The sequence below is a fragment of the Ceratotherium simum genome, chromosome X (assembly GCF_057802395.1).
Source record: "Ceratotherium simum simum isolate JZ-2026a chromosome X, ASM5780239v1, whole genome shotgun sequence".
Taxonomy (NCBI): domain Eukaryota; kingdom Metazoa; phylum Chordata; class Mammalia; order Perissodactyla; family Rhinocerotidae; genus Ceratotherium; species Ceratotherium simum.
In genome coordinates, this window is record NC_141940.1 from 30,699,850 (window position 1) to 30,755,565 (window position 55,716).

General features: G+C 40.4%; 1 protein-coding gene across 1 annotated transcript; it reads right to left on the reverse strand.

The window, feature by feature from the left end:
* Window positions 1-1,021: 1,021 nt before the first annotated feature.
* IL13RA1 (interleukin 13 receptor subunit alpha 1) lies at window positions 1,022-55,354 on the reverse strand. Its single transcript, XM_087427283.1, has 11 exons — window positions 55,135-55,354; window positions 48,108-48,247; window positions 42,786-42,924; window positions 40,863-40,983; window positions 31,155-31,342; window positions 28,081-28,232; window positions 21,618-21,665; window positions 21,206-21,338; window positions 17,642-17,738; window positions 15,295-15,379; window positions 1,022-3,536 (listed from the first exon to the last, which is right to left on the reverse strand). Exons 1-11 carry the CDS (start codon window positions 55,211-55,213, stop codon window positions 3,444-3,446), a joined length of 1,275 nt encoding a protein of 424 aa, XP_087283409.1. The 5' UTR covers window positions 55,214-55,354; the 3' UTR covers window positions 1,022-3,443.
* Between the last annotated feature and the right edge of the window lie 362 nt (window positions 55,355-55,716).

Sequence of the window (55,716 nt, forward strand, 5' to 3'; positions counted from 1 at the left end):
CTCAAGGGTCCTCAGTTAAGTGTTTTCTGTCGTAATACTCAGTGTTGCTGTATTGAGAATCAGAAGGAGGTTTCTTATTAAAAACAAGACAAAACAAAACTATACTTACTTGGAGATGGAGTTCCAGCATCTTCTTGGATCATTCTAGATAGTTACGGAGGTAACCTGACCAAGATCATCACCCCCTACCCACACCCTAGAGTTTGGATTCTGTAAAGATTCAGGGTAATCAACAAATGTGGTTTGGCTGAAGACCCACTCCTAGAGCTTAACACAAATGAGAGAAAACCCTTCGTGACGTTCAAACCATTTTTCTGTAGTTATAGAAAATATGAAACTACATCACCATCTCTTAAGAGAACAGCTATTGAAAACTGATTTTCTGGGCCGGCCCTGTGGCTTGGTGGTTAAGTGCGCGCGCTGCGATGCTGGTGGCCCGGGTTCGGATCCCAGGTGCGCATCGAGGCACCACTTCTCCGTTCATCCTGAGGCCGAGTCCCGCATACAGCAACTAGAAGGATGTGCAGCTACGACATACAACTATCCACTGGGGCTTTGGGGGGAAAAAATAAAAATAAATAAAATCTTAAAAAAAAAAACAAAACTGATTTTCTTAGTCTCAAATCTAATCTAACCTGCTAATGTGATTAATCTGTAACTAGGAGTCCCCCATCATGTACACCATGACAGTCTCCTGAAGTATACTGCACTCTATTTTAAGCTTAATATTAGAAAGGACCAGTTCTCCATTTCCCTTAATTGTTATAACTATAATCTATTAAATACTTATGTCCCTTTAAGTACTGCTTGCAAAGGCTGTACTAATATCAAATTAAGTGCATGCCTTTATCATGAAACATAGGCATACTGAGAACAGCAGGGAAGCATATGATAAAATGATTGCAAGATAAAATAGCTGTCTTGGAATTTTTTCACAACATTTACTCTTTTAACTCCAATTTTTTTCTGCCACCCACTCCTCACACTTTCCCCAAAATAAGACCAAAGGAAAACATTTGGGTGACATACAAAAAGACAATATTTATTTTACTCAAGCTTTCCTATAAGAAGTTAAACAATTTTTGGCATTACGAAAAATGTTCTTAACATTTTTTCACAAATCCCTTCAGTGCCCAGATGAAGAAAAAAGTTATCTGAATGAAAGAATAATGACTGTTCTTACAGTGAGTTTACTTAGGTATGTAGAGAAAAAAAATCCATATAGGTTAGACATAAAATAGTAAGTACTAGTTTCCCACACGTGATGGAAATCCCACTGATGTATTAAAGTCTCCAAGAGCTCCCAAGACCTGGGGATCACTTTTCAGCAATTATAAAACAACCATAGTTACTTCCGTAATTCACTGCCCCCTTTTCCCTCAACTATTCTACTGCTAAGAGGATGGAAACAAAATACAATTTCCCCGCTCCCAGGATGCATGACTGTCGGCATCAGTAGTTCCTTGGGTAATCAGAATATCAAAGCATCCCCTCATTGCCATCTGAATAGTATAACAAGAAAAATGGCTTTGGGTGAGGCATTTAGGTGTTTTGCTTCCCAAAATTATAAGAGACCTGGCTAGGAAGTAATCTCATTCCTATACAGGAAAATCAAATATTCTTTCTAGAGAACAGTAGGACAAAGTGGAACATCCATGCCTGTCTCCCAGCCTCAATCTGACCTCAAAAATAAAAGCACAGAGAGGAAACGCCTTGACATCTACCATCGCTGCAAACCCCAATTTCCTCAGAAAAGCCAGGGCAGTGTTCCTCCACTGCAGTGCAAGCAGGTTGCTGCTTTTGCCCAAACCTGTAGAGAGCAGGGATCTCTGGTCTTTCCTCCCCTAAGAGCAGGAATTGCAAGTAGCATCATCTTACTAATATGAATGGGTGAATGTTTGGAGAACTTGTGAGATAAAGTTCTCAAGATCCTACCAGTTATCTGAGTCTGTGTGTGTGAGGAGAGAAACACTGAAGGGGGCTTCTCATTTCCATACTTCTTTAAATTGGGACTAAGTAGGAGGAGCAGAGGGAATATATAAATGGATATGTTGTGGGGATGGGTGAGAATGGAACCCTAATGTATGCAAAAAAAATATGAATACAATGTTGGAGCCTTGGATGCTAGCTATCAATATAAGACATGAAACCTATTAATAACCATTTGTGGCGGTAAGGGCAAAGAGGAATCCTAGAGCCTGTGTTATTAAGAAAGAGAAAAAGATACAATTATTCTTTTTTTCTCAAGCAAATAGCAAAGTTCTAAGTGAAGATAATACCTCCTTTCTGTTTAGAAAATGCATAGAGAAATAGTAAATGATGAAAGCCTTCAAATAAATTCAGACTCACACAGAAGTTACAAAATATGCAAGAATTAGTCATTGTTTCTCAGTCTACTCACACTTTACCTGAGATGCAAATTACTCCCTGCTCCTCTAGGTGTTCTGAGCAGATTTATATTCTAATTTCTAATGAAAGGGGAAAGACTAAAATGAAGGGAATGAGGGAAAATGCAAAAGGGGAAGTCAGTGTGGGAATTAGGAAGTTGAAAGGTCTGAAAAATGACTGGTGGAGAAAAAGAAAGTGGTAAGAACTGAGGAATCCCAACTAGATTGTCAGCTCTTTGAGGGAGTCCATGCCTCATACCTGGGGGCCTAGCACAATCTGGACACATGGTAAATACCTGATCCGACTAGCAGAGGTGAAGAAAAAACAATACATCATTAGAGACTGCATGGTTCAAACTCTAATACCCAACAAGTCATTCTGCCTCCACTGCCCTTAAAAGCCTGCAATGGCTTTGAAAGTTCTTGGTAAAGAAGTCGCCTCTGTTTTTTCTGTAGCTGTCATCATCAGGGCCAAAAGTGATGCCTGGGCCTTTCAAAGCAGAAGAAAATGCTGCTGAAGGGGATGCTGATTCCAGACTGTTAAAAGTTTTAATAGCCACAAACATTACTCAGTGGGATCCCAAACAACAGACAGTAGATTTTATCAATTTTGTTTGCTAGATGTTCTCTGTGATTCAAGTTTGACATTAGCATTTGCGCCCAAAATGAGTTCCCCCACAAATTAAATTTGTTCATATTGTTTGACACAAAGAATACAAAGCAGGCATAGATCCCTCGGGAAGTTGTCACAACTCTTGATAAGATTAACTCTACTGCAACCATCACTTTTTGCTTTGTCTCCTAGTTTGAAGCCTTCACAAAAGATAGATATCTTTCATAATTCAATGAGAATGACTCCACTCTCTTCTCCAAAGGGCTCATTATTTTTAGTTTTTCGGTGCACGACTCAACCTAAAGACCTGTGGCTCTTATGAGCTGCCTATTTTTAAATGGTCCAGTAGTTTCCGTTTCCATTTAACAAGTTCCCAGATAACAAATGGAGAATGGGATGAATCTTTGCAAGGTCACATTGAAGGTTAAAATAAATTATCCCCATCACTGAGAGGCTCTCTTCAGGTTTTCTATCAGCACTACAGAGTCAGTTTCTTCTTTGGTTTGCTTCTCATAGATGTCATACTTCTTCCAATGCTGGAAGGGAGGAAAAAACACATCAACGATTACTTCTCTAAACAATGTTCTTTCCCTGAGTACTCACAGCCAATGCTTATACTTAGGTTTGCGTGCATGGAACCATGACGTATGTTTTCCTGCTATTTTTTTTTCTTTGGACCTAAGAATCTTCATCTATTTGAACAATTAATGAAACAAAACAATCAGGAATTAACATTAGAGGGGGGAAAGCATAGAATTGTTATATGACATTTAATGGCTATCTCAAGAGATAAACAAATTTGGACATCTCCAAAATTGGAAACAAAGTCTTTTGAAGAAGAATAAAAGGGTCGCATGTTTTTCTCACTTCAATTATTTCTACCTTTATTTTCTTACCACTCAAATTTGATCATTGTCCCCAAGATATAATAGGCTCAAAAAGTCAATAGCATCTAGGTGAATGGCAATATATAAAATGTCCCAAAAAGTCTTAGTGCAGTTAAAACTTTTGAAAGACTCTGTATTAACAGCTTCATGTAACATCATTTGCTAGAATAGGAATTATGCATAAGGTAAGCTCATCTCAAATTCAATTTAAGTGTGTCTCTTGTGGTGAAAGACAATATCCTGGTCCTTGCCTTCTTTACTTACAAATCAAGGGAAAGGGTAAAACCTGAGCTCAGTCCTCTCATCTGTAAAATAAAGTTGTTAGACTAAACCAGGGGCCAGCAAACTGGGATCTAAGGGCCAAATTCAGCAGGCCACCTGTTTTTGTAAATAAAGTTTTATTGGAACACAACCATGCCTATTTGTTTCTGTATCATCTATGGCTGTTTTCACGCTACAACAGCAGAGTTGAGTTGCTGTGACAAAGATCGGATAGTTTGCTAAGCCAAAAATATTTACTATCTGATCCTTTACAGAAAAAGTTTGCCAACCCCTGCACTAGATTATTTCTAAGCTCCTTTTCTGCTCTGATGTTTTATGGTCTATAAGCCTAGGAAATGAAATGGAAAAAAGAAAAACAGAAACATGAGCAACAATGACTATTCAGCTGCCTCAGGTTGTGCAACTGGAGATGGACTGAGCAAGTCAGGAGCATCCAGTCTTAGAGAGCGTACGGAGGGATGAGTTGGGAAACACTGCTTGAAATATCAAAATTATTCTATAGAAGTTATTTAACTATGATGTTTCTAGTAGAATGGCTAAAATAAAAATACTGACAATTCCAAGTGCTGACAAAGATACAAAGTAACTGGATCTCTAATATATTGTTGGTGGAAACATGAACTAGTACAGCCACTACAGAAAAAAGTCTGACAGTTTCTTATAAAATGAAACATACACTTACCACATGACCTAGAAATCCAACTCCCAGGTATTTACCCAAGAGAAATGAAAACATATGTCCACACAAAGACCTCTACATGAATGTTTATGACAGCTTTATTCACAAAAGCCAAAAACTTGGGCAACTCCAATGTCCTTGAACAAGTGAATGGTTAAATAAACTGTGCTACAGCCATATCATGGAATACTGCTCAGCAATAAAAAGAAATGAATTACTGACACATGCAACAACATGGATGTCTCAAGTGCATTATGCTAAGTAAAAGAAGCCAGACTCAAAAATCCATGTACTATGTGATTCCATTTATATGACATTCTGGAAAAGGCAAAATCATAGGGACAGAAAACAGATCAGTGGTTGCAAGGGTATAGGGTCAGGTGAGGAGGGTTGACTGCAAAGGGAACTTTTTGGAGGACGATGGAAATGTTCTATATCTTGATTGGAGTGGTGGCTACAAAACTGCATACATGTGCTAAAACTCTTCTACATGTACACTTAAAAAGAGTAAATTTACTTGTACATAAATCAAATCAACAAACCTGATTTTACAAAGGTGAAATACAAGGACGTCTAATAAAAAACCATCTGAAAAAATTATATAACCTTGAAAATAATGGGTTATTCAATAAATAGCACTAAGACAACTGACTAAGCATTTGACAAATAAAGTTAAACCCTGCTTCACAGACTACATGGATAAATTCCCTATGGGCTAAAGGCCTAAATGTAAAAACAAAATCAAATAAGTACTAGAAAAATATATTGGGCAACAATTACATAAATCTGAGGTAGGAAAGGGCTTTCTACACATAAAAAATAAAGGAAGATTTGACTGCATAAAAAAGAAAAAATAATTTTGTACATCATTAATCATCCTAAATATAATACAAAAGCAAACATAGATGACAAGCCAAAGGATTAATAACTGATACATAAAAGAAGCTTTATAAGCCACCAAGGAAAAGATGAATATGGCAGGGAAAAAATGGATAATGAACAAGAATTTCACAAAAGAATTAAGTCAAGCCAATGAATATAAGAAAAATATATAAAGTTCATATGTAAAATTAAAACAAGATACCCTTTTCTCATCTATCAAACTGGCAAAAATGTTTTTAAAAATTAGATATATTTATGCCGGCAAAAGTGTGGCAAAACAACCACTCAGACATGCTACTGGTAGGTATATAAGTTGGTACAACCTAGTTGTAATCTACGCTTCTTGTGAAAAATTTAACTGTATATATTCTAATGCCCCATTTCCTTAATATGAAGGAATCATACCCTACATATGTAACCAGGGTGCTTAATTTAACAGCATATATATTTTTATATATCAGTAAAATACATCTGCCTCATTTTCTTTAACCTCTGCATAATATTTCATTGCATGAATGCACCATAACTCATTTAACCAGTATCCTTAATAGATATTTAACTTGTATATCCTTTCTGGATGAAAATTTGTCAATAGCAATCAGAGTTTAAAATGTAGATAATCTCCTTTGATCCAGCAATCATACTTATAACAATTTATCCCAAGAAAGTAATAAAATGTATATGTTAATATTTGCTATGAAATGCTGTCTATAATAATGAAATCTAGAATTCACCTAAATGCCCAATATTAAGGACTTGGTTAAATACATTATGATATAGTCACACAATGGAAAACTATTTAGCCATTAAAAAGTATATTATAGGACCAGGGTTGGAAAACATTTTCTGTAAATGGCCAGACAATAAATATTTTTAGCTTTGAGGGTCATATAGTCTCTGTCCCAATAGCTCAACTCTGCTGTTGTAGACAATATATAAATGAATACGCATGGCTGTGTTCCAACAAAACTTCCTTTATGGACACTGAACTTTGAATTTCATATCATTTTCATGTGCCATGACATAATATTCATCTTTAGATTTTTTTCAATTATTTAAAAGTATAAAAACCATTCTTAGCTTGCAGGCTGTACCACAAAGTGGCAGGCATGATTTGGCCCATGGTCTGTAGTTTACAGAGAAATCCTGGGAGGAAGGTGATGGTTGGCAGCATAGTTTTTTGAATCGCCCCTAATGCCTCCATAAAAAACACAAGTAGGAAAGCAAAACCAAAACCCAGAGGTACAATCTACAACAAAACCAGATGAAAATGATTCTCCCACGAACCATGAAATATGAGTGGATGGGGACAAATTAGAGATAGCTACAAGACCAGAATGGTATCAGCTGTGGAAGGCTAGGAAGAGGGAATCAGCACGTCATCTGATAGATCTAAGAACTCTAAAATAACTCACTCAAAGCTCAACAAGATAATTATGAACAACAGCTGAGACTGGCAGGGGTCTGCACCTTCAAATGGCAACTGAGTGCAAGGAGTCCCTGGTACAGCCTGGGAGCCGCCTGGGCCCGTGAACTCTCAAAACCATCCAAAGCTCTATTCCAGGGCAAAGTCCCACTCTGAGGAGAAACTGGTGGAAAAAGACTCCACATTGGCCAGGACAGGGACAAGAGAGAGAAAACAGAAGGTCTAGATAAAAGTAGAGGAGGCAGACAGGCAGGGCCAGGAAATTTCAGAAAGGAATTTACTATAATTTTGAACACTTCTCAAAAACAGTAGAAGATGCAACTCTAGAGCCATGAAATTAGGAAAAAACCTACCCTAAATCAAGCCTTCTTCTAAAACTTCAGGGAAACTAATTTCATGTAAAAATAAGCAACAGAATACTATCCTTACAGAATTAAAACATGCCAGAGATATATGTCCACAAAAATAGATGAAAATTATAATCTAATATTTCAAAACTAGCTAAAATATATTAAGTAAAAGTTATAGGATATGAAAAATGTACATGATATCGAAGAATATAAAAATTTGTAATAAGAACAACTCAGAAATGACAGGATAAAACTCTGGAAAGAATTAGAAGTAAAAGAAAATAATCATTTCAGAAATGAAGACTAAGCTAGAAGGAACACATGGGCAAATAAACACAACAGATAATAGCTTAAGAGAAACAGAAGATAAAAAGTAAGGTTTTTTTAAGTAAAAAGAAATGAAGGTGAATACAAAATATTCAAGAGGATGTGACAAATACAAAAGACAGGCAAAGAAAACAAGGGAACAGAATAACAAAGAATGACCAACACCACCAAGACATATTCTGGTAAAATTATTGGACTTTGAGGAAAAAAAAAAATCTTTTGACAAACAGGCAGAAAAGACCAAGTGTTTTAATACAGAAAGAAAATTACATTGTCAGCAGACTTTGACAACATTTTATGCCAGAAGAAAATAGATGACATATTTAAGATACCCAAGGCAAGAACATGTGAGCCACGGATTTTATATCTAGCTAAAATGACTTTCAATTATTAATGCAGCAAACTCCATCAATGTGTAAATAATTCAGGAAATGTTGGTCCCATGAATCCTTGAGAAAACTTTTAGAGCTTCAAACAACCAAAATGACTGGAGAGACATCAACATAAAGACCAGTAGTGAGTATCAGATAAATACCCACACGGAATTAAGACTAAATGAGGGCTATAAGGGAGACACTATCATGTATAATGGCCTTATGCACTGACAGTGTAGATACTGGACAACTTTAAAAATGGGGAGAGAATGGGGAGAACATATAGCAAAATTGCTCTTTTCAATAATCCTTAAAAAATATTTTATAATTTACCAAAAGTTCAGAAATTCCTTTTAATTCCACCTGTTTCTCTCCCATCTGTTAAATTTAAATAAAAGCATGAGCATTTTATTAAAACATATTATATAATATGATTGGTTAAAAGTGAGGATTGAAGATTCAGGATGCCCAGGTTCAGATCCCAGCTCTGACACTTGTCAGTTAAGTTTAGATCCTGGCTCTGCTGTGTACTAGCAGGCTAACCTTGAGCAAGTTACACATAATCCCTCTGGTGCCTCATTTTCTTCATCTGTATAATGGAGATAATATCCACTGCAGGATGGGGACAAATTAATGAGGAAAGTGCTTAGAAAAGTGCCTGATACATAGTAAAAGTCCAATAAGTCAGAAATATCACTATTGTTTGTTATTACTATTATTCTATTTACCAATAAAAGGCTTTCCATTTCTCTATGTTGTTCATATAACAGTAAATATGGTTATGTCTGGGTGAGAGCATTAAGAGTGATTTTATTTTTCTCTTTTGATTATCTGTATTTCTAATGTCTCTACAATACATACATATTGCTTTTAAAAGAAAAAATATTTTAAATTTTAAAAATCTACCCTGAATATTACAGTTTCATTGGTTTGTGGTCATTAGACCCAATGCTTGGCTGTGCTAGCCAGGAAAAAAGCAATCTGTTTTACATTAATTTTTTTAATTGCCTTTTTCATTTCCAAAACTTGGATTACTCTCATTTTCACCCATCATCAGCATCATGGCCTTTTTCTGCATGCCGCTTCTATAATATGTTCATATAAGGTAAAAGGAACGAATGTGAAGGGTCTGACCTGTTATTCAATTTTGTGAATTATATTTCAGTGTAATTTTAAAACTACTTGTAGGAAAAAAAAATAAATCTACAAAATTACCAGTCCATAATTCAATTCTTACACTGCCAACTTTTTAAACAAGGTAATCAGCAATAGAATAATGGCCAAAGAGGAAAAACATCAGAGATGAAAAAAAATCAGTTTAGGAAGTTAACACAACTGGCTTTTAGTTGTTAGTCATCTAAGCCCAGCAAAACAGTCTGTTATACAAGCTTTTATATTTTAAAGACATAAACAAATTTCATAGTCTAATGGAACATCAAGTCTCAATTTAAGAGTACTTTCAAGATTTGGTTACTTCCCACAGTGACTTTCCATATAAGTGAAGTGGGTCTCTTGAACCTAAGCACTATACAAAAACACTGACCTTTTGGATACAAGTCAACAGATTATATGCCCCAGTTTTCTTCAGATCAACATTCACAATAGAAAGTTGTACAACATGAATTGTAGATCCCCATGCCTTAACATCATTGCAGCTTAAAAAAGAAGTAGTTGAATGTGGTGTGGAGGGGGCTAATTCGGTACCATTGGAGGTGGCTATTAATCCAAACCCCTCACTTTAAAAATTGATAATTAAAGGGAAAGAATAACCATGTATCCTGCCTTTCTAGCAGAAACTGAATTTCAGAACAACCAAAGAGCCTAGTGGATGACTGAAAGCAGTGCTTTATAGAAAAGTGCCAGCTTATAAATGTAGATTAAATGATAGATGAGAAAAATTGTTACTTCACAGCCCCTAATGAAATTATTGATTCAAACAAGGATACCAACTGGCATAAAAAGCATTAGCTGAAGAGTTGACAGAGTGCTAACATAACACCACACAGATTATCTTCAGGTGGCAAGGGGGGAACTAAGTGTAGATGGCAGAAAGGGACACGCTGTGATCACCTGAAATACAGTGGTCAATCTTAGCCTCACTAATGGTGGGACAACTGGATATTACCTGTCTCCCAACAACTGGGACAGTTAGAAAAATTTACATATGGACTGAGTATTAGATGATATTAAGGAACTAATAATTTTTAAAGTACAGTCATGCTATTTTGGCTATGTAGGAAAGCATTCTTAGCTTTTAAAGATACATACTGAAGTAAAAAAAAAGTCAACTCCAAGTTAAAAAGTTGCTTTCCAATGAGGAATGCAAAACTGGCACAGTACTGAAAATATAATTGGTTTCCAAGAAGCGGAGGAAGAATAGATAATATTTTATGGATGAAGAAGAAATGCAGATGCAGAGGAGAAGCAATTCCCTCTGCACAGCACCCCCTCCAACTCGCCGCCAAATATGGCCAGAAGCCCAATTAGTCACAAAGAAAAGGCAAATAGCGAAGCAACAGGAGGAAATGCTGTTGGCCAAAATGTTACTACAGTGATGAACAAAACATCATCAAAACACCAGAAACCTTAAGGAAAACTACACAGAAGACTGAATTTCTTTGTGGCCACACCAAAATAAATTTTTTTAAGAACCACTATTGATGGTGTAGTGTGGAAGAAGAAAGTGTTTAGAAAGGGCATGGCTGGGCCGGCCCCGTGGCTTAGCGGTTAAGTGCGCGCGCTCCGCTACTGGCGGCCCGGGTTCGGATCCCGGGCGGGCACCAACGCACCACTCCTCCGGCCATGCTGAGGCCGCGTCCCACGTGCAGCAACTAGAAGGATGTGCAGCTATGACATACAACTATCTACTGGGGCTTTGGGGAAAAAATAAATAAATAAATAAAATTATAAGAAAGGGCATGGCTTATTTCTTTGGATTAGGAGTCAGTAACTTTGGGCTACAAGGGCTTCTAGTTCAGGTTCTGCAATTACCTCTCTCCGTGATAGTCCTTGAGAAATTACTCTGTGGCCCCCAATGTCCCCATCTCTAAAGTGAGGGGGTAGGACGAGAACCTAGAGTTTTTAAAATGTATAATTAAAGATAAATAATGAAACATGTAAAAATCTACCTCATTAGATGACCTCTAGGGCCATGTTCATTCTATAAATTGATAATTCTAGGAGTAAAAAGTCTTTCTGCTGCATATGCAGTTCAATTTGTGAGGATTGCTGCCATGTAAAGAAAGTGGAGTATTCATTTGGTTAAAAAGCAAACGTGAAAATTTGTTCTATCACCCTTTCCCCTGTCTGGCATTTTTATTATACTTTTAGTTTTAAACACTGATTTTATTTAATGGTCTGCAACCACCACAAACAAAAACATCTTATGCTTTTAGTGGTCATCTTGTCAGTGTATCCGCCTCACTAAATTATAGAATTATCTGACTCATCGGGACAACATATTATCCTCTAGATAGCAAATTGAAAAAAAGCAATTTTCCCATCTCTGAGAAAGATAATTGATCTGATTTTGCTATGAATGTTACCATCATTCACTCTATCACCCAGGCTTGAAACCTGGAAATTATTTTTCACTCTCCCACCTTTCATCACCCATACAGAGTCACCAAGTCATAATAAGTTTCCCTTAATAATGTCTCTTGCATCAATCTCCTCTGCTACCACCCAAGTTCAAGTCCCTATTATCTCTCAGACCTGGATGACCACAACATTCTCTTTTCCCTTAATGACTCGTACAGGGTTTCTTTTTATTATAAAAGTAATACATGCGCATTATAGGCAATTTGGAAATTTCAGTAAGGTAGAAAGAGAATAACATAAATTATCCACAATCTTTCTGCCCAGAGATAATCATTTTGACTCATTTCCTTCCACTCATTGTTCTATGTATATATTAATGCATTTTTTAAAATTAAGATTATAATATACTACACATTTATATGTTTCTTACTTTTATATCATGAATATTTTGCTACATTCAGTGCTTTGAAAACCTAACTTTTTTTTAAAACTAATTCTCGATTGTTGATGTTTCATTAGTTTCTAATTTTTCATCTTAGAAACAAATGTTGCACTGACCATCCTTGTGCCATTGTTGGTTTATTTCCTTAAAATAGATTCCTAAAAGTATAATCACAAGACTAAAGATTCTTGTTACATTTTACCAAGTTGCCCTCTGGAAAGAATATATACCATGTTACAGGCCCACCAGCAGTGCATGAAAAGTGCCAGTTCCCCATCCACTTGTTAACACTGGATATTATCACTTCTTTAGGAATTTATTAGGCTAGAAGTTTACATCTCATCAATGCTTTGGTTGTATGTCTTATATATATTAGTGAGTCCAAGCATGTTTGCACAGATATTAGGCATTTGTGTCACAGCACTTTAGTCTTCATTCTGCTAAGAGGGGGAGCAAACTCAAACGTCTTCAGGAGTCCGGCATGTTAGGTCAATGTGTGAAACCACAGTGGGAATCGGGAATAGCAGGGCCTAAGGTGAATTGGTAGAGTGTCTGCCCTGTTTAAGATTCCAAACTGAAAAATGTTAAATATATCACACTGGCCAAACAAAACATCTATGGGGCAAATTTAGGACTACGTTCCCATTTTGCTACCATGCTAGTGCCTCCCCTCTCTAATCCATTCTCTCCAGATTGTTGGCAGAATGGCATTCCTACTACCTTCCCATATAAGGCCAATCATAATGTGACTCCAAATCTTTTTCTCAGAACCCCCCTATCCCAACTTTCTACTTCTAGCCTACAGAATTCTTTGAAGGTGGTGAGGTTCTTGAGGCCAAGCATTCTATCTTATAAGAGGCAATGTAGCATAGTGGAAAGAAAGAACGAACTCTGGAATCAGACAGTCCTGGGTCAAATCCAACCTAACTACCTACTAGCTGTGTGACCTCACTAAAGTTACTCAACCTTACTGAGGCTCCATTTCCTCATCTATAAAATGGTACTAACAGCACTTACACCACAGTGTGGTTATGAAGATTCAAGCACTTAATACACTGTGTATACATAGTAGACTTTCAATACTGGTTAGAGTTCTTAGAATGCTTGCATAATTCCCAGCCTCCAGCATAGATCACAGTAGCTGGTGAAATGAAGAAAGAGACAGAGGCAATCCTAAGTAAAATATCTATAACAGTGACTTTCAAAGTGTGGTCCACAAACCGTTTTGCCAGGATAGGAATCATTTGTGGGCACTTGTTGAATATGCAGATTCCTGGGACCCATTGCAGACCTGCTGAATCAGAATTTCTGGAGGGAGGACCCAGGATTCTATATTCTTACAAGCATTCCAGTTGATTGTGACTCGGCTAAAGTTGAAGAACCACTGGTTGCCATAGTCACCTCAGTTATGGTGTACAATCTCCTCATCAGATCCCTGACTTAAGGACCTACCTGCCTAGTGGTGCCCTATCCCCCAGGGTCTGGCAGAGTTAACCACTGTCTGTGACCATGACTTGGTGAAAAAGTAATCAAGATGAATCCTCCTCTGATAGCGTATCGGTCTCCCTACCTTCCTTCCCTAACCACATATCATCACTGCCAGTGTGAATCGCTCATTATTACAAGAACTGTTTGGGTATTAAAGATAAATGGAAAGTACTATCAATAGTAATACTAATCACTAACACTTACTAAGCACCTATAATGTGCCAGGCATGCTAAGCAGTTTTTATGTACAGAGATGCATCACTTAACAACAGGGATGTGTTCTGAGAAATGTTTCCTTAGGTGATTTTGTCATTGTGCAAACATCAGAAAGTGTACTTACACAAACCTAGATGGTAAAGCCTACTACAAACCCAGGCTACATGGTACTAATCTTATGGGACCTCTGTCATATATGCGGTCCGTCGTTGACCGAAACGTCATTATGTGGTGCATAACTATATTAAATTAATGTAATCCACATAACAACACTATGAGGCTGGTGTTATCATTACCTCCACTTTACAAATGGGAAAACTGAGGCATAGAAAGGTTAAGGAAGTTACCTAAGGTCAAACAGATGGTAGATGACACAGCAGAGATTTGAATCCAGACAATCTGACTCCAGAGCCCAGGCTATTATCTACTATGCTGTACTGCTTCCCTCAATTAACTGCCCTATGCCAGTTATTACTAATTTAAGATATATACAATAATATTGATATTTATTTCATTTAGTGTCTTTATTATTTTATTTGGGTGAATGTATTTATCAGAGAAACTTCAAACTCTTTTGTTCCCATAACGTCTTAGGTTTTCCAGCCACAAATTCTAGCATAAGAGTCTGCAGCAAAATAATTATAATGGCGGGGTTTGCTCTAGTTCCATGTCTTGGGAGGCCAGCTTTCCAGGCAATAGCATGAACAAAATCTATTTCAATTGTTTACCCTATCTTTATATTTCCCCAAATCAAGTTTTAAAAATTATCCAAGAGTCAGAAGCCCTGCCTATTGGGCTTGTTTCATAAAGGAGGCTCCTCTCCCTGCATGTTTGGATCAAATATGTTCCCTACCCCAGAGAATGAAGCCCAGCGATAGAAGATGGGCAAAGTATTCTGGAGACTTCTTAAGTGGTATGCTCGGCCTGAGACACATTTTAAATCAGCTCGTCTTTAATCTTTTAGATAAAAAGTACTTTAACCAATTTTGAAATGAAATTCTGACACATGCTACAACATGGATAAACCTTGAAAACATTATGCTAAGTGAAAGAAGCCAGACACAAAAGGACAAATACTGTAGGATTCCACTTAAATGAGGTACCTAGAATAGGTAAATTCATAGAGACACAAAGTAGAATAGAGGTTACCAGGGGCTGCGGGGAATGACAAGTTATTGTTTAGTGGGCAGTTTCTGTTTGGTATAATGAAAAAGTTCTGGAAATAGTGATAATGGTTGCACAACACTGTAAATGTACTTACTGCCATTGAACTGTACCCTTAAAAATGGTTAAAATGGTAAATTTTATGTTATGCATATTTTACCAAAAATTTTAAAAATCCCATAGCCTCAAAAAAAAATAAAACACACCAATTGCAAACCTCATGGAGTCAGTGCTTACCAGGGTATCATCATTCTGGTCTCCAAACATTTCTTTAAAAATCTTGCCAGGATCAGGAATTGGAGGAAATATAATGATCTTGAGCCTTTAAGAAAACAGACATTTTTGATCAAATCTTTCAGCCTATAGGAACATCCCACTTAAATACAGCCATATTAAAAGAAGGCTTGGACAAAAGACATGGTACACAAGTCATCTTTAGTGATACAGCAGTTGTGAAGAAATTTCTAAAACAAGCTGAGCAATCAATGTCCTAAGAGCATCAAGTGTGGGTGGAGCAAAGGGGCCTTCGGGATAAGCAGACTACTTATACCCTATCATTTAAACAATTTCTTTCTAGTTTTATTGAGATATAATTGATAAACACAAATTGTATATATTTGAGGTGTACAACGTGATGTTCTGATATATGTATACATTGTGAAATGATTACCACAATCAAGCTAATTAATGTTCCATCATTTTACGTAGTTATGATTGTGTGTGTGTGTGTGTGTGTGTGTTTTATACTCTAGCATTTAAAATAATAATGGGGCTTTACTTATCGTAGACTAGATGGGAGCTTGCTATTTATAACTTTGAAAAAAATAATCTTCTGAGAACAGGGTACATTCTTTTTTAATTTTTCTTTCTTTTTCTTACTTCTTCCTCTCTGTTTTGGCATCTTAACAGTACCCTTTGGCGGACCCGCCTCATTTCCTAGGAATCTAAACATTGGTGTGCCCTAGGGTTCAGTCTTTATCTCACTCACTTTTGTGAGGGCTCTATTCCAGGCTTATGGCTTTAAATCTATTTACATGCCAAGAATATCCAAAGTTCTATCTCCAGCCCACACCTCTCCCTTAAACTCCAGATTCATGTAAACAACTACCTATTTAACATCTCCACTTGGATATCTAATAGGCATCTCAAACTTATCGTGTTCAAAACTGAAGTCCTCACCTTTCTCCTGTGAGGAGAGCCAGCTCTCCTCACAGTCTTCTCCATTTCAGTAAATGGCTCTAGTGTTCACTCAATTGCCGAAGCCAAAAGTCTAAGAATTATCATTGAATCTTCAATTTCCTCACACATCCACAGACAAGCAGCCATCAGCAAGTGCTATCAATTCTACCTTCAAAATATATCTCACATCTGACCACATCTTACTACCTCCATTGCTAAGCTCCTAGCCCAGGCTACCCTCATCTTTCCCCCAAAACACTGCAATGCCTCCTAACTAATCTACCTACTTCCACTCTTACACAAGTCAATTCTTCACTCAGCAACTACAGTGATCTTTTATAACAGTAAATCAGATCACGTCCCTCCTCTGCTTAAAACTCTCCAATGTTCCTCCATCATGCCTAGGATAAAATCTCAGTTCCTTGCCATGGCCTATGCGATCTGGCTCCACCAACCTCTCCAGTCTCATCTCCTGTCACTCTCCCCCTTGCACACTCTACTCCAACAAGACACACGAAGCTCATTCCAGACTCGGGGCCTTGGCACTTGCTGTTCCCTTGGCTTGGAATGCTTTTTCTTCAAAGATCTGAATGACTCACTCCTTTATTTAAGTCTCTCCTCAAATGTCACTTTCTCAGAGAGGCCTTCCCTGGCCATCCTATGTAAGATGAGCCTCCTATCACTTCCTAGCCTTTCTGCCCACAACTTTACTACTCACTTTGTGAAATCATAGCATATATTCCCCTAGAATATAGATAAGGACTTTGTCCTGTTCACTGCTGTAACCCCAGCAATTAGAACAGTGCCTGGCACATAATAAATGTATGTTGAAAGAACAGAGAAATAATGATAAAATACTGGTTCTGGACCCAGGTTAATAATCTTATTCCAACCTTAGGTATTTACTGCAAGAGCAAATAACAGCACCAGACTAGTCCCTATGGTGAGATAGAGAAAGTAAAACATTCTTGAGGAATGAGTACCATATATTAGAGACAACTTGATGAAGTTCTCATTCCTACAGGTTTAAGTAGCAACCTGCTTTGCATTAATACTAGACAAGTCATTTTATTAGCAATGCTCTCTATTTCTAAAGCTTTATTCTAAGAGCTATCAACTAACTCTCGATAAATTAGGCATTTGAAAGAGTGAACATAGATCCTATCAACAATTTTAAACACATGCAGAGAGCAGTGCCTGAGCAGAGCCCTGGGAAACTAATCCAAGACTTTTCTCCCCAGAAAATGGGAACAATAAATTTCATTGCCATGCCATATTGCCAAAAGCCATTTATAGCCAAAATGCTTCTAATACACCAGGCAAACATCAAACACCCTCACAAAGAGTGAAAACCAGAGCAACCGGGCTAGCAGAAACTGTCAAGCCTGCCCGGCAGCTGCCTTACCTTTTCAGGTAAAGCAGCAGGACTATGATTGCACCTGCGACAATGACTGGAATGATGAGTAACATGGCTATGTAGAATGTGGGATCCGCCTTCTTACCTGGAAAATGGAAAGCAAACAGAAAGACATGAGAAATAAAACTCTTTTAGAAATAAACCAAGCAACAGTTGTATTAGACTAGTGAGATCACAGATATTTCTGCCCTCTACCCCAACCAATTTTCTGAAACTCTTCAATTATCTTATCTTCTATTATCTTTTTTTTTAATTTTATTTTTTTATTTATTTATTTTCCCCAAAGCCCCAGTAGATAGTTGTATGTCATAGCTGCACATCCTTCTAGTTGCTGTATGTGGGACTCGGCCTCAGCATGGCCGGAGAAGCGGTGCATCGGTGCACGCCCGGGATCCGAACCCGGGCCACCAGCAGTGGAGCGCATGCACTTAACCACTAAGCCACAGGGCCCGCCCCTCTTCTATTATCTTAATAGTGAAAAAAAAAAAAGTCCTGCTCTGACACCTAAAATGCCACAGGATGAATAAATACCTTAAGTGTTATATGAAACCAGGATATCTTAACTGGTTCCAGACACTATTAACAAAGATGTCATATCTGTTAAATATGTCATCTCATTAACAGTGACTATCATCTGTTATTGGTTACTTACCACTATTAGAAAACCTAAAATACTCCTAACAACTACCAGTACTACTATTCTTAATTGAGCACTTGCTATATGTCTGATACCATACTAGGTGCTTTTACATGCTTATATCTATGCTATAGAGATAGATAATATTATCTCCCAATTACACAGATGAGAAGGATAAGGCTAAGAGGTTTAGTGGCTTGTCCAGAAGGGTTTAGTAGGTGATAGAGTCAAGCCTCAAATCCAGCAGTGTCCAATTCTAAAGCCCTTCATTAACTGCCTTGCTACACCTAACACATAGAATGTGACATGTCTATTTATATGCTCATCTTTTCCACTAGGGCATGAACATCTAGAAAGCGTCATCAGAGCCTAGCATCGTCACATTAGGCAGCCTCTAAAATAACCCCAAATGACCCCTGCCTCTTGATATTCACACCCTTGTGTAATCTCCCCTTGAGAGTAGGCTGGACTAATTGACTCATTTGTAAAGAAGTGAATAGCAACAGTGATAGGATGTCATTTCTGAGATTAGGTTATAAATGTGGTTTCTATATTGGGTGTTCTCTCATACTCTTTCTTGCTTGGATCATTCACTTGGGGAAGCCAGCTGCCATGTCACGAGGTAGCCCTGTGCAGAGATCCAAGTGGCAAAGAACTGAAGGAGGTTCTGTATTAGTTCCCTAGAGCTGCTGTAACAAATCACTACACACTGGCTGGCTTAAAACAACAGAAATGTATTCTCTTACAGTTCTGAAGGCTAGAAGTCCAAAATCAAGGTATCAGCAGGGACATACTCCCTCTGAAGGCTCTAAAGAAGAATCCCTCCTTGCCTCTTCCTAGCTTCTGGTAGCTCCTGGCAATTCATAGTGTTCCTTAGCTTGTAGCTGCATCACTCCAATCTCTGCCTCCATCTTCACATGGCCTTCTTCCCTGTGTGTCTATGTGTCTGTGTTTCTGTTTATCCTCTCTTCTTATAAGGATACTAGTCATCAGATTTAGGGCTTACTCTAAGCCATTATGACCCCCTCTTAACTTGATTACATCTGCAAAAACTCTATTTCCAAATAAGGTCACATTCACAGGTACCAAGAGTTCATACTTGAACAAATCTTTTTGAAGGATGCAATTCAACCTGCTACAGCCTCCAGCCAGCAGCCAGAGAGGAACTGAGGCTCTCCAACGACCAGATGAGTGAGCTTGGAAGTGGATTCACCAGCCCCAGTCAAGCCTTCAGATGAGACTGCAGTCCCAGCTGACAGCTTGACTGTAACCTCATGAGAGAACTTGAGCCAGAGGTACCTAGCTAAGCTATGCTCAGATTCCTGACCCACAGAAACTGTGAGATGGTAAATATGTGTTTTTTAAGCCACTAAATTTGGGGATAATTTGTTATGTAACAATAGATAACTAATACAACCATGACTGGCACACAGCTTGTTCAGTCTCTCAATTAATAGGGAACTGACGGGCCGGCCCCGTGGCTTGGTGGTTAAGTGAGCGCGCTCCACTGCTGGCGACCCGGGTTCGGATCCCGGGCGCGCACCGACGCGCTGCTTCTCCGGCCACGCTGAGGCCGCGTCCCACATACAGCAACTAGAAGGATGTGCAGCTATGACACACAACTATCTACTGGGGCTTTGGGGGGAAAAAATAAATAAATAAAATCTTTAAAAAAAAAAAAAAAAAAAAAATAGGGAACTGACTACCTCAGCAACTTGTCTCTATGATTGTTAGACAGCTGTTCGAAAGTTCTTAAGTTGGTCCTATTTTGCCCCAAGGAGCAACAAAAAAGATAGCCTATTCCCTCTTCTATCTGATAATACCTCAAATATTAGAATCCAGCAATCATGACTCCCCAACCTTACTTCATCAACTGTTTCTCCCAAAATTTTGAGATTCTTCAACATCCCGATTACCCTATCAAGGATAGATTCTAGTCTGTCAATGCACCTCCTACAATGTGGTGCCCAGAATGGAATACTGCACACTTCTCCTGTGGCCAGGACACTGTGCCCCACCCTGCTGCATTTCCTTGTTCTAGGTGCTGCACTATCACTGCTGCCTATGACTACATATGCCTTCTGGGGATATTTAAGGGTCCAAAGTTGAGTTACTGTGAGCTAACGGTCAAATAAATCTCTATACCCCACCCCACAACACACTCAGCCATAAAGCACAGGTCTTTCCAACTCTGTACCTGAGCCTGGCACATAGCTTATTCAACCTCTCAATTAATAAATGAAATTGACTTTTTTTTTCAAATCTACATACAGGTTTATCTCTATTAAATGCCATCAAGGTCACTGTTCTACTCGTTTTTTGTTTTGTTTTGTTTTTTGTGAAGAAGATCAGCCCTGAGCTAACATCCATGCCAATCTTCCTCTTTTTGCTGAGGAAGACTGGCCCTGGGCTAACATCTGTGCCCGTCTTCCTCTACTTTATATGGGACACCGCCACAGCATAGCCTGACAAGCGATGCTTCAGTCCGCACCCAGGATCCGAACCCCGGGCCACCAGTAGCGGAGCGTGCGCACTTAACCGCTATGTCACGGGGCCGGCCCCACTGTTCTACTCTTGATTCTGTCACCAGCACATAGGATAATCCTCTAGCATTGTAGAATCTGCAGATTTAATCATGCTTGCCTTCTATATTTTTGTTCAGGTTATTAACAAAGATGGAGACAGGACAGAAGAGAGAATAATACCATTTGGATTGTGGATTTTCAAAGAGCTGTATTCTGTAAATTAGCCCGGGGTGAGTTGACAGTAATTAAACAGAAAATACATTTCAGTTGTAAGTATTCTCTGGCTGACGTCAAGAATACAGAACAGTCCTTTCCCCCAATCTATTTTCTGCTTCAGCTTAGTTTCCATGCATCAATGGTTTAAATTTTAATGAAATACTGTTCTCTTACCTATACTCATTGCTTGACTCCAATTACTCCAGAGTTTATCATCCTCATAGCAGAATTTATTTGTTCTGACTCTTATTCTGACTGTGTTCAAAGTATCAGGAAGAACACCAGGGACCATGAAACAAATTGTACCCTTAGATATAAAATAAAAACACACAAGGAATATTACCAGTTTATTCTCTTTCTCTGCTTCTGAATCCTAATATAATTATCTGTGAAATTCTATGATTAAGACTTGGAATGCAATCCAAATTATCTGACTTTAACTCCCGAAAAAAAAATTGGCAACAATCCACAGAACAAAGTAGTTTGTTTTTCTCAAAGCAGTTCCAATTCAGGCTATGCTTGCCCTGCCCCACCCCTAATTACTCTATGAGTTTAAGCCCAAATAGCTAAAGTTGAATTTACTGACCTCCAGGTTTTCCTCAAATTCTGAATTCTGACATTTGCCCTCTTCAACCTTGAAAATACAAAAAATGAATAAATTCAAAATTTTAAAAGGATCACGTTTTACACCATTTAACCATTTCTAACAAGGTTTCCTTTTAGCCCATTAAAAGAGGATCAGGTGCAGTGAAAAAAGGTTGGGTTTTTAATAAGTGGTGCTGGGTCAATTACACGTCCATATGGGGGAAAAAAGAATCTTGAGTCCTACCCTCACACTATTTACAAAGTCAGTTCCAGATGGATTGCAGATCTGAATGTGAAAGTTAAATTAACAAATAAATACAGCAAGCTTTTAAATGAAAACGTAGACTATCTTTGTGACCTTGAAGCAGGATAATATTTCTTAAATAGGACCAAAAACTATTAACCATAAAGGAAAAATTTTTATAAAGTCATCTATATTAAAATTAAAAACTTCTGTTCATCAAAAAATATGCTATTAAGGAAATAAAAAAGTAATGCATAGAGTGACAGAAGATATTTGCAATTTCTGACAAAGGACTTGCATATATATTATGTAATATGTATTTATATTTATATATAATACACACACACATATACATATATCCCACAAATTAATAAGGAAAAGATAGACAACCCAAAAGAAAAACTGACAAAAGACTTGAACAGGCACTTCACAAGAGGCTATCCGAATTGCTAATAAACATATTAAAAAGTGCTCAACTTCATTAGTCATCAAGGAAATGCAAATTAAATCTACAATATAACAATACACACCCCTACCAGACAATACCAAGTGTTGGTGAGGATGTGAAGCATCTAGTACTCTCAATTTCTGCTCTCAGTAGTGTAAACTTGTACAATCATTTAGGAAAACTGTTATTATCTACTAGAGACAATCATATGTAACCCTATGACCTATATATGCCCAACAGAAATGTATGTACGTGTGCACAGAGACAAGTATGAAAATGTTCATAAAGACTCTATTCATAAGACTCCAAACTGGAAACTATCCAAATGTCCATCAATGGGAGAATGGATAAATCAAATGCGGTAGACTGACATAACAGGATGAATGCAACGAGAATGAACGATCCGCAACTACAGGCAACGATACCAGTGCATCTCATAAACATAACATCGAGTGAAAGAAGGCAGACATACAAAAAGTAACTTCTGTATAATTCATTTATATAAAGTTCAAAAAGAGGCAACATAACTAATCTATGGGATTAGAAGTTAAAATAATAGTTGCTCTTTGGGAGGATGGTGACAGAAAGGGGTCATGATGGGGCTTATGGGGTGCTGGTTACATAAGTGAAAAATCACTTGCAAAAATCACTTGTGAAAGATCATTAAGCTGTACATAATGGCTTGTGCAGTTTTTCTCTAGTATACTATACAGCAATAAGAAGTTAAAAAAAGAAAAACAGAGATCAGTCTCCCTTATTGAGAGTGTAATCTATCAAAAACAACCGGATTAGAGAAAAGAAAGTATAATGCAAAATTCTCCTCCATACAATTTAAGTCACTTGCTGTCTAATACAAAGAGAATAATCAGTTCCTAAAATTCAATTATTTCAAAATTGGAGTACAAAATCAACACACGAAAATCTATTGCTTAGTTTAAATAGTCTACTTCTGGCAACAGGTATATAAAAAGATAGATGTTCAACACCACTAATCATCGGGAAATGCAAATCAAAACCACAATGAGATATCACCTCACACCTGTTAGAATGACTTATTATCAAAGACAGGAGATAACAAATGCTGGCGAAGATGTGGAGAAAAAGGAACCCTTGTGCACTGTTGGTGGGAGTGCAAATTGGTGCAGCCACTATGAAAAACAGTATGGAGGTTCCTCAAAAATTTAAAAATAGAACTACCATATGATCCAGCAGTCCCACTTTTGGGTATATACCTGAAAGAAATGAAACCACTATCTTGAAGAGATATCTGCCCTCCTGTGTTCATTACAGCATTATTCACAATAGCCAAGATATGGAAACAACCTAAGTGTTTGTCAATGGATGAATGGGTAAAGAAGAGGTAGCACATATATACAGTAGAATATTATTCAGCCATGAGAAAGAAGGAAATCCTGCCATTTGCAACAACATGGATGAAACTTGAGGGCATTACGTTAAGTAAAACAAGTCAGACAGAGTAAGACAAATACTGTGTGATCTCACTTGTATGTGGAATCTAAAAAAGTCGAATTGATAGAAGCAGAGAGTAGAATGGTGGTTACCAGAGGCTGGGGGGTGGGGAAAATTGGAAGATGTTAGTCAAGGGGAATAAACTTTCAGTTATAAGTTAAGTTGTGTGGATCTAATGGACAGCATGGTGATTATAGTTAATAATACTTGAAATTTGCTAAGAGAGTAGATCTTAAGTGTTCTCACCACAAAAATAGTTAACTGTGTGAGGTGATGGATGTGTTAATTAACTTGATTGTGGTAATCATTTCACAATGTATATGTATATTAAATCATCACGTTGTACACCTTAAAATTAATCACATTGTACAACCTAAATATATACAATTTTTACTTGTTAATCATACCTCAGTAAAGCTGGAAAAAATAGTCAACTTCTATCAAAGAGATGTTTAAACACAGAACAAAGACCAGAACACATAGCTATGATTTAAGGCATTCAATGTCATCCACTAAATGGTTCCTACCAGCATTTGTAAAGAGCTAAAAGGCCAACTGAATGATGAAAGGCCATCCTATCAATATTCCATATAGGTGCAGAGAAGAAGCCACTCAGGGGCTACTGTACCCCATTGCTGGCCATTTGGAATCAGATGCCTGCTGGGGAATCACAAGTGTCAGTTACCACTTGAGGGATCAAGTTGCAGGCTGATGTCCCCCCTCCCCTGGACCATCTCCCAGATATATATATTCCAAAGTCAGCAAATCATTGTATAAACTGAAGGTTCTGGGCTCTTGTTCAATTGTAAATCCCCTTGTGTAGGTTATCAGCTGCTCAGATACCTCTGTGAAAAAAGGAAAACAAGGGCACACACAGAGCACCAAGTAGATAGTGTGTGGGAACGAGGGTGCTCAAAGACAAGTCATTCCTCACTTTATGATTCTGTCATGAGCTATCTCTGAGCACAGCCCCCATGTGATAGTACCAGTTCATGTTCCAGCCTACTTCCCCCTCTCAACTGGAACACCGGGCAAAATAATTCCTCAAAAAGTCTTGCAAAATGACAAAAAAAAGGTCTAACCAGCAGAGCTCAGAATCCATGAGCACACAAAAAGCTGATGACATTCTAGGGGAGGAAGCAGCTGGTGAACATCTGCTAGGAGAGAGAACATTAAACTCAAGTGTATAAACAGTTCATTCCAAATAGATCATAGTTCTGATTTAGGTGGATAAATTCCACAGTATGTGTGTTCTCTTCAGTTCATATATTTGTAAAAAAGGTAACTCAATTCAACAAGAATTTACTTTTTTTAATATGAAAATTGTATTTGTTTATGCAACAAATATTTTGTTGCATTTTGCAAGGCTTTGGAAGGAATATGCGAGGTGGTAAGTTCCTTGTTACTAGAACAATACTAAATTATCCAATGTTGGATACAAACACTAGCAGAGACAATGGCTCCTGGCAGATGATTAATATATATCTGTTCAATAAATGAACAAATACAAAAAATAAATGGATTAATACTGAGAGATTTCTGGAACTCATTCTAAAACAAAATGTGAGTTTTCCCACACTTTTATCAATACAGCCTTTGGCATCTTCTTTTTAGAAATATAATTGACATATAATATTATATTAGTTTCAGGTACATAGCATGGTAATTTGACAATTATATATGTTACGAAATGATCACCACAATAAGTCTAGTTACCATCTGTCACCACACAAAGTTAATACAATATTATTGTCTATATTCCCCGTGCTGTATATTACATCCCTATGACTTATTTATTTTATAACTTGAAGTTTGTACCTCTTGATCCCTTTCACTCATTTCACCCATTCCCCATCCCCTCTCTTCTGGCAATCATCAGTCTGTTCTGTATATCTATGAATCTGGTTTTGTTTTGTTTGTTCATTTTAACAAGAATTTATTAAGTGGCAACTATGCACATGTTGTTATACCAAGTATTCTTGGTTAAACTTTAATACAAGGAGACCAACCTTTGAAGTCATACTTATTAGCTGTGTGGCCTGTAGCAAGTTACTTAACCTCTCTGAGCCTTAGTTTCTCAGTAAAATGTGGGTTAAAATAGAACATATTTCATGGATTGTTATGAGCTACTGTAATAAGAAGTACACAGAAGATATATTTGTAGCACATCATAAACACTTAATAAATGATGGCTGTTACTATTAAGAGGAAGTATTGATGTGGTCACCAGTGGTTAAGAATAAAAGCTTTGGAGTTAGACTTTTGCAGAAATCTTGACTCTACAACTTACTAGAAATGTCACCTTAGGGGTAACCTCTAATACTGAGTTTTCTCATCTGTAAAATGGGGACAAAACAACAGGACCTAGATTCTGGGGGTTACTACGAGGACACAATTAGACAATTCAGATAAAGTGCTTATTAAAATACCTAGTACATAGTAATTGCTCAATATGTGTTAGCTGTCATTAAGAGCAGGAACAGCACAAAGTAAACAGCACCTAACTCCTCCCTAAAGGAGCTTATGTTTTTAGTGGAGAGAAAAAGCCTACACATGTGATCAAGGTAACTAGCAGGATAGAATTCAGTGCCAAATGAGTAATACAAGCAGCGTGTGGCTCAGGATCGCAGACAGAAGAGAGCAGTAAAGGCTGAAGTAGTCAAGTCTACGTCGGCTTTCTGATAGCTCACTTAGTTGTAAATGCAAGCCTCACTCTGTCCCTGGTTTTGCCCTTTGCGGAGTTGTGTGGGGAGACTGGTTTCTGGTATTCTTCTATTTCAGTGAACGGATTCGTCAGCAAACACCCAGAAGGGTTCTGCTCAGCTGTGGACCCGGTCACTCCCTCTGGAGTTATAGCCTGTCAACACTCGCTTAATTTAGGAAGGATTTTGAAATTCTCATGATGAGTTAAAACAACTGGACCAAGGCATTTGCCCACGCATGAGATGCTGGGCTTCTTTAAAAGCCAAAATAAAACACTTGGTTTCTAACCTCTCAAACTCAAACGCACACAGGGCCCAGGCAGGTGGCACACAAGCAAGTGGCACACAAGCAAGTGGCACAGTTCCCGTGGTCTTGAGGCGCCACCTTATGGAAACCACACTCATCAGGTACCACGGCTTTAAATCTGGGCAAAAAATACAAATTTAATAAACAAAAGCCCACTTTGTGGTCTAAACAAAAATGTTTGAGGCCTGAGTTTTTGATCTCTACTTTAAAGTGTAACAATGGGACCGATGCCCTGAGGTTATGTCACATCCTGTTATATCCAGTGCCCCACAGGGACCTCTAATTAGCATGTTTTGTATTAGATTCCGAATAGCATAAATGTACATAATCCAACAAATACTGACTACTCGAATTTGACTACTTTAGTTGCCAAAAACTCCAGGAAAACTGAATGGCCATCCCAGAGCCTCCAAGTATCTACCAATCTGACCTTAATCTCCTGCTTAGACATCTTTTCCTACTATATTTTGGCCACACCAGTCTCCTTTCTGTTTCTCACACATGCCAAGCTCCCTCCTGCCTCAGAGTCTTTGTATTTGCTGTCCCCCCAACCCCAGATCTTCACATGATAGCTCCTGCTCATCATTCTGCTCTCATCTCAAATGTCATCACTTTGGATGACTACTCTACCTGATATGCCCTCAAGCCCTCTCATCACTCTGCTACATCACCCCATTTAATTTTCTTCATAGCACTTATTCTCTGAAATTAGCTTGCTCATTTACGTACTTATTTTCTAGTAGGTAAGGGTCATGGAAAAAAACTTTTTCGCCAGGTGTGATGTGCACATAAAATACCGCCTGGCACATTATAGACTTGTAATAAAAATTTGTTGAGCAAATGAATTAATGAATGGCTTGAATCTTGCAGCCAATCTACCATAAACCCTCAAACCTGCCACCACGCCCTGTTTGAGACAAAAAGTTTCATCATCATCATCATAAGGTGACAAATCTAAGAGCCGTATTTCACTGATATTTTAATTTATTACACAGCAAGAAATTCAAGTGAAAGAAAAATATCCAGGGCCGGCCCCGTGGCTTAGCGGTTAACTGCGTGCTCTCCGCTGCCAGCGGCCCGGGTTCGGATCCTGGGTGCGCACCGAGGCACCACTCCTCCAGCCATGCTGAGGCCGCGTCCCACATGCAGCAACTAGAAGGATGTGCAGCTATGACAGACAACTATGTACTGGGGCTTTGGGGGAAAAATAAATAAATAAAATCTTTAAAAAAAAAAAAAAAAAAAGAAAAAAAAAAAAAAATATCCAAATAAAAACATCTAAAAAAAACTTACAGAAAAAATGTCATGCGTCTCAGTTTGGCTGTTATTGACTTCTACTTGATAAGATAGGCATCTGCTCTCAAAATTCTGTGGATTCTTCCATTGCACATATAAGTCACCATTTTGGAAGAAGAGTTTTTTAATATGTGGAGGATCAGGTTTCACTGAAAGATAGAAATAGAAGAATACAAATTAGCTTCCAGAGTTTATTTTGGTGAGATACATATACAAGTAGAGATAATGAAGGTCAGAAAGTTAAATCAAAATAGGGCTGATGCTTTTAATGGCCTTACATGAGCAGACATACAGTTCTAGAATTTCTGATTAGCCACAATTAATGTAGGAAGCTTATTTTAAACTGCCTAGTAAAATGGATCTAAGGAACATCTTTGGGGTATACGGCCGATGACATGAACTCCACCCTGCATCTGGTTAGAACATGGCTGGGGTATAATCAGGCCATCCAGCTGCACCACAGAGAATAAAGAAAAGAACTGTTGGGTCCAGATGTGCCTCCACCTGATGGGTAACAAGGGGCATCAGGTACAAGGGGTTTCCCAGCTTTCACTCACTTGTGCCAATCAAAGACCACAATTAAAACATTAGCCTTGGGCCAGCCTGATAGTGTAGTGGTTAAGTTCATGTGCTCTGCTTCTGCGGCCTGGGGTTTGCAGGTTCAGATCCCGAGTGCAGACCTACACACCACTCATCAAGCCATGCTGTGGCTGTGTCCCACATACAAAATAGAGGAAGATTGGCACAGATGTTAGCTCAGGGACAATCTTCCTTACCAAAAAAAAAAAAAAAATTAGCCTAGTCTCTGTCATATGCTACATCATGGATGAACCTTGAGGACATTATGCAAAGCAAAATAAGCCCATTACAAAAGGACAAATACTACATGATTCCACTCATATGAGGTATCTAAAGTAGTCAAAATCATAGAAACAGGAAGTAGGAAGGTGGTTACCAAGGGCTGGGGGGAGGGGGAGGGGGTATTAGTGTTCAATGGGCATCAAGTTTCAGTTTTACAAGATGAAAAAGTTCTAGAGATCTGCTGCACAACACCGTGAATATACTTAGCATTACTGAACTGTACACTTAAAAATGGTTAATGGGCCGGCCCCGTGGCTTAGCAGTTAAGTGCGCGCGCTCCGCTGCTGGCGGCCCAGGTTCGGATCCCGGGCGCGCACTGATGCACCGCTTCTCCAGCCATGCTGAGGCCGCGTCCCACATACAGCAACTAGAGGGATGTGCAACTATGACATACAACTATCTACTGGGGCTTTGGGGGAAAAATAAATAAATAAAATTTAAAAAAAAATGGTTAAGATGGTAAATTTTATGTCATGTGATTAGAACCACAATTAAAAATAAAGTAAAAAAAAATTAGCCTAGTCAATTTAGTTTTTCGGGAGTCAACTATGGCTTAAGACCAAACAACAGAAGAGAATGGATAATTAACAGAAAACAACTTGAAGATGTCATCTTCTAGCTGAGAAGGAGCTCCCTCTATGTCACCACTAATCTCCAGGAGGAAGAATAGCAAAATGAGCTTTACAAGGGCCATAGAGGACAATCTGCCAAGCAAGCGGGAGAACAAAGAAGGGCTTTGCTTTAGATTATTCCACTTGGCAAGTTACCGCAACCTCACTCCCCTGGCCTACACACTAAGCTGCCTTTGGTCCACTATTAGAACTCACTTCCATGACTATCCAAATGGACGGTAAATAGTGTTCTGCCCATAGACTTGGGAGCCTTTGTCAATCCATGGTTATTTGCCAATAAATTTTCTGTATACCACTTAACCAGAATCTGAGCTCCCTGTTGGGGTATTATAGCAAATAAATAAACACCATGCCTATGGTAGTCTGCTTTAGAGATTTATAAAATGCTTTTATGCACCTCACATCATTTGGACCTTACAACAATTCTTTGAGGTCAAGAGGGACAATGTACCCCATTTTACAGATGAGGAAACACAAAGAGAGTTTATATACCCTGTCCAAAGGGAAGAAGCTAGGACCTCAAGCAGATGTTTTGTTTTCAAGTTGAGGGCTCTTTCTAATAGGCTGACACTTGGAGGCACTGGTTGTTCAGATTGATCAGTGTCTGGGCCACCCAGAATGTTAGATAGTTTGAATATCATCCCTGGTCACTCCACCTCCACTGGAAGCTTTTTCTAAGAGATAGATTATTCAGGAACTATATTCGATCATATTTATTCTGCAGCATCATCCTCTCAAGCATCATAGGTAAAAGAGAATAGATCTTAAGAGTCAGAGAGCCTGGGTTCCAATCTTGGTTCTATAACCAACTGCTTGTGCTAAGTCTCGGCGTGCTCATAGGAAACAAGGAAAAAGCATGCAGCATGTGTGCTCAATAAATATTAGGATTTACCAGCTTGCTTCTTTAAAAAGGATCAAAGAAAGGCATACATAAATATATAGTCCTATACACATAGGTCCTATATACATATACATATAGTCCTATATACATAAATATATAGTCCTTTTTTTCTGGGAGGATCTTAAAACCAAAATCATCTTTTTTTTTTTTTTGGTGAGGAAGATTGGCCCTGGGCTAACACCCATGCCTATCCTCCTCTATTTTTGTGTGTGTGTGTGAGGAAGATCAGCACTGAGCTAACATCCATGTCAATCCTCTTTTTGCCAAGGAGGACCAGCCCTGGGCTAACATCCGTGCCCATCTTCCTCTACTTTATATGGGACGCCGTCACAGCATGGCTTGACAAGTGGTGCATCAGTGCGCACCCGGGATCTGAACCTGCGAACCCTCAGGCTGCCAAAGCAAAGCGTGCGCACTTGACTGCTACACCACTGGGCTGGCCCTTCTCCTCTATTTTTTTATGTGGCACACCACCACAGCATCGCTTGATGAGTGGTGCATAGGTGTATGCCTGGGATCCGAACCCATGAACCCCAGGCCACCAAAGCAGAGCATGTGAACTTAACCACTATGCCACTAGGCCACCCCCAAAATCATCATTTTTTATTATTGTATTGATTGTTCAAAAGACATAACACTTTTATCCACATGGTTCATAGAGGACTTCTAAAACTTACCATGAGAAGTTAAAGGCACTATATTGAAGAATGGTCTAATTTTTCCTGCATTATCCTTCACCATTATTTGGACACTGTGTTGTTCTGAAGTGGAATCCTTCACTTCAGTCAGAGCAAAGGAACAACCAATGTGTTGACCTTCTCTATAGATGTTTTCACATTGCAGAATTTTTCCCAGGTTGCTGTGCCTACAAGATAAAATGAGACAACTTTCTGCATTATTTTTAACAAAGTATTCAAGAAACAAAGGCAGAAGTTTGTTGTTGTTTTTTTAAATGACTGAAGATGTCCACGAAAAGCAATATTTGCATGTGGCAAGATAGCTTTTTTTAAAACCCTATTTTATAATGTAGCTCCATTTCATATTCTGGGAAAAAACAAATGTTCCTTTTTGATGAACATTGGTACTTTCAATAGCTATGGAAACTATGGGAGTCCTAACTCTTTTTCCCCTTCTGTATAAAAGAAGTTTTGAGGCCAGGATGAGAAGTTTCATGCTTCTTGAAAATGCCTCATCTGCTGAATTCCATGGTTTTCCTCTGGTCCCTCTGCCTGCTCCTTCCTTGCTGTCCTGGCTTGCTCCTCTCCCTTCTCTTCTCAGAGGGTTCACATCGAGTCCTCAGTCCTCTGTGCATCCCACCCTATTTCTTACTCCCTCATTCATTCACCCCCAGTTTATCACCTCCATTCCTCGACTATATTTCTATGCCGGGGATTCCTAGTCCTGACTTCTCACCTGGGAGCTAGTCCAGATTTCTAACTGCTCCATCTGAGTGTTCCATTCTTGCCTCAAATTCAATGTCCAAAACATATGCCCCTCTTCCCTGCCAAACCACCTTTTCTTCTGACCTTCCCAATTTTCACCAGTCAGAGCTCATTTTCTCTGGGCTCCTCAATTAGAGCCTTTGAAATCACCTTTTTTCCACTCATTTCCCTATATTCTATCACCAAATTCTGTTACTTCTTCCTTTGCAAAGCTTCTTGGACTCTCTCCTGTGGTATTCCCATTGCCCTCTTCAATAAATGGTGTTGGGAAAACTGGACAGCCACATGCAAAAGAATGAAAGTGGACCATGTGCTATCGCCATTCACAAAAATTAACTCAAAATGGATCAAAGACCTGAAGGTGAGACCTGAAACTATAAAACTCATAGAAGAAAATATAGGCAACACACTATTTGACATTGGTTTTAAAGGAATCTTTTCGGATGACATGCCTACCCAGACTAGGGAAACTAAAGAAAAAATAAACAAGTGGGACTTTATCAGATTAAAGAGCTTTTATAAGACAAATGAAACCAGAATCAAAATGAACAGACAACCAACCAGCTGGGAGAGAATATTTGCAAAACATACATCTGACAAGGGGTTGATCTCCATAATATATAAAGAACTCACCCAATTGAACAACAAAAAAACAAACAACCCGATAAAAAAATGGGCAGAAGAAATGAACAGACACTTCTCCAAGGAAGATATACAGATGGCCAATAGGCACATGAAAAGATGCTCAACATCACTAATCATCAGGGAAATGCAAATCAAAACAACACTAAGATACCACCTCACGCCCGTTAGAATGGCCATAATCACCAAGACAAACAACAACAAATGTTGGAGAGGATGTGGAGAAACAGGAACCCTCATACACAGCTGGTGGGAATGCAAATTGGTGCAGCCTCTATGGAAAATGGTATGGAGATTCCTCAAAGAATTAAAAATAGAGATGCCCTATGATCCAGCCATCCCACTACCGGGAATCTGTCCAATGCACCTGAAATCAACAATCCAAAGAGGCTTATGCACCCCTATGTTCATTGCAGCATTATTCACCATAGCCAAGAAGTGGAAGCAACCTAAGTGTCCCTCGACTGACAATTGGATTAAGAAAATGTGGTATATATATACAATGGAATACTACTCAGCCATAAAAAAAGACAAAATCGTCCCATTTGCAACAACATGGATGGGCCTGGAGCGTATTATGTTAAGTGAAATAAGCCAGAAAGAGAAAGACAAACACTGTATGTTCTCACTCATATGTGGAATATAAACCAACACATGGACAGAGAAAACTGGACTGTGGTTACCAGGGGTAGTGGGGGTGGGGGGTGGGCACAAGGGGTGAGGGGAGTCATATATATGGTGATGGACAAACAAAAATGTACAACCCAAAATTTCACAATGTTAGAAACCATTAAAACATCAATTAAAAAAAAAAAAAAACTAAACTCACAATGGATCACAGACCTAAATGTAAAACTATAAAACTTCTAGGAGATAACATAGGAGAAAACCTAGATGATCTTGGGTATGGTGATGATTTTTTAGATACAACACCAAAGGTATGATCTATAAAAGAAATAATTAATAAGCTAGACTTCATTAAAATTAAAAACTTCTGCTCTGCAAAAGACGATTTCAAAAGAATAAGAAAACAAGCCAGAGATGGGGAGAAAATATCTGCAAAAGACACATCTGATAAAGGACTGTTGTCCAAAACATACAAGGAACTCTGCAAACTCAACAATAAGAAAATAAACAACCTAACTAAAAAACATGCCAAAGACCTTAACAGACACCTCACCAAAGAAATATACAGATGGCAAATAAGCATGTGCAAAGATGCTCCACATCATATGTCATCAGGGACATGCAAATTAAAACAACACCGAGCTACTACTACACACCTATTAGAATGGCCAAGTTCCAGAACACTGACTCCAGCAAATGCTGGCGAGGATATAGAGCAACAGAAACTTTCATTCATTGCTGCTGGGAATGCAAAATAGTAGAGCCACTTTGGAAGACAATTTGGCAGTTTCTTACAAAACTAAACATACTCTTACCATATGATCAGCAATCATGCTCCTTGGTATTTACCTACAGGAGTGGAAAGCATGCCCACACAGAAACCTGCATACAAATATTTATAGTGGCTTTATTCATAATTGCCAAAGCTTAGAAGCAACCAAGATGTCCTTCAGTAGGTGAATGGATAAATAAACTGTGGGACATCCAGACAATGGCATATTATTAGAAATGAGCTATCAAGCCATGAAAAGACATGGAAGAACCTTAAATGCGTATTACTAAGTGAAAGAAGCTAATCTGAAAAGATTACATAATTCCAACTATGACATTCTGGAAAAGGAAAAACTATGGAAACAATAAAAAGATCAGCGGTTGCCAGGGGTTGCACAGGGAGAGATTAACAGGCAGAGCAAAGAGGATTTCTAGGGCAGTGAAAATACTCCGCATGATATTATAATGATGAATATGTCATTATAAATTTGTCCAAACCCATAGAATGTACAACACCAAGAGTGAGCCCTAAGGTAAACTATGGACTTTGGGTGATTATGATGTGTCGGTGTAGGTTCACCAATTGTAACAAATTCTGTACCACTCTGGTGGGGAGTGTTGATAATGGGAGAAGTTTTGTGTTGTGGGGATAAGGATATATGCGAAATCTCTGTACCTTCCTCTCAATTTTGTTGTAAGCCTAAAACTGCTCTAAAAAAATTGTCTTTAAAAAAAAAGAAAACAAAAATTCAGATCTAATGTATTTACTCCAAAGAAGGAGTGCAAAGGATGAGTGCAAAGAAATGCTTCAATATAGAAAATGCTCTTGTCGCTTAAGAGGTAGTACATAAAGTTTTTCCCCTAGTTGTAGGCCCCTGTGGTTTAGGAATGAAAATAGTCTTTTAAAAACTAAGTTACTGGGCCAGCCTGGTGGCCTAGTGGTTAAGTTCGGCATGCTCCACTTCAGTGGCCCGGGTTCAGTTCCCAGGCACGGACCCACACCACTTGTCAGTGGCCATGCTGTGGCAGCAGCTCACATACTGACATACGGAGATTCCTCAAAAACTCAAGGATAGAAATACCATATGATCTAGCTATTCCACTGTTGGGTATTTATCCAAAGAACATGAAAATACCAATGCGTAAAGATACATGCACCCCTGTGTTCATTGCAGCGTTATTCACAATAGCCAAGACTTGGAAGCAACCTAAGTGCCCATCAAGGGACAAATGGATAAAGACGCTGTGGTATATATACACAATGGAATACTACTCAGTCATAAGAAACGATGAAATCCAGCCATTTGTGACAACATGGATGGACATTGAGGGTATTATGCAAAGTGAAATAAGTCAGAGGGAGAAGGTCAAATACCGTATGATTTCCTTCATTATGTAGTGGATAATAACAACAATAAACAAACACATAGAGACAGAGATTGGATTGGTGGTTACCAGAGGGGAAGAGGGGAGGGAGGAGGGTGAAAGGGATAATTCGGCACATGTGTGTGGTGATGGGTTGTAATTAGTATTTGGGTGGTGAACATGATGTAATCTATGCAGAAATAGAAGTATAATAATGTACACCTGAAATTTATACAATGTTATAAACCAATGTTACTGCAATAAACAAAAAATTTAAAAAAAATAGAGGAAGATCGGCCACAGATATTAGCTCAGGGCCAATCTTCCTCAGTCAAAAAAGAGGAAGATTGGCAACAGATGTTAGCTCAGAGCCAATCTTCCTCAGCAAAAAATGAGGAAGATTGGCAACAGATGTTAGCTCAGGGCCAACCTTCCTCAGCAAAAAAAGAGGAAGATTGGCAACAGATGTTAGCTCAGGGCCAACCTTCCTCAGCAAAAAATGAGGAAGACTGACAACAGATGTTAGCTCAGGGCCAATCTTCCTCAGCAAAACAAACAAACAAACAAAACACGAAAAACTAAGTTACCGCCATGGCTAGTTTTGAGATCAGACTGTCCTGGAATGTTTTCTGCCCACAGCCAGAAACAAAACTGAAGAAAATTATGACATTTTTGTTACATAACTAAAGAAAACTATGTAAAAATTAATTTTTTTTCAAATAATGAAAGGAACTCCTCTAATGGGCAATCCTTTTTCATTTTTGAACCCTGAGTATTTCACATATTCTCATGACCCCCAGATCTGAAATTTAAAAAAAATTGTTGTAATTTAGAAAAAAGAACAAAAGGGAAAATATTGGTTTTGAACAGACAATTTTGGGGGATTTCTTATGAAAGATTAGATGATAACCTAAGCTAGGAGGCATTCAAGTGCTTCCTGTTGAAATTCACACACGGAAACCTTCCACAGAATCATACTGCAGTCATAAGGACAACATGGCCAAATTAAAGACTATTTCCCCAACTCAGAAGATGATTAACGTGGTAAGAAATTCCCTAAAATTCATTGGCATGGCTAGTCTTTAGCTGTTAAATCAGGCTCCTTTCAGTGCCAGACTATCCCTGCAGGACCACAAGTCATTGCCCTGGGGCTTCAAAATGATTCCACATTTTCCGATTGGGAATTAGGGAAACAGTCTCTAACAGTTTGTTTGACGTGATTTAAACTGATACCTAAACCGAGTGCTTGACAACGAATAAGCCTTGGGTTTCCGGTTCTTTTGTGGTTTTGATTAGAAAGGATCTCTCTAGGGGAGAGCAGGGAAGTAGGAGGTATAGGCTAGGTGCTAATTCTTTGAGATGGTGGAAGAAGCCAGCAATGTGTACTGGCTACATCTGCAAGGGAGTGGGGATGAATAACAAAAAACAATATAGCTATCATGTATTGAGTGCTTACTCTATACATGTTAGCAGTTAGGCAAGGCTCCAAACACCTTTCATACAATAACAGCCCTCACAACAACCTTAAGAAGCAGCACTATTACTATCCCCATTGTACAGATTACAAAACTGAGGCTCAGAGAGAAGGAACTTGTCCAAAATTACACTGCTAGTCAGGAAGAGAGCCAGGATTTGAACCCAGGAAGTGTGGTTCCAGAAAAGAATAAGCTGCAGGGTGGGGAGGGCAGAAGATACAGAATCTATACCAGCACTGTCCAACAAAATTTTCTGGGATTATGGAAACATTTGATATCTGTGCTATCCAATACAGGAGCCACTAGCCACATGTGAAATTGCCTAGTAATTCTGAGCAACTGAAGTTTTAATTTGATTTAATTTTAATTAATTTAAATTAAGATGTAAATAGTCACATGTGGCTAGTGGCTCCTGTATTGGACAGCACAGTCTATACTACAGAAAAAGTCCACTCTGATGACCAGTGAACCACCAAGCTCTAGGGATGGCTTCTGGAGCCACCTCCAACAGTTGTAGATCGTGCCCTGCACAGAGGCATCAACTGAGGGCTGAAGGCCAGCCCAAACACCATCTGCTGTCAGCTGTGGCAAGACGCTCCATCGGCAGGAAGAGGAATAAAGCAACCCAGGAGAAGAAGGAGAAAAAGAATGTTTTTTTTTTTTTTTTGTGAGGAAGATCAGCCCTGAGCTAACATCCATGCTAATCCTCCTCTTTTTGCTGAGGAAGACCGGCTCTGAGCTAACATCTATTGCGAATCCTCCTCCTTTTTTTTTTTTCCCCAAAGCCCCAGTAGATAGTTGTATGTCATAGTTGCACATCCTTCTAGTTGCTGTATGTGGGACGCGGCCTCAGCATGGCCGGAGAAGCGGTGCGTCGGTGCGCGCCCGGGATCCGAACCCGGGCCGCCAGTAGCAGAGTGCGCACACTTAACCGCTAAGCCATGGGGCCGACCCCGTGAGAATGTTTTTTTTTAAATTGGTTTTTTGTAATTCATTCACCCAGAGGGGGTGCTCATTTTGCAATTTGCTCTAAAACTTGGTTTGTGCTAGTATACACTCCAAGACACTTCCCTATTTTTGTCTTATAACAACTCCGAGGACTAGGCCACCATCTACCTCCAGCGCCACCCTGATTCCTCTATCTGGGTTACTTTCCTGCACAGTCTGCCATGGAATGAGATACAGTTTCAAGACTTCCTTCCATTCCCTATCCCTTCTATAGCCACAGACTCTTTAAAGGTCTTCCCTGTGATTTTACCAATAATGACTCCAGGGAAAGCAAGAGGAGTTAATAGTATAATAAACACAGGGATGCTACCAACTTTTCAGACATCTTAAAAGCCTGTAGTAATAGATCTCCCTAGACTTCACTGCAACATAGTCAGAGCCAGGCTACTCCTTTTAAGGCTCAGTCCTCCGGCCCTTTCACTAGCAATTCTTTGAGCCAGATCTACTGAATCCTTCTCTCTTTTTATTCCTGAACTATAACACTCCTGAGTTGCTTATACTTCCTAAGTCCTCACCCCAAACTCGCATGTTCTCTAGCTTTGGATCCTACCAAACATTCAAAACGTATTTATTGAGCACCTATCATATGTCAGGCACCCAGGGAAACAAGACACAGTCCCTGCTCTGAAGGGAGACTGCAGCCTGGGGAGGCTACCACTAAGTAAACAGGAAATGACGATGCAACAACGTGCTGAGTCCTATGACACGGGAAAGTGCAAAGTACCGTGGGCATGTATCTAGACTTGAGAGGTCAAGGAAGCCTTTCTGGAGAGGAAGTGATATCTGAGCTGAGATAAGAAGGAGAAACAAGAGGCATCCAGGTGACAGGCAAGGCATGGGCTGCTTCCACTATTCTGTTTGAATTCCACTCTTCATTTGAGCGTGAAAAGTCTGTTTGAGGAACTGAAAGAAGTTCAGTGTGGGCTGGAAGGTAGGGTGCAAGAGGACTGGGGGTGCACGGAGGGACATGAGACAGGCTAGAGAGACTGACAGGAGCCACATCATCACGGGCTTTGTTTGTCATGCTCAAGAGCTTGGACTTTATCCTGGAGCCACCAGGGAGCCGCTGAAAGCTTTTAAGCAAAGGAGAAATAACAGGTACCACAAGCGGGCATGTGAAACTACAAAACCTCAAATGAGAATTATTTATATCAGGGAAAAAACCCCTCCAGACTGAACCACACAATCTCAGTGCCATCTGGTTTCACCTGTACTGCCTCTCAGCTGTGCCAGGAGGACCCTGTGGAACAAGGGAGGAGAGTGAATGTGATCCCCCAGGTAACTCTGGAGGTTTTCGTTCAAAAACTCATGTGATTTTTGCATTCTATTCCATGATATAGCTATGAGTGTCTTAATATACCAAAAATAGTTTTCATCAAGTCATCAGGAAACATGGACACTCTAGGATGAAAGCCCATGTTTATCCTACAGCTTCAGAGGTCCCAGACAGGGCCTTCCACACTCCAGTCTCTCAGAAGCAGTCTGAATGAATGGGGGACAAGGCCATGTGGAGAATAGCCTCCCAACGCTAGATCTCTGCTTCCCCAGCCTGGTATCACACCGACTAAATATCCCCATTCCTCAGAATGCTCTTCCCCGATCTGTGCAGTCCGTCCCCTTCATCAAAGCCTCCCAGGCTTGCCCTGCTACCACCCCAAGCTCCCTCCTAACTTCTCACGAGAGTTTGTGCACACTTCTGCAACAGCCTTTATCATACACTCTTATTTTTATATAGGGAATTGTGTTGGGTGCTGTCTTCCCCTCTACATTTTAAGCTTTAGGAGTGAAGAAACATGTTTCTTATCCCTGCTGCCCATTCAGTGCTTTACTCATGTGTGCTAAATAAAGTTTTATTGAACTGAATTAATTAACCTGGTCCTTTCTTCCTTGTTCTGCTGCTAATAATTCTAGGCTTTAAAGGAAAGGAAATGATTCAAGATTAATTTAGAAATTTGTAGATTTTGTAATTAATTGTAAATTTGTAGATATAGTCATGAATATCAAATACAAATTATTTTGTGGGGAGCTAAACTACCTTTTAACCTTGGGCATGATATAATTTCCCTTTTTAAAGGTAGACCAATCACTCAGACATTGCTGGTGGGAATGTAAAATGGTACAGCACTCTAGAAAATAGTTTGGCAGTTTTTTATAAGACTATATATGCAATTACCATATGACCCAGCAATTGCATTCCTGGGCATTTATTCCAAAGAAATGAAACGTTATATTCACATAAAAACCTGAACATGAATATTTATAGCAGCTATATTCGTAATAGCGAAAAACTGGAAACAACTAAGATATCCGTCAATGAATGAATGGTTAAACAAACTGGTACATCCATATCATGGAATACTATTCAGCAAGAAAAAGGAATGAGCTATTGATACACACAACAACTTGGATGGATCTCAAGAGTATTACGGACAGTTAAAAAAAGTCAGGTTCAAACAGTTACATGCTGTATGATTCCATTCAGTAACATTCTTGAAATGACAAAATTATCAAGATGGAAAACAGATTAGTGGTTGCCAGAGGTTGGAGACTTGGGGGAGTGGAGTGCAGGGGGAGGGGGTACAGGAGGAGGTGCGTACGGCTATAAAAGAGCAGCTCAAAGGATCCTTGTGGTAATGGAACTATTCTATATCTACACATGTGATAAAATCACATAGAACTACACACACACACACACACAAACGAGTGCATGTAACACTGGTGAAATCTGAATAAGGTCTCCCAATGCCAATTTTCTGGTTTTCATATTGCACTCTAGTCATACAACATGTAACTACTGGGAGAAACTAGGTGAAGGGTACGCAGGACCTCCCTGTACATTTTTTGCAACATCCTGTGGATCTATAATTATTTTTTTTAAGTTTTTTTAAAAAGTAGACACCAAAAGGAGACTGAAGCACTGAAGCAAACTGCCCATCTTCCTGGGTTTGCCAAAAATAATACAGGCTGTTCTTTTTTTTTTTTTAACTAGATTAGATTCAAAGGCTCCCAACACGACCACAATCAGTCCTCCTGTGAGTCTCCTGGATGTACTCACCAATAGTAGAGAGTATAGTTAGTGTCAGGACTTGTATTCCTTCCAGGGAGCCAAGTACACTTCATGTAGCTCAGGTTGTGCCAAATGCATTGGAGCTCAGTCACAGCCGACTCAGGATCACCTAGGACATCCAGCCAAGAGTTTAGGACCCTTCTTTCCTCGTAATGCAAACTAGCCAATCACTCTGGGGCATGGGGGACAGTGAGGGTGTTTCATGCGGCTTTATCAGAAAGCTAATTCCTAATCTCTCACCCCATTTTAGCCAGAAGGCACCCAGGACAGAGAAAACCCAAATCTAATTTGTTCACAACTTTATCTCTCACCTCCGGATACTAAGAAAACATCTTTACTACCACCAAGGGACCCAACTCTTGTATCCCTGACTGGAGAGAGAGGTTAAAGGTCAAATAATATTTCAATCATAGGAAATGACTATAGAATTCTTAAATGAACATGAAAATATAAACAACCCCTATATCTACCTATCTTTTAAAAAAACAACAAGTTCATTGAGTTACAATTTACCTTTCTGTCTTTTGATCAATACCAACACATCTTATTTCAAACATTAAACATTCCTCCTGAAGCGATTTGGGGAAAGGTAAGCATAACATAACTCTTCGTAGTTGCTTATTGTGTGTTATGACTCTAGGAGCCCTAAAATCTTTAAGATCTGAAATTTCTACCTTTATAAAGCTTTTTGAGTTAAGGCATCATCATGTCTCTAAATGCCTGTGTAAGATGCAAATTTGTTATCCCTCAGGACCCTTGAAGGGGTACTGTACTGAGCCATCATCAACCATTTCACTCTCATAATATAACTTAGGTTTTTTCAGATTATTTATTAACCTCCTAAAGAAATAAGAATAGGGGAGGTTAAGTTGTTTTAAACCATGCTCCTGGCCTCCGAGCGGTACTAAATTTTCTAATTTTACAAATATTACTTCACATGCTTTTCATCAGTGCAAGGCAGGTAGAGAGAACAAGCCACATAGTGCTAAGGTTTGGAGGTAGGAGATGGGGCCCTGCTCAACCAAGGGGCAACATAATATTAAGAAGTAATATGTATACAGCATTTACTCTTTGCCGGGCACTATTTTAAGTGCCTCACATATATTGATTTATGAACTCCTTTCAACAGTCCTGGGAGGTAGGTACTATCATCATCCCCGTTTTACAGATGAGGAAACTGAAGGGAGGAGGGACTAAGTGATCTGCCTAAGGTCACACAACTAGTAGCTGGTGGAGCTGAGATTAAACTTGGACATCTGGGCTCCGGGAGCCCTGCTCTTAATCAGTACACACTACTCCCTGCATGGAACACATGAGCCACAAGGACACTGGATGATGGGTGGGAAGGGAGTTGGGGGACACGATCAACTCGACTACTTGACAGCTTTTCCTAGGCTAATCTTGAATTGGAGCTAGGCGAGCATGCCCATTTTCCTTCTTTAACATCTTTTCCCAAAGATATCCTGCATATCCAACTAATCTCTATATAATGAGTAAGATAGCATTTTGGTTTTTTTAAGGCACTGAACCTGGAATCTGAAGACCTAAAGCAACTCACTTAGTTCCCTTCTTCCTCATAACATGGATCATGAGGGTAATAATACACACTTTGCTCACTTCACAAGATAAGCTCGTAAGGCTCTATTCAGGGGAGGGGTGTATGTGTGTATCACTTTCCAAATTATTAAGTGCTATATAACTATCAGGTATTGTTATTCAAGTTGTGAGCCCCTTGAAGGCAGGGGCGTCCTCATATTTATCATTGTGTTGCTAGCACCTAGTATAAGTGCCTGGCATTTATTAGACTCAGCAAATGTTTGTAAATTGAATGAATTAATGAACTGAACATAAGCATATGGACAATTTGGATTTATTCTCTAAATACCAAGAGATAGTGCTTTCAGTTGTTACCTTCAGGGGGCGAGATGCACTTTTCTACCAAAATGCTAGGATTGTCACTTTCATTGGTGGTACACTGGGACCCCACTTGCAGACAAATCCTCTCGTTCAGGGGCACTTCTTTTGAACGATGAGTTTCTGGAGCAATTTTCTAAGGTTAGAAAATAAAAACAGGCATTGCTGTAGCAAACACACAGAAATACACTTAAGTAATAAAACATTAGCATGTCCAAATGTGTTAAAAAGATGGAAAGTTATCAAATGGTATAGGACAGTGATTCTCAATCTGGGGTGATCTGTGCCCTCCCCCAGGACATTCAGTAATGTCTAAGAACATTTTTGGTTGTCATAACTTGGGAGGGGGGTGTTACTGGCCTCTAGTGGGTAGAGGCCAGGGATGCTGCTAAACATCCTACAATGCACAGGACAGCCTCCCCTCCCCGCCTACAACAAAGAATTATCCTGCTCCAAATGTCAGTAATGCCACCGTTGAGAAACCCTGGTATAGACAGAAGACAATTTCCCACATTTTAAATGTATAAACATCATGACATTTACCTATGAACCTACCATGCTAACATATCAACTTTCTAAAAGCAATTTTAAAGGAAACACAATAAGATTATCAAAATTCAATTCTAAGCAGATGCAATAAACCATCAAGATCGAGGTAAAACGGACTGCTTTAAGAATCCAGTAATCCTGCTCACCTCTGAAGACAGGAAGGAAAGAAGGGGGGCCTGAGGGCCAAAGAGAGACTTTTCATTAAACATCTTCCTGTACTGTTTGAGCATTTTGACTATCTCACATATACATATAAATTTTAAGCATTGCTATATACACTGAGTATACCACACTCTTATTCTGAAAAGTATATAAGCTTTGTGGAATCACAGAAAGCCAACTTATAGCCAGCATACAGACAAAAATCACAAATCTGGTTATTATGATTTAGAATAATGAGATTAAAGGGCTCTTTAGGAAATTAACATTTCCCAAGGTGACAGAGTTGGAATAATTAAGAACAGAGCTGCTTTTAATCACAGCTCCAAGGAGCTTCCTGTTTTGCAATAGTTTCTGACTCAAGTTGGAGATAGCATTTCCTTTCATATACGTGCTGATGGCCACGAAAGGAAAAATTCATCACAGTTACCTCTATCTACCACCCTCAGGGGCTACTCTGCCATTTCACGTGCCTGCTGCCAGCTGAGCATGAGGGCAACTGTGAGATACTCTCAAACCAGGACATAAGGATGCCCTCTGAGAGGCAGCTGGCAAATCAACAACTAATGAACCATAGCAAAGATATGAAAAAAAATCACTTTATAGAGACTGAACAGCCCTTAGACACGGGCAAGAGAGCACTCTGAAACGGGAATTAGTTGGTCAGCCCTGGAAGAAAAGAAAAAGAAGTGTCTGTGAGCAAAATTCTAGCAGGGAGAAAAGAGAAAAGAGAGGGTGATTTAGCTCCATGGACATTGAGTATTTCTGTCCCACCAGCAGAGCTATGCCTACCCTCAGCAGGGCCCCCAGCTATTCTTAGCCCAGTACATTTTCACAACTAATTCTTCTTTCCTTGCCAAGAAAACCTACTTATCATTTGGCTTTCCATATAGTTGCTGTCTACAGGGATGGAACATACCAGTTATGCCAACAGAAGCCTTTCTAGAATGTTTCACCATTATAGCTCTCATGGCAAAGCAAGGAATTGGCACTTAGATGAATGTGTGCTAAGGAAATGAGGTTTCTCAGCCTGTGAAGCTGGAGACCAGCCCCAGGACGGTGGTAACGGCAGCAAATCTCCGAATGCAAATTTCACCAACTTCACAAAGTTCCTAAGCACAAGTCCTACATACCCCTGAAGGAGCCACCTTGACCCAAGGATCCTTGATAATTCTTGTTTGGAAGCTGTGTTTGCCCTTTGAGGACACCAGGGGAAAAACGTACAGTCAAGTGCCATAAAGTAGAATCATCATGGAGAAATCCCAGTTCTCTTATTACATTAGATATTGTTCCAGTGAGAGGGCTGAGGAGTTTTACTACACAAATATTTTTATTATAATGGATATTTTTAAACTAAAAAAATACTTTAGTACCTAAATCTGAACCTTATGTTTTGGGCATATAAATAATAAAATAACTTAGAAAAGAGACAGTAGGGAGAAAGATAAAATAATTTCTAAAAATCTTTTTCAAAGTTCAAGGTAAATAATATTAAACTGGCATGAATCAAGTAGGAACTCTAATTGTGAATGATCGCCAAGTCAAACACAACTCTATCAGACAAAGAACTAAATCCTTTCCAGCAGATCTTGTTGAGGTCTGTGTGATGACTCACACGTGACTTTCGTGACTTTCAGCTGTGGTGACTCATTCCACTGGTAGCTAGCTGCTGTAAGACATTATGCTCCACCCCTCAAGGAATCTGGCCTCTGAAAATTTATCAAAAACCAAAGCCAGAGTCCTGAACTGATCCCTCCCCCTCGGGACTAATGTTCATTTGGCTGGACTGCACCTTTCCCAACTCTAGATTCCCTTCTCAGAGTGGGAGGCAGCTTCAGCTTCTGCCTCTCTGGATGCCTGCATGGAACACTGGTCTTTTACTTTAGTTACCTAGTGCAACTTGCCTATCTCTCAGTGAGGAAAGCTATCTGAAATCCCATGCCAGATCCTTCTTCTACTTGCCAGATTGGGGAACTATTACATATTGCTAAAACAATGGTGGAGGGCAGCCTCTTAAGCCAATCTTGTATTTTTTAAACATCATCTATGAATCCCTGTCTTCATCTCATTTTTTTTTTTTTTGGCTGAGGAAGCTTTGTCGTGAGCTAACATTTGTTGCCAATCTTCTTTTTTTTTTCTTTTGCTTGAGGAAGATTCACCCTGAGCTAACATCTGCGCCAATCTTCCTCTATTTCGTATGTGGGTCACCGCCTCAGTATGGCCACCAACGAGTGGTATAGGTCCACACCCGGGAACCGAATCTGGGCCACCAAAGCAGAGCATGCCGAATTTAACCACTAGGCCACGGGGCCGGCCCCTGTCTTCATCTTAATGGTCCTCCAATCTGAAGACTGAAAATAACCTCAAGGTTTTATCTCATTTAGTAATTTGACACCTTTAGACATTCGCATAAGCCCCCTAACATGTACAAACTATCATATCACCATGGCTTTAGTATGCTTCAAAGGATAGATATACCTCCGTTTTGTCTGATGATGTTAATACTGTGTCCAAAGGACAGAAAGAGGAAAGGAAAACCACTCCTCCCATTCGTTCTCAACCTCAGGATGGTAACCTTCAAAAGGTCCAGACAGGAAATCTCCTCTTACTGTTTGGAAGGAATAATCTGTGTTTATCACAACTGTGGGATTGATAACCATAAACGCTGTCAAATGGTTGGAATAAATGAGCAGGCTTTAGGCAGAGGTCACCCTTTATGGTCTCCATCTGGTCTCTTCAGAGGCAAAGACAATAGAGGGGACAAGATTAGATAATATAAGGTTGAACCATAAAATATGACCTATAAAAGTGACGATTTCATAATGTTCAACCTAACAATAGCAATAATAATAAAAGCTAACAGTTTTTGAACATTAAGTCTGTGCCTGGTGCATTACAAACATCATCTCCTTAATACACACACCATTCATATAAGTAGGTACTATTATTAGGCCCTCCTCCCCAGCATTTTACAAACAAGGAAACAGAGGCTCAGAGAGGTTAAGTGACTTGCCCAAGGTCACATAGCTTGAAAGGGGAAGAGACAAAATTTCAAACCCAATTCTATCTGATTCCACTACCTCCTAAAGTTACTTTTAAGTCTAAATTTCTGTAAGTATCCTTAAGAATTAGCCCCATTTCTAGGCTAGAATATCAGCATGTCTACCTGATTGGTCTTTGAGTGTAGTTGACAGGCTAATGAATAGGGACCTATTAGAAAAAAGGTGACCTCTCCTCAGGGTCTCAATTAGATACTTAGGTGGGGCATTTAAAGGTCTTTCCCAGAATTTCTCAAGGCTGAACTACCAAAAGATGCCACTAAGACTTCAAATGCCTAAGGCCCCTCCTTAGGAGCGAGAGGAAGCCAGCAGTGTGAAAAGAGGAACTCAGACTATTACAAATCTTACAGGCTTCCGCATTTAGAGGACCTCTTTTCAAATGCAAAAACTTCTGACTAGCCTCAATTCTTTATCAATTAACACCTAAACCATAATTAACACCTCAGCAGGAAAGGGGTGAGGAAGGCAGATTAGCAAGTTTCCCACAAGAGGAAGAACCAGTTGCATCTTACTTTATTAAGCTTTCACATACCATTTTTCCCATGTCCCAGCAAGACAGAGTAGTGAGTAGAGTCACACTTTACACACAAGGAAACCAAGGCTCAGAGAGGTTAAATAATTTACCCCAGGCCACTGAGCTAGCTAAGAGTGGTACAGCAACTAGAACCTAGCTCTCCTGACTCCTCCTGCCACCAAAGCTGCTTAAAGACGGTGATTTCACAATTCACTCATCCAAAGTATTGTCACTAATAACTTCTCATTCTGCATCCTCAAAATCCTGGACAAATTCAACTCCAAAAGTCTCCCACCTCCCTGCCCACGCACACACGCGTGCACAAACCCACACACACACTCTGAAAGAAGGTATAGATATATAACAGTTTTGAACAGATGATCTGATGCTTTGAAGAATCTGTCAACTAGAAGGAGCTACAGACCAATAAGGCACAAGAGAAAATTCCATTGAATAGGATTATCATAAAGAACCTGAAATTATCCTATCTTGTAACAAAAATTCACCTAAATCAGTGAACTACATCTGACCGGAAAGGTTGTAAGTTTCCCTCATTTTTCCTCAGGAGTCACGAAGCCTTCAAGTCAACCCCACTTGCCATCAGCATCCTATTTTTTCACTTTCCATATGGCCATTTACTTTTACATCACATAGTTCTTGCACATGTATCTGTGCATATGATTATCGAGATGGTAAATGTGAAAATTCCCTGAGAAACTGAAAGTGTCATATAGATACAAGGCTACAGGCAGGAACATAGGAACAATTTTAACATAATTATTTATTGAGTGCCTAATAGATAAAGATATCTAGTATTTCCTATCAGAGTAATCTCAACTGTATTATCATATAATTAGCAAATATTTTCAAATGTTCAATTTTGTCAACAATTGTTTCTGTAATTTTCCCAGGTAAAATTTGGACACAAACCAAAATAAAATTCCCGCTTTGAAGTAAGATTAGAATTTGGCTTATTCTTGGCTCCAATTCACAGTGTTCACTTTACCTCATCAATGCAGTATGTTCCAGAAAACTTACCTTACCCTGTTTGTTGCCAAAATGGCTAAAATATGATAGACTACAATTTGGGCTGACTCCCTCAGGAGGATTCCATGTCCATATGACCGTGCAGAGGTTTTCAACAGAAACACTCAAATTCGTCACAGGTGGCTGAGTCTCTGTTCAAATCAAGCACAAGAAAGAAATTTATCAACATCAGCCAGTGTTTTTAGTGGTTCATATAATCCATTCCTCCAAGTCCTAGAGGCCAAGAATAATAAAACTGATGAGCCAGCCCTGACAACCTAGTGGTTCAAGTTTGGTGCACTCTGCTTCAGTGGCCCAGGTTCAGTTCCCGAGCGTGGAACCACACCACTCATCTGTCTGTTGCCATGCTGGGGTGGCATCCCACATAGAAGAACTAGAAGGACTTACAACTGGATACACAACTACGTACTGGGGCTTTGGGGAAGGGAAAAAAAGGAAGACTGGCAACAGATATTAGCTCAGGATGAATCTTTCCCAGCAAAAAAAAAAAAAAAGAAGAAGAAAACTGAGATAACAATATCTCCCATTTATTGAGCCAGGCACTGTTCTAAATACTCTCCACATATTAATCTGTTGAATCCTCACAACCGCCTTAGGAGACAGCAGCTACCAGCCTGACCTTAAAGAGGAGGCCACTGAGGCACAGGGACGTTGAGTCACTTGCCCCCATCCCATGGCTAGTAAATGGCAGAGCTGGGATGCAAACCCAGAAAGTGTGGCGCCAAGGCCACATTCCTAACTACTTGCTATAGTGTGAACACAGAGAAGAGCATAGTCTTAAATTTCTAAGTCTACCTCCTGCAGGAATTTGGGGTCCTCTACACTTGGGATCCACATGTCACTCCATACAGACCCTCCAATCTCAGCAGTTCTGCAAGTGAGTTTAAGCGGCCCGTCTTTAATCGTGCTTGCTAACGTAACCTGGTAATTGTTTTTTCAATGGTTCCAAAGAAGTACTGAGAAAGAGATTTACCAGCCCTGTTGCTCCCCTCAGGTTTAACACTAAACACCTGGAACCGTAGCTTTGCCTAATCTCAAGAGGGAAGGGAAAGAGGAGAAACTGTGAACCAGTGTCTTAAAAATGTAGTTTCATTTACAGAAAATCCACCACTGCCTCCAACCAAACATTTACTGCCTCTATTATTCTGGACCTAAGATCAGGGAAAGGAGTTGTAATGCTTCTGCCAAATACAGGGAGATACACAGAGGAAGGAAAAGGAAACATCATTTAAACTTTCCTGAGACCAGGACTACCAAAGTCATCCCCCAGACACTGGGTGAAGGGTATAGAGGAATTCTCTGTCCTATCTTTGCAACTCTCCTGTAAATTGAAAATTAGCCCAAAATAAAGTTTATTAAACTAATTTAAAAAACAATCCCCCCAAATTGCCTAAAGTGGCAAAGTTCATCATTACTAATCACTTAAGGATTACAGTTATATTAATTTATCAATTGATAGAGTTATATTTTATACTCTATGCAAATACTGTGGAGTGCACTGGGCCTCTTATAGAATCTGCAATACTAATACTATTACCTTCCTCTTTAAGTAAACAAAAAATTCCATTTATCCCAAAACATCAACCCTACAGGCCCTTCCCCAACAGTGAGTTTTATACATAACAGCCTGCAAAGGCCCTCGACTGTCAATATTCATTCCCTCTTTCCGACTCTACTACCATTAGCTCTTCCGCAAAGTAGACCAAAAGCCCAACTGTAGGGAGGAATTCCTACTGCACTGCATTAAAACCCAGCGAGTGCCGGGGACCCCCTATGGCTCAGGCAACAGTGCTAGCATTAGGATTTTATATGACGACAGGAGTGTACAGCTATCCCATTTTGGCCCTTCTAACATCACATCAACGATATTTTTGAAGAGAAATCATTTGTCAGGGATAGAGCCTCCAATCAGAACGTTGCTCTTACTGAAGACTACAGTACTTTAGGATTATGTGCCTTATTCTGCAGTTTCCAGAAACATACTGCAGCAAACTTCCTGACACTCTACCTTCCTACCTACCTCTCACTTCCATACAAAAAGTAAAGCCCTGATAATAAAAATATTACCTATTTGTGGTTCACTTAAATCATACCCCAATTTTCAAGTAATTATGACCTTTTAAAATCTATTTATTAACCTCAGTATTTTAATAGAACAATAGCCTGCCCTATTTCCAATCTCTCAAATGGGTTTCATTTTTTTCCCCATCTGTTCTGAAGTTTGCTTTAGTCAGATATTCAAATTGGTTTACATTTTAGGCTACTTGTGGCTATCTGCCATCCCCTTTTTTTTCCTAATGATTGCTTCCTTTTCTCTTGAGATTTTTCTACTTCCTATAGTACTTTAAAACACACACACACACACACACACACACACACACACACACAGGGACGGCCAGGTGGCGTAGTGGTTAAGTTCAGTGTGCTCCGCTTTGGCAGCCCAGGTTCGCAGGTTCAGGTCCCGGGAGTGGACATACACCACTTATCAAGCCATGCTGTGGCGGCGTCCCACATACAACATAGAGGAAGATGGGCACAGATGTTAGCTCAGGGCTACCCTTCCTCAAGCAAAAAGAGGAAGATTGGCAACAGATGTTAGCTCACAGCCAACCCTCCTCACCAAAAAAAAAAAAAAACACACAGACACACACACTCACACTCACCGACTCTGAAACTTTAATACAATCTCCAAACATTTAAATACATATGAATACATATGTATATGTGTATAATACATCCAGATATATACATAAATAAGTGGTGACTGTACTTGCAAATGTCTCTAACAGCTCTTTCTATGTAAGACATATAATTTCAGTATAGTGTAGTGATTAAGAGCATGGACTCTGGAGCCAGACTTCCTGAGTTCATATCCCAACTCTGTTATGTACTAGCTGGCAAGTTACTTAAGCTCTCTATGCCTCAGTTTTCTCACCTATAACATAAGGATGATAATAATAACCTATTGAGAAAGGGTTATTATGAGGATTAGAGTTAACAGAGATAAAATGCTCAGAACTGTGCCTGGCATAGAGCAAGTATTATATAAACGTTAGCTATCTGCTTTCTTTTTTTGTTGTTTTTTGGGGGGGGTAAGGAAGAGTGGCCCTGAGCTAACATCTGTGCCAATCTCCCTCTAATTGTTGTATGTGGGACGCTGCCACAGCATGGCTTGATGAGCGGTGTATAGATCTGCGCCTGGGATCCGAACCCACGAACCCCAGGCCACTGAAGTGGAGCATGTGAACTTAACCACTACACCACTAGGCTGGCCCCGCTATCTGCTTTCTTTCTTTTAGAAGAGACAAAACAGTTCTGAACAATTTCTTTGGTTTTCAATGGAATTGATATGTGCCCACAGACTTTGAGAAAGAACAAGTATCCCTTCTGTCTGATAAGCTTTCCTTAGGCATCTAATTTCAACCATTTCTTCAGGGTTATCACTGACTTCAGAAAGGGGAGTGGGAATGAGAGAGAGACGCAAGTAGCTCCCCCAAGGAAACTTCAAACCTCCAGTGAGTCTATGGTCATCTAGCAGTACATCCTATTCTAATTAGGAATTAACATGATCAATGCTCTTTCTAATAATAAGGTTGTTGCTTAGCTAATAGTTTTGCTCTCTCTTGTTCAATCACAGGAGCTAGCAGAGGCATGCATATTTCGGGAAAAGTTAAGGAAATCACAAGAGTCATATATGAGTCATCCATCTCCTTCCCTTACATCTACTCAGTTCTCAACCTCTTTCCAGTTTTTCTTGCAACATCTCTCTTAAACATCCCAATCACACTAATGTGCTCTGCTGGGCCCTGCAGTAAGTCATGGTCCTGTACAGGAGGCGTTCACAACACATCTTTCTAGTGGACACCTTCAACCCCAGATTCTTGTGTGGCTTCACACTCCAGCGATTCCCCTCATCCAGTCGCGTCTCCCTGCTTGCTTCTCCTCCAGTGTCATTTCTTTCCCACTGCGCCCCACTCAGGGCCTTCAAGGGTAAATGCAGCTCTTCTGCCGGGACTGACTTTGCCAATGCACCCTCCTGCCAAGCCAGGCTCCTCGCTGACCACAAACGAGCACTCGCACCCTCACTTCTGGGTCTCTGCTCCCGCTCTTCCCCCCCAAATGGAAATAACTTCTCCTCCACCTACTCAAAAACCACCCCTCCTGAAGGTCTAGCTCAAGTTTTACGTCTTCCATGAAACTACCAGCCCTCGCAGTTTCCAGTCTTCTGAACGCCTGTAGTACTTATTGTTTGGACCACACAGTCTGGCAATTATAAAGTGAATCTCCAATATATGATCATCTGCTTCACAACAAATGGCCTGTACATACTTTCATGGGTCCCAACCAGTCCTGCCCTGCTACTCCGGGAGGCGCCCAGCTCCTCTCCCAGTCAAGAACTCCCCTCACTTCTATAGAGAGAGGCGCTGAATACAGTGGTTAAGGGCATGGCCTCTGGAATCAGGCTACCAGCTATGAGACTTCAAGCAAGGCTCTTAGCCTCACTGTGCCTCAGCTTCCTCATATACAAAATGGGACTACGGGATAGACTGTATGTAAAGATTAAATGAAATAGGACGAGTCAAAAACTTAGAATGCCACCTGGCATAGAGCAAACATGATATAAATGCTAGTTGTTGTTAAGACATGCCACAATGTGGGCTACCAAGCTAAATAGACTCAACTAAGCTGGTAACCTAATCATTTTTATAAACACTCAGAAGATTGGAGCTGGAAGAGCTCTTAGAACTTATGGAGTTCAACTTCCTCCTTTCACAGATGAGAAAACTGCTGCACAAGGAAGGGGAAATGACTAGCCCAGAATCCCACTGCCGGGAAATGTCAGGTCACTAACACTCACGACACCTGACTTATTTTTCTTCACCATACCTCAATGCAATTCTACCAATATTTCTAATGGGAGAAAAGTGTCTGTATTCTAAGTAACCAAGTTACCAATGAACTGCTGTGACAAAACTGATAAAGTCAGAGCCAGCTCTGATGGCCTAGTGGCTAAAGTTCGGTGCACTCCGCTTCGCCGGCCCAGGCTCGGTTCCAGGTGCAGAACCACACCACTTGTCTGTCAGTAGCCATGCTGTGGTGGCGGCTCACATAGAAGAACTAGAAGAACTTACAACTATGCACAACTATGTACTGGGGCTTTGGCGGGGGGAAGGAAAAAAAAAGGAGGAAGAATGGCAACAGATGTTAGCTTAGGGTGAACTTTCCCTTGCCAAAAAAAAAAGAGCGTCCTGGAGAAAAAGACATCTGAATGGAATTTTTAAAAAAACAAAAATTTACTAAGTTGGGGGTTGCCAGTACAGTCCTGAGTCCCTTAACGACAGGACACGTTCTGAGAAATGTGTCATTAGGCGATTCTGTTGTTGTGTGAACATCCTAGAGTGTACTTACACAAACCTAGATGATATAGCCTACTACACAACTAGGCTATATGGTACTAATCTTATGGGACCACCATCATATATACAGTCTGTCACTGACAGAAACATCGTGATATGGCACGTGACCGTATCGTCGTCTAGAAGGCCAGCTGTTGTTTCAGCTGTGTGTGAGAGGGAGTCTGTAGGAGGGAGAGTGCTGGAGTAGCAGTGTGAAAATCAGAAAACTAATGAGATGGGTGACTCTAGACAAGTCCCTTCCCTCCTCTGGACTGTTTCCCCTATGATTATGGGATCAGGTCTCCCCAACTGAACTAGAGGCACCTTGGGGGCAAGGATTATGCTGTACACTCTAACATTCTAAGCGACCTACAGAGCCTGGCTCAATACTAAACAAGGCAGACACTTGAGTAATTATTGACTGAGAACTTCAAACCTCCCTCAGGTCTCCACTCAAACGTCAGCTTTTCAGTAAGGTCTTCTCACTCCACCCTATTTACACTGGCAAACCCCTTCCCGGCTTTGTTTTATTCCATAGTACTTAGCACCATCTGACATACCTTATATTTTACTCTTTTTCCCCTCTCTGACTCTGCCAATAGCATATAAGCTCCACAGGGCAGGGACTTGATCTGTTTTCCTCACCCCTGAATCCTCAGCCCCTAGAACACTGCCTGGCACAGAGCAGACTCTGCATACGTTTTGTTGACTGAATCAATAGAGGGCATCAAGGTTTCCTAACCAACGTTTCAACTTGGGTTTCAAAGCACAACACACTGGTGACACGCAAGAAGCAAATTATGGGTGTTTGTGTCAATGTAATAATAAAATCTATCAACGCTAGTATCTTCACCCAAAATGTCCAAAAGGCCACGCATGCCGCGAGCTGTCCGTGAGAAGTCATTAGCCCCCAACTTTTGACAGAAACTCTGCCGGGTTGATTACAAATTGCCGCACAGCGTGAGGGGTATCCGCGAACTCTGTACTATTTTTGCAACTTTTCTGTAAAGCGAAAATTATTCCAAACTATAAAGGTTATATATATATAAAGAAAAAGGCATTGGTCCGGATGCCGCTGTGGGTTTCCCAAAGGATTGCTTGGACGCCAAAGGAGGCCGTGACCTCACGTCCTTTCTCTACTGGGACTGGGATCGTTAGAGGTTCCCTTCAGCTCCCACCCCCTCACCGCATCGGCGCGGTCCCAAATCGCCCGGACCTCGGTCGCCGTCCCTGCCGGCTCCTGGCCCCTCATCCCTTCCTGGGCTCACAGGCGACATTCCGGGTCCTGACCCGCCGCCCTCCACGCCGCGGGCACGTTTCGGTCCGGGCCCCGGCGCCAGGCTCCTTGGCTGTTCCCGACTACGCAAGGGAAGTGCGGCGGCAAGTCGTCGTCCTCCGGCTCCGCCGCCGTCCCCGCCGCCCGGGATCCGGGAAAGCCCCGCCGCTCCCGGGGCCCCCACCGCGAGCCCGGCGCGGGAGGCTGCGGGGGCCGGGCGCGGGCGGTCGTGGCGGACAGCTCCCAGCGCCCATCCCCGCCGCGGCCCGCAGCGCCTGCGTGGGCCTCTCGGCCGCGACCCCTGCCGCCCCTCGCCGCCGCGCGGGGCCCCGGGGGCCTCACTCACCCGTGGGCGCGGCGTCCCCCCCGCCGCCGGCGCAGAGCAGCAGCGCCCACAGCCCGCAGAGCCGCGCCGGCCGCTCCATGCAGCCCCTCGCCTCGGAGCCCGGCCGGGCTGCAGCCTCGGCAGTCTCCGCCTCCTGAGCTCCCTCTCCCACTTCCCGGCTCCGCCGCCCTGGAGGCTGGGGGCCGGCGCGGACGGGAAGGGCCGCCCCGCCCACTGGCCGCAGGTAACCCAGCCGGCGAGCGCGGGCGGGCCCAGGGAGCGGGGCGCCGGCGGCTCCCGCGGCGAGACCCCTGGCCCTGCCGCCGCGCCGCCTCGGGCCCCTCCGGAGTCCTGGCTCGGGCCAAACAGAACTTCCTCGCCCACGTCGCGGCCCAGCCCACGCGCCTGCCGGGTCCCCGCCCTCCGCACGGTGGAGCCACCCCTGTCCGGCGTCGCCGCTGCGTGCAGACTTGCGGGACCTCGGAGGTGCCAAGGGCCGTGCCCTGCTGGGCACCCGGGCAGGGCCGGTAGCGGGCAGGGCCGTCTACCGGAAAGAGCCTTGGCCTGGGAGTCTGGAGACGCGGCTTCGAGTCGTCGGCCTCT

Coding starts and splice junctions, on each gene's coding strand:
- IL13RA1 (XM_087427283.1), bottom strand. CDS start 55,213: ATGGAGCGGCCGGCGCGGCTCTGCGGGCTGTGGGCGCTGCTGCTCTGC. Junction 31,343..40,862: donor AACTATACTCTCTACTATTG/GTGAGTACATCC, acceptor TTTATCTTGTAG/GCACAGCAACCTGGGAAAAA. Junction 15,380..17,641: donor CTGCTGCTTTACCTGAAAAG/GTAAGGCAGCTG, acceptor GTTTTCTTAAAG/GCTCAAGATCATTATATTTC.